This window comes from Ipomoea nil, unplaced genomic scaffold (genome assembly GCF_001879475.1).
Source record: "Ipomoea nil cultivar Tokyo-kokei standard unplaced genomic scaffold, Asagao_1.1 scaffold1034, whole genome shotgun sequence".
NCBI classification, from domain to species: Eukaryota; Viridiplantae; Streptophyta; class Magnoliopsida; order Solanales; family Convolvulaceae; genus Ipomoea; species Ipomoea nil.
The window spans coordinates 1144137-1216225 of NW_017617462.1; the positions used below are offsets into that span (position 1 = coordinate 1144137).

At 36.2% G+C, this 72089-nt stretch overlaps 4 protein-coding genes and 1 non-coding gene across 5 annotated transcripts; 4 read left to right on the top strand and 1 right to left on the bottom strand.

Annotated features, from left to right (window-relative positions):
- The first annotated feature begins 23837 nt into the window (after positions 1 to 23837).
- Positions 23838 to 23910, top strand: TRNAK-CUU. The gene has a single exon. It is a non-coding gene; the product is annotated as a tRNA-Lys (tRNA).
- A 25-nt stretch (positions 23911 to 23935) lies between these two features.
- Positions 23936 to 25778, bottom strand: LOC109180746. Its single transcript, XM_019330456.1, has 3 exons — positions 25147 to 25778; positions 24443 to 24933; positions 23936 to 24051 (listed from the first exon to the last, which is right to left on the bottom strand). Exons 1-3 carry the CDS (start codon positions 25776 to 25778, stop codon positions 23936 to 23938), a joined length of 1239 nt encoding a protein of 412 aa, XP_019186001.1.
- A 927-nt stretch (positions 25779 to 26705) lies between these two features.
- LOC109180747 lies at positions 26706 to 27673 on the top strand. The gene is made up of 3 exons (XM_019330457.1): positions 26706 to 26921; positions 27005 to 27409; positions 27452 to 27673. Exons 1-3 carry the CDS (start codon positions 26757 to 26759, stop codon positions 27671 to 27673), a joined length of 792 nt encoding a protein of 263 aa, XP_019186002.1. The 5' UTR covers positions 26706 to 26756.
- A 12358-nt stretch (positions 27674 to 40031) lies between these two features.
- On the top strand, positions 40032 to 45475 carry LOC109180770 (aluminum-activated malate transporter 10-like). Its single transcript, XM_019330477.1, has 5 exons — positions 40032 to 40405; positions 40614 to 40754; positions 41719 to 42119; positions 42933 to 43076; positions 44711 to 45475. Exons 1-5 carry the CDS (start codon positions 40069 to 40071, stop codon positions 45206 to 45208), a joined length of 1521 nt encoding a protein of 506 aa, XP_019186022.1. The 5' UTR covers positions 40032 to 40068; the 3' UTR covers positions 45209 to 45475.
- A 6047-nt stretch (positions 45476 to 51522) lies between these two features.
- Positions 51523 to 57862, top strand: LOC109180773. Its single transcript, XM_019330479.1, has 5 exons — positions 51523 to 51610; positions 51707 to 51743; positions 52184 to 52836; positions 54236 to 54363; positions 57679 to 57862. Exons 1-4 carry the CDS (start codon positions 51605 to 51607, stop codon positions 54323 to 54325), a joined length of 786 nt encoding a protein of 261 aa, XP_019186024.1. The 5' UTR covers positions 51523 to 51604; the 3' UTR covers positions 54326 to 54363; positions 57679 to 57862.
- Positions 57863 to 72089: the final 14227 nt, after the last annotated feature.

The window sequence follows — 72089 nt, forward strand, 5'->3', positions numbered from 1 at the left end:
CGGACAAAATCGGTCGACTCGGCCGAGTTGGCCGAGTTGACCGACTCGGCCGAGTTGGCCGAGTTTGGCCGCCCAGGCCGCCTAGCAGCCGCCCAGGCCGCCTAGCGGCCGCCTAGGCGGCCGGCCGAGTTTTGGCCAAAACTCCAAGGCTCGGGGCCGCCTAGCGCCTAGGCGGGCGCCTAGGCGGCTAGGCGGCCGAGTTTTGCAACCTTGATATATACCTATATTGTATTTCAACGCGTTGGAGTGGGTTACCAGCATCTCTCGCTGAACAGATATATTTGGCTTTCAGGCACAGAGAAGTAGACACTAGAGTGCGCTAGAGATTTGGAGCGTAGAGTAGATAGTTTCCCTTTCGGTCTACGTGCCATGCTCATGTATTTACATTATTGAGGATATTAGTTAGTTAGCCTGTGCACCTGAGTTCTCTGGCTCGGGTGTGGCATAGCACCCCGTACTCTATTATATTATGTTTTGGGATTTAATGAGAATTTACCTTTATTTTATAAGTCTTAAAAGTTTCAAAATTTCGGGGTGTTACAGTTGGTATCAGAGCCTAATTTTGACCCTAGGATAAGACTCGTAAGACCAGACTTTAGGACATTAGGCTTGAACTCTAGGTATTTAGAAACATAGGATTTAGGAATCTTAGGACGCGCAGTGAGATTGTGAGCCTACCTATCATCACATAAACTCCCCTCACTTTATCCCTCACTAATTTAAAGAATTTCCCCCTTCGCTTATCACATCAAGGTAAGGGTACAACACATTAACTCTTCATTCCACATACTTACCCTAGAAATTTGTGATGTCCTTGCATGCTTTTACCTACTTTGTTGTTTATCACTCTTTGATTACCATACTTGTTCATTTGCATAAGCATATGTTCCTAATTGATTTTTAGACCAAGTTAGGAACTGCATACTATTGCTTAACTATTTGATCAAACATGCGTTATTTGAATATCTATTACTTGATAAAGTATTTTTTTAGTAATTTTATTCGGCCTATAAGAGCTCACTTGTCCTAATCATAATCGACCAATATAGTTAACTCACTAATAACCCGATAAGTACTTACATGAGTTGCACGGAGGGAAATTCTGGGGAACATAGATTTAATTAAGAAGGGGAAGAATGAGGCGTAGGATCCTTATGATATCTAGTTGAAGTCTCCCATATTCCTCATTAGTATTATAATAAAGTGATCCCTTGAGTTTTCCATACCCCTTTCGTTGTTCACATAAGTATGGAATTCCTTGAAACTTATAATTGTGCATTATCGGGGCTTTTTCCGAAGTGATTCCTCCTTCACAGTCACGTTCCAGTGGGGCCTTGGCAGGAGGTCGACCACCCACCACGTGCCCACTGCCACATTCCAGTGGGGACTTGACAGGCGGTCGACCGCCCACCTCGCGCCCACTGGTCCGGTATGTTTTCTTGACTTCTCATTTTTATTGACCCATTGTGCCTTTGTGTGTCTCCCTTGATACTTCCTATGTGTTTAAACGTATAAATAACAATCTAATGCTTGAACATGAAAATCGAATTATCTTCCTAATTGATTTGTTTATATGTCACATAGAAACTATAGGGACTGATCCTATTTCTAGAAATCTAAACCCTCTGATACATTGTGTATTAAGTTTCGACCCGAAATTCAATCTGAGTGAGACCGGTAGAAACCTAAAACAAGTGGTCATCTAGAAATTATCCTTGGAAAATATATTGCACCCCCAAACTATCTTAAAACTATCCCTCTAGACCTTGGTCCATGTTGCATAATAAACCACGAGCTTCCCATACCTTGTTTAGGACCCTTTACCACTAAGATAAGGACCCCCCTAAACAAACATTTATACATAAATAGGAACATCACTACTATTCTAGATATATTCCCCTAAAACTCCTCTCATATATATATATATATATATATATATATATATATATATATATATATATATATATATATATATATATATATATATATATATATATATATATCCAAAATATGTAGTAAACCACAATTACATTCATATAATACACTTACACTAAATTGTTGTTGTTGTTATTATTATTATTATTATTATTATTATTATTATTATTATTATTATTATTATTATTATTATTATTATTATTATTTTCATTTTTATTGCACCCTAATCCTAAATCACCTTGCCTAATCTTAAAAATGGTTGCGTCATGTACGGTACGTCCCTATACGCTTAAATCTATATATATGTGTATAAACTTGTGAGCCTATAGAACATCCTCCCCTATTCATACGTATTCATATAAATTGTTACATTATATACAATAAATCCCTAGCCCCCAAACCATACACATGCACCCTAGCTACAATAATCTTACGCACACTTATAAGCTTGCCCTTAGCATATCCTAACCCTGAAATATCATTCCGTACAAATTGCATCACTATTATATATATACATATAGATACACATATCCTGGGGTAGCTCTAATTCTACTTTTCCCCCTCGCATGACCGCCCTGTTAACACTCCTACCTTCCCTAAATAATTAAAAACTTTAGTCTCATCATCAGGTCATCAATTGATTTAGGAATTAGCAACCAAGGGTCTTCAACTCTAAAGTGATTTAGGTATCCCGGGCTTCTAGAGGTAAGATTTATGCTACCTAAAATCTAATTACCACCAAGATAAAACTAATTTTCCTAAGTGCTTGTGCGATTAAATTCTCAAGATAGAACCTCTAGTACTTGTGAACCTAGGCTATCTTACTCGTAATTTCTAAAATATTTGTATGCAAATTGCATGGTCCAAACTATAGGTTGAAATTTACATTGTGCATTACATATCAAATCACATAGCTCACATGTTTATCTAAAAATACACACTTACACGCATTCATGTATATATACAAAGCACGTTAGACAAAAACAGTATGTTATAAGGCGTCCCACTATACATATATACAATGTTATTGATTACAAGCAATCTGCATATAAGCGTCAATACTTGTTATGTGATCACCCACCATTACCCATGATGTACAAAATAAAGATCCTAATTCTATTGTCTCCCCAGAATTTATTTACCCCATAAAAAGCAAGAGCCTTCCTCCTAACTACTTACAATCTTTTCCTCAGAATCTAAATTTCGCTATTTGAATAATATTGTTATATGATTTACGACCCTCCTGAATTTATATGACAAAAGTTTGGTTATGCAATGATATTAAGCACATAAATTTAATTGTTAAATCATGCACTAGACTAACATGTGGAATAATACATATATGTGCTTTGTGATTCCATGGGACTAGCGATTATTTAAGACTTGAAATAGGCCCACATGCCTTCACACTCTATGCCTATAGACTTAAGAAATTGCATATTTAGCATAATTACGATTGAACACATATAGGCATGCCAACTTGCAGGTTTCGCATATAACATAAATAGCTAATTATCATACATGTTAGGCTTGTTATTTCGTAACTGTGAATATTTGGTATAACTGCTAAAGCACAAAGATTAGGCATAGGTCCGACATATATGGCATCTAGGATCACAACATGCTACACTACATAATTAAACACCTGCATCCATTCATAAATGAGGTTCGCCTGTGTTGATATATGTGCATATATACTTTATAATAATTATGTGACTATCCGAATCTGCACCGCATAATATTTTCCTCTCATTTAGGTACATAAATAATTACATGATCAGCCCAACTTGCGATCCTATATGTTAAATCATTATAAAATAATTAATTAAAGAACATTCCATGTGTAAGACTCCTATGTTATGTATTAGTCACCCGTAAAACTTACATATTGTATGTTGCATATTCATGACCTTGTTATTTGATGCATTTTAGTTAGGCTCAAACCCAATGAATTTATAAGTGTATGTGTATATATTTCCCATATAATACTTTCCTTATGAACTACTATACTAATTCGGGCTCTTCACCCCAAAATGATTTCTAAGCTTCGGGGACGAAGCTTCTTGTAAGGGGGGGAGAGTGTAACACCCCGTGTTACGGCCCTTAATCCCGAATTAATTATTTAATTAATTCCATTAATAATAATTAAAAAGGATTTAATTTGATTAGAAATCCCTTTAATTAATTAAACGTGGTCCACCATGGTCCATGGGCCCTTATCCCTAAAGACAACCCCTTAGTTCTATAAGGAATAGAATTAGTAAACCCATGCCACTTAGACCATAATTAGGACTCTTAATTATATAAATAGGGACATAGAAGGCACCTAGAACACACACCACAAATAATCCCTCACCACACAAGAAAGTTCCAAGAACTCCCGTAGTAGAAATCAAGAAAGGAGAAATCTTAAAGAAAGACCCTTCATAGCCAAGGAAATTAATTAAGGCTAAGAGGTAACCCATGTCTCAACAAAACCTATTTTCATAGCTATGATTCCCCTCTTAGGATTTCCCCATATTATTGCGTATTGATGATTTGTGATATTATTATTGATGATTGGCGGGGTGATTCCATGGGTGATCTTGATGATGGAAGGTTCTTGATAATTATGGTGTTCTTGATGATTATATGACGTTCTTGATGATTATATGATGTTCTTGGTGATTGTAGGATGTTCTTGATGTTTATGTGATATTCTTACCGAATCTTGATATTAGAAGATGAATTGTGCCCTTGTTGATTTAAAAGTGATTAGAACCCTAGGTTGTATCGTATGGAATATTTCTTGGTATATTGGGTGGGAATTCGCATGATTGGGTGTTTATTATGTTTAGAAAAGCATGATAGGTTATGTGCCATATGTTTCTCGATCTTTGATCCGTTAATTGTCTACGTGTGTTGTCAATTGCGTTTGAAAGTGTCGAAGCATGGTTTCGGGTTCCACAAAGGTTCCCGGGGCGTTTTTGTGATGAAAGAGTCAGTGGGGGGTAGGTGGGGGGTAGGGGACCCGCCACCTACCCGCGGCCTTCTTGGGCAACGCCGGCAGCGGGCAGCCGGCGGGCGGGCAGCTGCCCGCCGGGCACCCGCTGCCCGAAGTTGCTACCGCCGGCGGGCAACCGGCGGGTGATCCCTCACCCACCGGCTACCCGCTGGTTTGGACCCCAATTTGGGATTTCGGTTTCCCCGTTTGATGTTCCCCCGACCCCCGTGGTGTCCCAACGGACTCCGTCTATCGTGCCTATGTCTAGTTTGATTTTCGGGTACCGTTCGTAGGTCGTATGAGTCTTATATATTGCATGCTAGTTGAATTGGTATCCCGTTGACCTAGGTGAAAGAAGTATGAACCCCTTAGGAAGATTCTTAGTATGTGAAGGATCACGCATAGGTTTTGTTATATGTTTTCTCCCCTTTCCCAATGTGTTAATGTGGGTTGCATCTGCTTGCTGTGTGTTATGTGTGCATGTTACCCCGACTTGGTTGAGATCAATCGGGCTATACGAGCAGTCGGGTGGGCTGAGAACCATACCGGCTATTAACCAGGCTGGTAGAGACCGGTCAGGTATATAAATATTATATAGGACTAAGATCCACTATACAGGCAGTTGAATGGGTTCAGAACCATCCCAACTGTTAACCAGGCTGGTAGAGACCGGTCAGGTAGATAAAGATGATGTATAGGACTGAAGGTCCACATGGGCCTCGGTGATATGACCCACCGACCGGGATGCGCCAGGCGGTATGGGGCCAACAAGCCGAGGAAGGTTGTAGTCCACCGACCTGAGTAATCAGGCAGTGTGTAGGGCTACGACTGGCTGCGATCCACCGAGTGGTGGGACATCGGTATGCAGGACCGTAGTCTCCGAGGATCTTTGCCCACCGACTGAGTTTAGCGCAGCGGTGTGTCGGGCTTGATCCGCTACGGCCCGCCGATTGTGCGCACCAACGGTGTGTAGGGTCGTAAGTCCCCCCTTGTGAAGGGGATCACGGTCCACCGACTGGGCGCGTCAGCGGTGTGTCGGATCGTGGTCCGACGTTGAGTTCGTCAGCGGTTCTCCAAGGGTTAGTTGTGATCAACTCCCCTCATACTGCGGTACTGAGGTAGGGTGCTGCGGGGCCGTGTTAATGCTATAGGCATTAACCCTTATGTTCGGGGCATGCGATTGGTCCCGTGGCGCCATCGATGATTATATGATATAAATGATGATTGAATGATGATGTGTTTGAATTGGAAAGTGATCTGTGACCTTAGATGCGTATTCCTTATGATGTTATCTCTACTTAACCGTTTATCATTGATTAATGTGCTTGTCCCTATTTGCTAAGTCTATTCCCGATTTTAAAGCTAGAGTCTCCTAAGCATATATCTTCCTGCTTCAACATGGTTTTCCTATATCTATATCTATATATATACCTATATTGTATTTCAACGCGTTGGAGTGGGTTACCAGCATCTCTCGCTGAACAGATATATTTGGCTTTCAGGCATAGAGAAGTAGACACTAGAGCGCGCTAGAGATTTGGAGCGTAGAGTAGATAGTTTCCCTTTCGGCCTGCGTGCCATGCTCATGTATTTACATTATTGAGGATATTTGTTAGTTAGCCTGTGCACCTGAGTTCTCTAGCTCGGGTGTGGCATAGCACCCCGTACTCTATTATATTATGTTTTGGGATTTAATGAGAATTTACCTTTATTTTATAATTCTTAAAAGTTTCAAAATTTCGGGGTGTTACAGTCAATCATCCCTAGTCGGTTGCATTGTAGAATCCAACTTCAACTCCACGTGTAATGCAATTGGTTGTGCTTTTCCGACGCTGTCTTGCGTGTCAAGGTCTTTTACCGATGACACCATGTTTGGGCGACCCATGGTTCCTTACCCAATACTCGCGTTCATCAATCGAGGCACACAAGTGCGCCACGGATCAATAAAACGAGGGGTTAAGAAATCAACACATTGTACCAGTGGGCGCGAGGTGGGCGGTCGTCCGCCTGCCAAGCTCCTGTCAGGGACCCGTCAAGATCCCGCCAAGGTCCCGTCTAGGACCCGTTAGGGTCTCATCAAGGTCCCGTTGGGGACCCGCGGGAAGGTGACTAGGAAGAGTGAATTTCTTCGGGAAAAATCCCAAGAATGCACCGATTCAAGTCCCGACAAGCCCCATGCCCATGTGCACAATAAAAAGGTACTTGAATACATAGCATGACCCATCGTATAGTTTTATTGGTCCTTAAGTACGAGTTATAGATGAGTCAAGACTCTCGCATGTTCTTTCCGTTCAGTAGGTCGGGTCCGGTTTCCAATTAGCAACCTCGTCACCTTCACCGGGAAGTTGGTTATAAGCCAACTTTGTCTTTTCCTTGCTTGATTGATGACAAGCCTTCTTGGTTTTTCTTGGAGTTCGGCTTGTCGCTCGTTCTTTGTTCAATCCTTTGGTGACCAAGTGCTTGGTGATGCGTTTCTCTTCCTTGGAATGCATTTGATTGACTGCCCTTTGACGTCGCATGGTGTTTTGGCGATTTTGTGTGTTACATGTACTTCTTACGGTGCCTTAAAACCATCAAGGTCCTTGTTCCAAGGTAAAGCCCTTATTGCCGGGAGGCTCTAGTTGTATGATACTTTCTATGCGTCTGTGTAAATCTTGCATTGTACTCCGTATAGGTAATGCCTCCAAATTTTCAGCGCGAACACGATAGCGGCTAGCTCGAGATCGTGGGTGGGGTAATTTTCTTCGTGGGTTTTGAGTTGTCTAGATGCGTATGCTATCACCTTGCCTTTTTGCATTAGTACGCACCCCAACCCCTTTTTGGATGCGTCACTGAAGACCTCGAACCCTTCCACCCCGGAAGGGATGGCTAGTACTGGTGTCGTGGTTAGCTTATCCTTCAATTCCTGAAAGGCTGTGGCGCAGTTGTCGTCCCACCGGAAGGGGGTCTCCTTTTTCATGAGTCTGATGAGAGGTTGAGCTATCTTGGTAAAGTAGGGTACAAACCTCCTGTAGTAATCGGCCAAGCCCAGGAAGCTTCGGACCTCTGAAAGTGAACTCGGTGTGGTCCATTCCTTAACGGCATGGACTTTGGCGGGGTCCACCTTAATTCCTTCCTTGGTTATTACGTGGCCCAGGAAGGCTACGCTGTCTTTCCAGAATTCGCATTTGGAGAACTTGGCGTATAGCTGGTGCTCTCTTAGAGTTTGTAAGGTTATGCGGAGGTGCCTTTCATGTTATTCCTCGTTTCGGGAGTAGACTAGGATGTCGTCAATGAATACAATGACGAAGTCATCCAGGTGGGGTCGGAATACTCGGTTCATGAGGTCCATGAATATGGTGGGTGCGTTGGTGAGTCCGAAGGGCACCACGGTAAATTCGTAGTGGTCGTAACATGTTCGGAAGGCCGTCTTCTGAATGTCTGGTTTGGCCACTTGTATTTGGTGATATCCGGATCTTAGGTCAATTTTCGAGAACACCCCTGCCCCCTTAAGCTGATCGAACAAGTCATCGATTCGGGGATGGGGGTACCTATTCTTTATTGTGACTTGATTAAGTTCCCTGTAGCCGATGCACAGGCGCATGCTCCCATCTTTCTTTTTAACGAATAGTACTGGTGCCCCCCATGGGGAGGTGCTGGGGCGGATGTAACCTTTATCTAGTAGTTCCTGAAGTTGCGTTTTCAGTTCCTTCATTTCTTTCGGTGCTAGCCTGTATGGTGGTTTAGAGATCGGGGCAGCGCCAGGTATGAGGTCTATTGTGAACTCGACTTCCCTGGCCGGGGGTGCCCCGGGAATCTCGTCTGGGAAGACGTCGGTGAATTCGTTTACTACTGGAATGGTTTGTGGTTCGGGTGTTTTGGTGTTGAGGTCCTCGACCGAGCATAGGAAGGCCTCGCTTCCTTGGTTTAGGTATTTCTTTATTTTCACCATGTTTACAAGTTTGATCTCTGGAACCTGGCGAGTTCCACGGTACGACACCCGTTTACCGTTTGGTCCCCGTAAGACCACTTTTTGTTCTCCGCATAGGATTTGTGCTTGGAATTTCCCTAGCCAGTCCATGCCTAAGATCACTTGTACCCCATCCAGCCTGAATTGTATTAAGTTGCTGGGAAATTCCACTCCTTGGATGGTGATCAGTACGTTCTCGTACATGCGGTCGCATTTTATGATGACCTGGAGTCGGACTTTGGTGCTGGTGTTAAGGCCGAGTTGGGTGGCAAATTCGGTTGCTATAAATGAGTTGGTAGCCCCCGAATAAAATAGTATAGTGGCGAGGGTGGCGTGTACTAGGAAGGTTCCGAAGACTATGTTGCTGTCTCCGATCCTGGCTTTGCTTAGGGTAAGGATCCTTCCTTGGATGGTTGGTGTTGTGGCCTTGTGGGGTGAGATGGTCCTGGGGTTCTTAGGCCCTCGGGTGGGAATTGTGTAACTCCCCTCAGGTTTCCTTTTGTGCCCCAGATGTGTCTCCCGGGGTTGGTTTGATATTTGTTGTAGTTGGGATGCCTTGGCATAGGCTTCCCCGAGGGTTCTCGGTTCCTGGGTGGCCAGGGCTTTCTGGTATTCGAGATCGAGGCCTGTTATGAACTTCTTGACTTCGACCATCTCGGTGGGTACCAGCTCGGGGGTGAGACGAGCTAGTCGGCGGAATTGCTGGTAGTATTCCGTGATCGGGGCTGCCCCCTGTTTTAGGTGGAGGAACTCTTCGTATATGGTGGCCTTTAGGTGGTTGGAGTAGAATTGTTCCTGTAGTCGTGTTTTTAGGGTTTCCAAGTTGAATTCGGGGCTCCGTTCGTATGTGGGTTTTTCATGAGCCCACCAGGTGTCGGCCTCGTGTCTGAAGTAGAAGGAGGTTATTCTCACTTAGTGGTCTTCTGGGCATCTGGTTGCCCGGAATATCTTGTCGAAAGTCCCGATCCATTCCTCGAGGGTCGTGGGGTCTTCGTTTCCCGAGAAGATGGGTGGTTGGTGTGCCGAGACTTGGTGGTGGACTTCCAAGTTCTCGTTTGTTGGTGATGGCTGGGGAACGGTAGTACTTAGTGCCTGGGCAATTTGGGCCAGGCATTGCAAATTCTGAGTCAAGAATTCCTGGGTGGGGAGTTTCGGTGTCCCTACTTGTTTCCTTCTTGGCGCCATCCTGGTATTCATGGGTCAATGTTATTTTGTATTCTTACCTTGATGCGATAAGCGGAGGGGGAGTTTCTTTTAAATAAGTGAGGGAGGGTTGTGTGTAGGTTTCACAGTCTCACCGCGCGTCCTATGGTTCCTGAGCCCTATGTTCCTAAGTACTTAGAGTTCAAGCCTATGGTCTTAAAGTTTAGTCTTAAGAGTCTTGTCCTAGGGTCAAACTTAGGCTCTGATACCAACTGTAACACCCCGAAATTTTCAAACTTTTGCAGCTTATATAATAAGGGTAAGTTCTCATTAAATCCCAAAACATAATATAAATAGTACGGGGTGCTATGCCACACCTGAGCTAGAGAACTCAGGCGCACAAGCTAACTAACTAATATCCTTGACAAAGTAAATGCATAAACATGGCACGCAGGCCGAATGGGAAACTATCTACTTCTACGCTCCACGGTTCTAGCGCGCTCCAGTGTCTACTCTTCTGTGCCTGAAAGCCAAATATATCTGTTCAGCGAGAGATGTTGGTAACCCACTCCAACGCGTTGAAATACAATACATATAGATATATACATAGATATATGAAAAACCATTTCGAAGTATGAAGATATATCCTAAGAGACTCTAGCCTTCAAAACAGGGAATCGACTCGACAGATAGGGATAAGCACAAAACCAACAGACATAATCAAGCATGCACAATTCACAAGTGTAGGGAACAGATTCGACAGATAGAGGTAAGCACAGCCAATAGTCCTAATCAAGCATATACAGTTTACTAGCATGTATCCTATAGTCACGTTTTCATAACCATCATATCATCAAACCATCCATATCTCATCACATAGCAGGACCAATCGCATGTCCATACATGAGGGTTAGCGCATATAGCTCTGACACGGCCCCGCAGCACCCTGCCCCGTATCGCAACACGGATGGGTCGATCGCAACCGACCGATGAACCGCAGCTCATCATAGTTTGATCGCAACCAAACAGTGGACCGCAGCCCAAGAGTAGTCATCTGACCGCAGCCAGGAATATGAACCGCAGCTCATGAAAAACGTTTGATCGCAACCAAACGGTGGACCGCAGCCCGAGAGTGTAAATCTGACCGCAGCCAGCTTCTGAACCGCAGCTCGGGAATAACCAATTCGATCGCAACCGAATTGGGGTATCATGCACACATAACACATAACAAGTACATGCAACCCACATTGACACATTGGGAGGGGGGAGAAATCGTATAACGAAACCTATGCGTGATCATCCACATACTAAGAATATTCCTAAGGGGTTCATACATCTTACACCTAGGCCAACGGGATACCAATTCAACTAGCATGCAATATATAAGACTTATTCCACCTACGAATGGTACCCGAACATCAAACTAGACATAGGCACGATAGACGGAGTCCGTTGGGACACCACGGGGGTCGGGGGAACATCAAACGGGGAGCCGGTGGGTGAAGGGTAACCCGCCGGCTGCCCGCTGGCGACAAGTTTCCGGGCAGCGGGTGCCCGGCGGGCAGTCGCCTGCCCGCCGGCTGCCCGCTGCCAGCGATGTCCAAACTGGCCACGGGTAGGTGGCGGGTCCCCTACCCCCACCTACCCCCCACTGACTCTTTTTCACCAATAATGCCCCGGGAACCTTTGTGGAACCCGAAACCATGCTTAGACACTTTTAAACGCAATTGATGACAACACGTAGGCAATTAACGGATCAAAAGCGAGAAACATATGGCACATATCCTATCATGCTTTCTAAACATAATTAAAACCCCAAACATGCGAATTCCCACCCAAAATATTAAGAATAACATCATACGAGTTTCACGTTACATCCTAGGGCTCTAATCACAATTAAATCATCAAGAACGTAACCTATCGTTTAATATCCAGAAATCAATACAATTCATCAAGAATATCACATAATCATCAAGAATCCGAATTCCTCAAGAACATCACACGATCATCAAGAAACTCTTATCATTATCAAGATTATCAAGATAAAACCATATCACCAATTATTAAGATCTCATCATCAATATCATAACAATTCATCAAGACACAAGAATATAGGAGGATGCCTAAAAGAGGGATCATATCTAAGAAAATAGGTTTTGTTGAGACATGGGTTACCTCTTAGCCTTAATTAATTCCTTGGCTATGAAGGGTCTTTCTTGAAGCTTTCTTCTTTCTTGATTTCTCCTAAGGGAATTCTTGGAACTTCTTGTGTGGTGAGGGATTATTGTGGTGGGGGTTCTAGGTGCCTCTTATGTCCCCTATTTATATACCTAGGAGTCCTTATTTGGATCTAAATACTATAGGCTTGCTAATTCTATTCCTTTTAGGGCTAGGGGTTGGGTTTTACGGGTGAGGACCCACGGACTATGGTGGGCCATTTCCAAATTAATTATTGTAATTTAATTCTTTCTTTGGATAATTGGTTAAATGATTAATTGGTTTTAGGGGTCGTAACACGGGGTGTTACATCTACCTATATTGTATTTCAACGCGTTGGAGTGGGTTACCAGCATCATTCGCTGAACAGATATATTTGGCTTTCAGGCACAGATGAGTAGACCCGGAGCGCGCTACAGATCCGGAGCGTAGATTAGTTAGTTTCCCTTTCGGCCTGCGTGCCATGATTATGTATTGACATTACTTTAAGGATGTTTAGTTAGTTTAGTCTGTGCATCTGAGTTCTCCAGCTCAGATGTGGCATAGCACCCCGTACTCTTATGTTTGATTTTGGGATTTAATGAGAATTCATCTTTATTATATAAGTTTTAAAAGTTTCAAAATCTTGGGGTGTTACACAAAGAGTGAAGCAAGTGAGTGCCCTGCAAAAGTATAGGCATCTGGGTAAACAGGCAAAGTATCCTGCAGAAACCTCCAGTCGCGTCCTGATGTATGGGCGGGGGCACGGCTACGGTGATCACGATCTGCTGGGACTCGTATTTCTCAGGCAGGTCATATCTGGGGGGCTCGAGGTGGGCCGCGGCAAATGACTCCGGGGTCTTGAAAAGAAGATAGCCGTAGAATTTAGAGGATATCTTGACCACGGCGTCTGCGAGCTCGGGAGTCTCGTCCGGTGTCACCTGACCCACTTACCTCGGCGCGAGCGGCCGGACGGAGTAGATGAAATCGAACAGCTTAATAGTGCACTCGAGATTGTGCCGAGCGCAGATCTGTGGGAAGCATGCCACGATGCGGTTCGCGTTCGGTGTTACTTGCCCGGGCAGCACTCCGTAGTGCTTGAGAAAGGACAGTAGGAAGGGCTGAAACGGGAAGGTTTAGGGGGCCCTCAAGGAGTCGTAGTGCAACCCGAGCCAGTCCCCGGTGGTCCTATCAATTATATTCCCAAGTTCCCGGTCAGTGTTGAAGACGAGCCGCCTGCCTAGGAGAGATGAAATCTCCCTCGCCTCGGCCCGGGTGAGAATGTTGTACTGCCGCCGGACCACTTCGTTGTTTTAGAAAACCAAGCTACGCCTGGACATCGATGCGGCCGGGGCGGTGGCGGTCGTTGGGGCCTGATCCCTAAAGTTCTCGGCCAGCCGATCGTGCGAGGTAGGCGATAGGTCAAGACGAAGAGCCCCGACGACCGTTCGAGGAGACTTCCCTGAACCTGATGCCTCGCTGAAGATCACACGTGGAGATTTCCCCTTGCTGGACGTCTCAGCCTTGCCGAGCGAGGCGCCCGAGAGTCGCCTGTTTCACCCTCATCCCGGTCGCGTTCCGAGCCACCCCGTTCTAGGTCATCCCGTGCGACAGACCTCCCCGGAGAGGACTGCCCGTCCTAAGCGTGCGGCGAACGAGCCTCGGTGTAGCGATCGATGAATTCGCTAGTGGTGGTGTCCTACGAAGAGCCGGGTGACGAGCTTGAAATCTTCTCCTTAAAGAGAAAATTGGGGGGGGGGGGGGGGGTGTATTTCAATAAGGGCGCCCGAGCTGTGGCCCTAGCCCAGTTTTTGGGCATAAAACCTAATTGTGTAGCCGCAACAAATGGAAAAGAGGGAGTTGAAGCTTACCGTTTGAATGGCGTTCTCGGTTGATTGGGTGTTCGCAATTGTTGAAGCGGTCAAGCTAGCCGATCAAGCAAGGTTGGCGGTCGGGAACCTCTGGTTTCTAGCGAAGTAAAGAAGTCGACAAATGGGCCCCAAGGCCCCTATTTATAGGAATAAGAAGGCGGGAAACGAAGATTTCAAAAATGTTTGCACGACCCGGATCCCAAAGTGCGTGGATGGATGGCATGTGGCGGACGAAAGCTTCCGCGAAACGCTACCTGCGACGGCCCCTTAGTCCCCGCGTGCGGTGGGCGAAGTGTCCACGTGGTCCTACATGCGCCGACCGCCTATCCCGGACGTCTTATGTTGTGTACCCACTGACCGAAGGACTCTGACCCCAAACCCCTCCTCTTGGGCCTTCGTCGGGCTCTGGGCTGGGGGGACTATGTGATAAGGATTATACCCAGCGTGTACGAGTCATCCTACCCGGTCAACGGCGGACCGTAGTTTTTGCCCGGTCAACTTATCTCCTTGCGTACCTACTAGTGGAGATCATCCGGCCCGGTCTGCTGCTCGCCCTAGCTTTGCCCGATCGACCAGACGTCTACCCGAGTGACCGCCTGCTCCCGCGTCCCCTCCGGGCTGTTAGCCAATGACCAGGAGGGATAGCTGTAAGGACCCCGTAACTGTCAGAAGACGCAGGACACGTGCACGGTTGCATGTTCACCTCCTCAAAACCCAGTGCATGCGTGCCATGTGCTCACCATGCCGGAGGACCGGGCCCTGTTCCCTAGGCCCCCTATAAATACTTCATTTATTGCCTTGAGAGAGGACTTTTGCACCTACCAATATACTGTAATTAAGAGGTTCCCGGTCACATTCTACGATCGGTCAACCTTTCATTCTACTGTACTTAACTACGGTGATTTTATACACATCAATGACCAAAGGTGATTTGCAGGCTGAGACTATTGTGAATTTAGTCAAAGACTGTCTGGACCTCACTAAAAAGTTTAGACATATTCGGTTCTCCCACATTGAGCGGGAAGGTAACAAAGTGTGCTTACTGGCTGGCAAACCTGGGCCAGACGATTGATTGGGGTGCACACTACTTTGATCACGTGCTGGTTGAGTTGACGGAGCTTATTTCTGCTGATTCTTGTAATGTCTCCCACTTAAGGGTTAGGTAACGCCCTCTTGGAGGGCTTCAAATTCACCAAAAAAAATAAAAAAAAAAAATTGGTCATTTACTATTTTTTACCAATTAAGTCCCTCAACTTTATAATTCTTAACCAATTTGATCATCCCTTTGTTTTTCCGTTAGACATCTGTTAACTTGAGACCAAATTGATAATTTGGCAATATTCAAGGGACCATTTTAGTAATTAAATTTCTGGAGAAAATGGTACATGTGAATAAGGATGATCACGGTTCGATTCAAACCGAACCGTGCAGTATTTGAATCGAACGAATCGGAACCCATAATGTTTAGGTTCCAATTCCAAACTGGAAAATAAATTTTTTTAAAAATAAATTTTAATTATTACGGAGTATTTATTATTTGATTAAAGTTTAATTATTATTTAATTAAAATTTAAATTTTAAATAACATTTTAAAGTTCAAGGATAACAATTTTTCTTAATATAGTTTAACTTTGAATTTTAAATATTTGATATAACTATTTTAAAAATAGTTTAGAATGAATTATTTTTTAAAAAAAAAAAATAATTTTTGAATTTGGACAAATTTAAAAATACAAAAAAAAAATTAAAAAAATAAAATAAAAGAAATCTGGTTCGAACTAAAATCGTCGGTTCCGGAACCGGATGTGGAACCTTTATACAAGGTTCGTTCGAATCCAGAACCATTAATCGCCATTTCGAAATCGGAACCGAACCGTGAGCATGAGTACATGTGAATATGTGATGATCGAAATGATCTCTTGACTATAGCAAAATTATCAATTTGGTCCCGAGTTAACGGATGTCTAACGGCAAAACAAACGGAGGACCAAATTGGTTAAAGTTTTTAAAGTTGAAGAACTTAATTGGTCAAAATAATAGTCAAGGACCAAATTGATAATTTCACTATAGTCAAGGGATCATTTCGATAATTAACTCTTTTTGGAATTAGTATTAAAGAGTGTAATACTTGATTTTGTTGATGTGTTTTTTGTTTGATTTTTTTTTTTAATTGATATGCCAGATATGCAAGCAACTTTCTAATTCAATTCCAAAACATTTAAACCTCAATCACCTCCCCTTTGCTCCAAAAAAAAAAAAAATGTATCTTCACCACTATTGTTTAAGTCGTTTCTGCAAGCGAAGTCATCCCTTTCTCCCTCTATAGCAAAAACCATCACTCACGGTTAGCAATTCCTTCATCTATCTATCTTAAATTCATTTGTTTATTAATTGTTGGGTGTGTTTTCAATTGTTTTCTGATTCTCGACCGCGTTTTCGCTTCAAAATTTGATTATTTGTTTGTTTGCCATCGATTCATGCCTAACATAAAGGTTGAGTTTTTGTCCGTGATGGGATTTCTTCAGGCTACCATTTTGTTGAAATTTGAATGCTAGAACTATTAATGGAAAATATAATTTTTAACGGAAAAGTTAGCGATGTGTGGGTATTTAAAAGAAGGAAATTTTATAATTAATGATAAATTTGAAAATCTCAAAAAAAATTAAAATTTAAACAATCTGAACCAGTTTCATTTAATAATTTGACGGACATTTTTTTAGTACCCATTATAGGTCTAACTTTATTGGCTCTTATTAGTATACTAGTATTTTACGCGCATTGCGCGATTGGGATAATGCCCAACGTTTTTTTTTTTTTTTAAATAAGTACTTTAAAGTATATCAAGGCTATTGGAATTCTTCATGCATAGATAATTGAATGTTAAATTTGCGTATTTAAATAGGCCATTCTAAGTTTACAAATGTAAGATAATATAGTCAAGATGGATTATAATTGTCAATAAAATAATTGTATAGGTATGGTTGAAACCAAATACGGGACATAAGGGAGAGCAAATAAAAATTAGGACATAAAATATTAAATATATACTAATATTGAAGAGCTAACTACTGATTGTCAAACAATGACATTGCGATATAGTTTCCCACTTCAATTTGTTGTGTGATTTGAATACTCTTTTTGTCAATAAATCTCTCAAGTAGTTAATATGATTGGCTTAATTATATTTTTTATTTTTTAAAACAATTATTATTATTATTATTATTATTATTATTATTATTATTATTATTATTATTATTATTGTTATTATTATACCCTTAGGTCATTTTACATATTAATCTAAACAGCTAATTTTTTTCAAATATCTTTTTACCAACCTTTGATATAATTCGCTGGTCAAATTCGCTAACGCTAACCGCTAACTACTGATTGTCAAACAATGACATTGCGAGGTAGTTCTCACTTCAATTTGTTGTGTGATTTGAATATTCTATTTGTCAACAAATCACTCAAGTAGTTAATATGATTGGCTTTATTAATTGTATTTTTTTAGTTTTTTCATGGTATTAATAAAATACTTGGTAAATAAATATATAGAATAATTTTGTATTATAACTTTGATAATTAATTAAAAAATTATGCACAAAAAAGATAATAGACAATGTAGTGATTATAATCAATTGATGAATTTGAATGTAAAGAATTTTTACATTGGAGAAATATAAAGACAATATAACTAATAAAATTATTTTCTCTTAATTAATTTAATGAGAATAAATAATTTTTTTTAATAAAAACATTGTAGGGACAACGTAGTGAATATAATGAATTGATGAATTAAAATGTAAAGAATTTTTACATTGGAGAAATATAATTAAAGACAATATAACTAATAAAATTATTTCTCTTAATTAATTTATTGATAATGAATAATTTTTTTTAATAAAGACATTGTAGGGACAATGTAGCGAATATAACTAATGAAATTATTTCTCTTTTTTTTTTTTGAAATTATTTCTCTTATTTAATTTATTGATAATGAATAATTTTTTTTGAATAAAGACATTGTAGACACATAATTCTAAATTAAAGAAATGCATATGTGTTATTTTTTGTTGTAGCTACTAAATTATTATTTAATTTAATTGGGATGAGGTTCGAACCTAAGACCTTTCTTATTGAAATCAATGAGTAAGTTAACGGTGAACTAACAAAAATTAACGGAAAAGTTAACGGATAATCATATTCATTAAGGATAAATTAGGAAATCTTAAAGGAAAAATTAAAATCTGATCAATCTGAGCCAATCATTTGATTAAAAAATTCGACCGCCATTTTTTCTACCCATTATAGGCCTAACTCTCTTGGGCTCTTATTAGTATAGTAGATTTTTTTTGAAATTATTTCTCTTATTTAATTTATTGATAATGAATAATTTTTTTTGAATAAAGACATTGTAGACACATAATTCTAAATTAAAGAAATGCATATGTGTTATTTTTTGTTATAGCTACTAAATTATTATTTAATTTAATTGGGACGAGGTTCGAACCTAAGACCTTTCTTATTGAAATCAATAAGTAAGTTAACGGTGAACTAACAGAAATTAACGGAAAAGTTAATGGATAATCATATTCATTAAGGATAAATTAGGAAATCTTAAAGGAAAAATTAAAATCTGATCAATCTGAGCCAATCATTTGATTAAAAAATTCGACCGCCATTTTTTCTACCCATTATAGGCCTAACTCTCTTGGGCTCTTATTAGTATAGTAGATTTTTTTTTTTTGAAATTATTTCTCTTATTTAATTTATTGATAATGAATAATTTTTTTTGAATAAAGACATTGTAGACACATAATTCTAAATTAAAGAAATGCATGTGTTATTTTTTGTTGTAGCTACTAAATTATTATTTAATTTAATTGGGATGAGGTTCGAACCTAAGACCTTTCTTATTGAAATCAATGAGTAAGTTAACGGTGAACTAACAGAAATTAACGGAAAAGATAATATTTAACGGAAAAGTTAACGGATAATCATATTCATTAAGGATAAATTAGGAAATCTTAAAGGAAAAATTAAAATCTGATCAATCTGAGCCAATCATTTAATTAAAAAATTCGACCGCCATTTTTTCTACCCATTATAGGCCTAACTCTCTTGGGCTCTTATTAGTATAGTAGATATAAGTACATATATATATATATATATATATATATATATATATATATATATAATGGATCTAACTCAAACTTTACAAATATGGATCTAAAGGAATAAAAAAAATATGGTGTTTTTTTTTTTGAAAGTTACTGACTCTACTACATTGTAGTAGCTGTTCATATACTTTCTCAACTTACTGAAACACAAAGAACCAATAACGCCTCTATTGAGGCTCGAACTCATAATCTTCCAAATGGAAGTCCAATCCGAGTACCATTAGACCACATAGTCCTGGTAAAAAATAAAAAAATAAAAAAAAAATATGGTGTTAATTGTACAAATAACTCAAATTTTAATATGCAATTATTAATTCTAGGCGGATGAATCAAATCCAACTAAAACTGCTTCCCTTTCCGGTGGACAAAATCCTACTCAAACTGCTCCGCCTTCCGAGGGACTAAATCCACTCAAATTACTCTCCTATCCAGGGGGCTAAATCCACTCACAGAGTGCGTTGCCCCATGGGCGGAGCTAGAAAATCCATGTATAGAGAGGCCAAGATCATAAAAAAAATTCACAATACCAATTAACAACAATACCGATCATACCTGATATCATTATATATATACCATGCATAATTATACTATATATTATCGATAATAATTTATAATGATACTTATAATTTTTCACATAAGACAAAATATATACAAAAACAATCTTGCTTGTCATCACTCTTTTATCAAATAAAAGATTTCAATTATTTTGTTGGCAATATTTTTTTACATAATTAATTGATATTCTTTTTACCAATTACCAAAATTTGAAGAATGATCTGAGGACGAAACTCAAAATCACGAATTAAAAAATTAATATTATATTAACATTAGTTTTTCCAATTTCAAAAGTAATCTTGAATTAGAAAATATACATGCATTTAAAAGTGTAAATAAATAATAAAATGTATAATAACTAACTAATTTAATTATTTGATTTATTTCTTTTTATTTGGTGAATTAGAACTTCAATGTATGTTTTAGGCTTATATCTACAGACATAATAAGTGTGAATGAAGGTTATACCCTTCATTTATGTTCATTTTTTCCGTTATGTTTTTAATACATTATGCTATAAAAGTTGTACTATACAATATTTTGGACAAACATATCCCTACCGTTATAACTTCCGTCATCTTTTCCACTATTGTTACCATGCACATGCATCGATTCAGTATATATTTTCTTATATTCTTCAATAATAATAATAATAATATATATACACTTTATATATTGGAGTTATATGTTAGTTATTTCCTAAAATATAAATATCAAATTTATAAAAATATTTTACATCATTATCATTATTATTAGTAGTAGTAATAGTGAATGTTAGTTTGGTTTACGAAATGTTATATTACTTTTGGGAATGTTAGATTGCTGGGAATGTTAGATTACTGAGAATGTTAGATTCTTGTGTTTAGTTTAAAACTGAGGTATGTAATATAAATTTGTTTAGTTGAAGAGTGATATGGTAAAATATAGAAATAAATGATTTAAAATTAATTAACTAAGAGCTTGAACACTAATTAACTAAGACAATGGATTAAACTGAGAAAATTAGCAATAAGACAATGAAATATGAGAATACCTTAGAAAGAGGATGGTATCTCACATTCCCTTGCAATAGCTAAAAACCTTATGCATGTGGAGGTCATGTTACATTCCTAGGGAAAATTGCATAACTTGAACCAAACATTGGAATCTTATATTCTCATGCAAATATAACCTTAGTTATCTTATATAACTTGAACCAAACACCCACTTTAATGTTCAGTTCATTTAAATTGGATCTTGGAGCTTATTTGGGAAGTTATGGTGTATATTTAAAATTCTAAATTTTGGACCTAAAGTTTTGGTTTAATTTGTTGTTTAAGTTTTTTGGAATGCTTATGTTACTTGACTATCATATGGCTATTTTGATAAGTCGGAGTGACAGATGTGTCAACTCCGAGCTCTTAGCCATGAGATGTAGTGTTTTAGTTAAATAAATAGTTATGGATTATAATTAGCATTATGCTAACATTAAGAGACTTCTACTTAAGGCATGCTTTTAAGGATTTTAGAGATCATACAATGTACTCTTTTGTACAATTTGGATGGTTTTCTCTTTTCAGTTGCACATATATTTTATTTTGAGAACAATAATTCTTTAAGGTACCAAGAATAGATGATTGGGTTTGTTCATAAAGGACCTTAGTTGGGAAATTAAAATGCATGTGATGCATAGAAGATATTACTTTGTCAAATAGAGGACATGTCGCTATAATTCGTGTGTTTTGTTCTTTGATGAGGGTTCTGCGTGCTTGTAGTTGCACCAAGTGGGAGAATGTTGGATTTTCCCGTATAATATATGTTATATATTTAGACCTTAATTATGTGGTGCAAGTTGACTAGACTTACATTATGTAGTTTTGTTGAACTTAATGACTAGAATTTGTCTGTAATCAATCACTATGTCTATATAAAGCCTGCCTGTATTGATAGCAATCGTTATACCTTGCACCAGGGTGCACATAGCACTGTGCGCATCGCGCCTCCAAAACGACATCGTTTTGATAAGTTGTGTGGGAGTCGACGCGACAGAGTGTATCTGTATTATGTTATATAATTATGTACATTATGTTATACAATTATGTACATTATGATATACAATTATGTACATTATTTTATACAATTATGTACATTCGAACACGCGATTTTTTTAAGAGTTAAAAGTTTATGTACATTCTCATATATAATTATGTACATTTTAGTATACAATTATGTACATTTTCATAACTTGATTTTTTTTTAATAAGTTAACAGCAAACACGGAAAAACGAAATTTTCAAAAAAAAAAAAAAAAAAGTGCAAACCGACGTCGTTTTGCACCAGAGCACACAATGCAATGTGCGCCCTAGTGCACGATATAAATTCCCTATTGATGGGATATAAGATATACATTATATAACACATTTAAATTGTGGTACTCATATTACTCAAATACCAATGCATCATCTAGGATTCTTACCATTCTAAAGGCAGCGACACCTACGAGGTTAGGTTTCTGATTTCTCTTAGATTCTACTATGTGGTCCAATGGTACCCGGGATGGACTTCCATCTGGAAGGTTGTGAGTTCGAGCCTTAATGGAGGCGTTATTAGTTCTTTGTGTTTCAGTAGGTTGAGAAAGTATATGAACAGATACTACGATGTAATAGAGCTAGTAGCTAGGCTAAATTAAAGTTGGCCTACTCCAACCTAAGTCGTTAAGATCTGTGAAATTCAGAGAACGAATTTAATTTGATGCCCTTGTAAGATTGAGAAGATGAGTGCCTAATTTCTCAAGCCTCTACCTTGAAGGAAGCTAAGTTGTCTTGGTTAAAAATTCTTCGAATTTGTGCGATATCTGGCGATTAAGTTCTTCAACTTGTCAATTATCTGTTATATTTTTTCAACAGACGCCCATACGACTAGACCTTGCCCTAAAGAGTTGTGCATTATTGCACGTACTGGCCTCAGTATCGTAGAAGATGGTTAGGTCATTAATAACCCCTTCTTTCATATCTTGTAGGAGGCTTTTCTTTGGGTTTTATATCGAGGATAAAAGCCAATCTTATTCTTCTCCTTGGCATGGTTGGGAAGAAGAGAATATGTGGATTGCAAAAATATTATTGATTTATATAGAGTACGGGATATGATAAAAATTGAAAGAGTTATCCGGAGCTTTCTATGGGGTAACTCTGGAGGCAAAAGGAAATGTCATCTAGTTAATTGGGAAACAGTAACAACTCATAAGTCTGGTGGAACCTAACCTTCTTGAAGCCCATGGAATTGGCAAGTTGAATACCCTTCAAGAGAGCTCAAGCCTCCGCTTCTAGTGGAGTGCAGCTCCCAATGCTATAGACGAAACCGCGAATCCATCGACCGGAACTATTTTGTTAAAACTATATTCTTGTACAGAGACTGTCCACATGGTGTGGTTTGAATATAGACTTTAACGGTGGATAGTATGTGTTTTATGCCATCAATGATGGTATTTGGATTTGGGTCCTACTACAAATGTATTTTTAAGACTAAGTGGTAAAAGTTAGGGCATTTTTTGATCAAAACGAAGGGGAATCCTCAAAGAGATTATACAAAGCAAGAGACTTTGACTTGAATGATTGACACTCAAAAAATACTCCTACAGGATTGGCTGAAGAAGCATCAAAGGGGTCTTAATCATGGAATCACCTTTAGTCCTCAAGCATGCATGATGGAAGATTTAGTAAGAAAACCAATCGCTCTATTTTATTATCTATATATATGTGTTAACTACACAACTCACTTTTGTCTCAACTTGCGTTTACAAGCAAGTAGCAAATTTACCATGAGACCCCGTTGTTATCCACTTGATCACTAACTCTAAATTGCATTCTAATCTGATAAAAACATGTATCCCAAGCAAGTTGCATAATCTTAAAATCTTCCCAAAACTCCTCTTCTACCATAACTATACACTTCAACTCATTACACATTTACACATCCTAAGGTATCTATTACCAATGTCCAGATTAAAGCTTCTAGAAATAACTCAACATTTCATCAATAAGCAAGTTGCCTGTCTAGCTCAGTTGGTAGAGCGCAAGGCTCTTAACTTTGTGGTCGTGGGTTCGAGCCCCATGGTGGGCGATTTTTGTCCCCTTCCCAAACACTTTCATGTTTCAGTTTTGCTTTCTAAATTCTTACTAGTGCACCGTAAATCTTTCCAGTGGAATATCAATTGATTATTCTTTTGGCTGCTTAGACCATCTCCAACCATTGCACCAAATTCTGCACCAAATTTTACACCAAAAAGGAATATTCCCAGCATATTCTTACACCAAATTTTTTTCATCTCCAACCCATTACACCAAATTTTATTCCTACACCCCTCATAAAGTTTATATTTATACTTTTATTCTTTTAACAAAACTAATAGTTGTAATTTAATAAATTAGACTTTAATTATATTATATATTTTATTTTTAATTAAATTATATTTAATATTAATTTTATTTTAATCGTCTTCTTGATAAGATCTTTAAAATGATATAATTTTATTTTAATAATATACAATTTATCTTTAATTTTATGTTTATATGATACAATATAATTATAATGCAAATATTATTTTATTCCACAATAATAAATAACACCCGCTACATTTAATTATTAGAATTACCATAATGTTCCCACATATGCTCGATCAATGCATCACGAAGCGCATAATGCGCTTCTTTATTTTTTATTTGCCTATGTCGAGCAAGAAACTCTTCAAAGACAATTCTTTCATCTCTACATATATCAACCTCAGGAGCCGGTGCTTCTCTCCAACTTTGTATATCGACTTGCTCATCACGTTCATCTTCAATTATCATATTATGCATTATGATGCATGATGTCATTATATCATGCAATACATGTTTATCCCAAAAACGTACTGGTCCCTTGACTATTGCAAATCTTGATTGAAGGACCCCAAATGCACGTTCTACATCCTTTCTACATGCTTCTTGCATCATTGCAAATAACTTTTTCTTTGGTCCTAGGGGCTGATGAATAGTTTGCACCAGGGTTGACCATTTCGGATATATCCCATCAGCTAAATAATATCCTGTATCGTACACTTTCCCTTGAATAACATAATGAGCAGGAGGTGCCGTACCATTTGCAATGTTTGCAAACAAATGTGATGCCTCCAACACATTAATATCATTATTCGACCCCGGCAAACCAAAATGTGCATGCCAAATCCACAAATCATAATCAGCTACGGCCTCGAGAACAATAGTTGGTTCTCGACTACGCCCAGCATATTGTCCGGCCCAAGCTGTTGGACAGTTTTTCTATGTCCAATGCATGCTGTCTAAACTCCCAAGCATCCCTGGAAAGCCACGCCTCTCACCAATTTCAAGCAACCTTGCAACATCATTAGCATCTGGCGCTCTTAGATAGCGTTGTCCAAAGACCTCTACGACCGCTCTACAAAATCTCTTCAAACTTTCAATTGCTGTTGATTCTCCAATTTGGATGTATTCATCGGTTGCATCTGCTGCTACTCCATATGCCAAAATTCGAAATGCTGCTGTTACTTTTTGTAAAGTAGACAAGCCTAGTCTACCGATTGTATCTCTCCGTTGCACAAAGTAATTGTCGTGCTCTGCAACAGCATTGGCAATTCGTAAGAACAAATTTCGACTCATTCGAAATTGTCTACGAAATATTGCCTCATTATATTTTGGATTTTCTGAAAAATAATCAGCCTGTAATCTTCGATCACCATCTTCACGGTCACGGTGAATCACTCTATGCCCAGAAATTGAACCGCCATGACTTGGGTTGATGGCTTGAGTAGACATAATCTCCAAACAGTAAGCCATGGCAGCATTGTTGTTAGCATACGTACTTAGTAGTGCTTGTTGTTGTGATTGTATTGTAGTAATGAGATCATCGTCATCCTCTTGCGAGGATGAAGATGGGTGTTGGGGTGATGATGAAAAGGGGTGTGAGGGATTCATATCTCAGGATTGCTATGGTGAAAGATAAGTGTGTATGCCATGTATTTATATATCTGATATGATATCTTTCTCAAATCCCAAAAGCAATTGTTTTCAACCGTAGGATTATATCACAACCATCTTAGCCATTAATTGGTATTCATATACTTCCAACACACAATCCAAGATCTGACATGATATCTTTCCCAAATCCCAAAAGCAATTGTTTTCAACCGTAGGATTATATCACAACCATCTTAGCCATTAATTGGTATTCATATACTTCCAACACACAATCCAAGATCTGACATGATATCTTTCCCAAATCCCAAAAGCAATTGTTTTCAACCGTAGGATTATATCACAACCATCTTAGCCATTAATTGGTATTCATATATTTCCAACACACAATCCAAGATCTGACATGATATCTTTCCCAAATCCCAAAAGCAATTGTTTTCAACCGTAGGATTATATCACAACCATCTTAGCCATTAATTGGTATTCATATACTTCCAACACACAATCCAAGATCTGACATGATATCTTTCCCAAATCCCAAAAGCAATTGTTTTCAACCGTAGGATTATATCACAACCATCTTAGCCATTAATTGGTATTCATATACTTCCAACACACAATCCAAGATCTGACATGATATCTTTCCCAAATCCCAAAAGCAATTGTTTTCAACCGTAGGATTATATCACAACCATCTTAGCCATTAATTGATTTTTGCTTTCACTCTATATAATAGTACACCACAAAATCAGAAACCACAACTCTTTGAATTCTCTATTCATATAACTCATGGCTCTTTGAATTCTCTATTCTATATTCCTCTCCATCCTCTTTTAAAAAATGTCCAAGGCACGCACAATTCGAACTAGTTCATACTCTATTGAGGAAGATAAACTCCTTTGTCATGTGTATGTTAATATTTGCCAAGATAAAGCTACGGGTCATCATCAAGCTGGGGACGTATTTTGGACTCGTATTATGAATGCTTATCATGAAGCGCTACCAGCAAATGTTGGAAGCACTCGATCATTGAGGTCAATTACGTCCCGGATGCAAACTATAATGAAAGCTGTCGCCAAATTCAGAGGATGTATTGTACAGGTTGAGAACTTGAATCCGAGTGGAGCTTCAGAAACAGACATTGTGAGTATTTTGTGTTTATATATAAATTGTGAATACTTTGAATGTTTGCATTATTTACTTACTTTAATTGTGGTTTATAACAGATTAATAGGGCAAAAGCACTAATGGAACAAGATGCCAAATTTAAAAATGGTTTTAAATTTGATCATGTATGGCCTATTGTTAAAGACTTGGAGAAATTTCAAAGTCCTTCGGGTAGAGAACCAAGTGTTGCAAGTCGAAAGCGAAGTTCTGACATTGAAGGTGCAGAGTCACAAGGCGATAAGTCAATAGGTTCATCATCGTTTTGCCTTAACTTAGACGATGATTTCGAAAGTCAGGGCTTGAACAATGAACGTCCTACCGGGCGTAACAAGGAAAAAAAGAAGAAGCAAGCATTTGCAGAATGTCATGATTATTTTGCCAAAGTCACAGAACATAATGAAAAGATCGCACAAATGTTCGAACAAAGTCAAACTCAACTCCAAAAAAATTATGAGCTTCAAATGATAAAAGCTCAAAATGAAACGATAAAATTTCAAAATGAAGCAAAGCAACTACAGTTGGCGGAACAGCAGGAAGATAACAGAATCATGAACATAGATGTTGATTCCATCACAGATCCAATAAGGCGTGATTGGCTTAAAAATACACAATTACAAATTCATGCAAAGAGAGCTCGTCAACCACTTGGAGGAGAAGAATCAAGCAGTCAGTTTACTCAATATTTTAATCATTTGGGAGGAAATGATGCTGGCCTAGGAGATTATTGAATTAAGTATGTTTAAAGTAGTTTTAATTAAGTTCTATGTGTTTGTTTTAAATTAAGTATGTTTAAAGTAGTTTTAATTAAGTTTTATGTGTTAGCTTTAAATTAAGTATGTAATTTCCTTTAATTTTGTTATAATTAAGCTTTATGTGTTTTCATTTTTAATTAATCTATGTTCAATATTAGACTTTTTTTAATCGTCTTGATGAGATCTTTCAAATGATATAATTCATTTTAAATAATATAAAATTTATAGTTAACAATTTAACAAAATATACAAATATATTAAAACAAAAAACAAAACACAAATGGAATTAAACAAACAAGAGGGGTTAAAATGAAAAAAAAATATATATATAGCGCTTTGGCGCACTGTGAACAGTGCTGCGCCAAAAATGGCGCAGCACTGTTCACAGTGCGCCAAAAATTTGGTGAAATGGCGCTGGGTTGGAGCATTTTTTTTGGTGTTTTGGCGCAATGGCGCTGCCTTTGGAGATGGTCTTAGTTGTACATTATATTGCTCATCAATTGATTATTATTAGGAATGAAATCCAATATCGTATTGGTTGAAATGTTGTCATTGACCGATTAATAAGGAAGCATTATATTGTGATGTTACCAAAGAAAAAATATTATATTTAATTTTTGCTTAAAATGTTGGATTTGCTGATGTTCAAAGAAAAATAATGATATATGTTATATATTCTGGCTTACGGTATATTGTAATTTTTGATGATTTTATTTGATTTAATCTTATTTTAAAATCAATGGAAATTGATTGATAATCTAGCTATGATTTAGAAAGTAGTAGAAATTTTTCCCATTTTAGAATTTACCCTTTCCAGCCAATAGACAAGAAATAAAAATTTTAAATTGTTTAACAATTAATATTTTACATATTAAGGATAAATATATTAAATATTAAATGACCAAGACTATGTGGTCTAATGGTACTCGGGTTGGACTTTTATTTGGAAGGTTGTGCGTTCGAGTCTCAGTGGAGGCATTATTGGTTCTTTATGTTTCAGTAGGTTGAGAAAGTATATGAACAAATACTACATTGTAATAGAGCCTAGAGTCAGTAGCATTTGCAAAAAAAAAAAATATTCAATATTAAATGTGGACAGAAAGTGCTCTTATTTTTAGTATTTAAAAAAATATTCAATATTAAATGTGAACAGAATAGACAGAAAGTGCTCTTATTTTTAGTTAAATTAGTATTTTCACTCGTGCGATGCACGAAATGGATTTGTTATAATATATTAAGAATATTTCGATCGATATATATTTATATAAATTATAACATCAAATATTATATAGTGCAATTGTAAATATAGTTTAGATCGATTATGTTTTCTGATGTTATCCCTGCTTGAATTCGAGCAAATAATTGCTGAATTTATAGCTAATGTGTAGATTTACGCATGCAGTGCTGAAACTTTAGAAATTTTATATATCATTGTTTAGGAGTTTTATAAATTGGACAAATGTGCTCGTTCTCTAGCAACTCAGTTATTGGAATCAATTGCTATCCTAATTCATTTGTATGGAAGATATATTTTTTGTGTAGATATATAGCAATTTTGCCATCTTCGAAATAAAAAAATATAACCGGTTGTATTTACACATTATTGAAAACCTCTTTGTAGACGACATTGGTATTAGCAATACAATCTTGTCCATCCTCGTCTAGAGCTAACACCTTAAGGCCATCAAGATGGGTAACTCGGGAAAAGCCACGTACAATTGACCGTGATTAAAGACCGGTTTTTTCAGTAATAACCCAATGTGAGTTAGTGTTTGGCTATGGCTTTTGTTCACCATCAACAGGAATTGTTACACAGGAACTTGAAGGGCAATCTTGTATCAGAAGGAGTGAGAGGCATTCGGCTATTCGGGAGATAAGAACTTTGGTCATTTCATGTGTCCAATTAATTAATCTTACTTCGAAAATGTGATCGGCCAATCTTGTGACCAGTAACTATTATTTCTAGTTAAATTATAACACACCTTTCTATTTTACCAAAACATTCTTTTTTCACTTTTGCTAATAAATTTATATCCAATTAAACCATTTTTCGTATCGCATAAAATAAATTTATTACGCTCCCCTAAGATTAACCTTATAAGCTGTAACACCCCCGATTTTCATGTCATTTTAAACTTATAAAACATGCAAGATATTCTAACCATAAGCATAAGCAAAACACAATGGAAGTCTAAATATATAAAACTGGAAAACGGAGAGTGTTATGCCACGTCCACACTAAGTGAACGCACAGGCAACAACATCAATCTAAGAAGTCTATCAAAAGAGGCACACAGGCCCAAAACATAACTAAAAGAGTCTTGGGGAAACTACACTAGCCATCTCTATATCGCGCTCGCCACTACTCGGGACCTGAAAAGCACATTAGTAAATGGGACGACGCCCGGTCAGCGAATAATGCTGGTAACCCATCAATACGCGTCAATAGCATATATAGATAAATAGTTTATTACAAAATCATTTCGAAACGGAATATTGTATGTATCAGTTCAAAGCCAAAGATAGAAGTCAACATTACAAACTGTATTCCACTCTCAAGAACAAGGGAATCACATCCCAACACGTCAAGACAAGACACAACAGAACAACTCAACATCACCTAGGATGTAATCTACTGATCACAAAGAGAAACATCAAGGCAAAGACAGCAGCAACAACAAGTATAACTCGAGGTGTATTCTACTGATCACAAAGTAGAATACCACTCAACATACTCAACAAAAGAGGATAAACAATCACACACATTGGCACTTCATGCCACAATGACACTTCATGTCACAAGTTCCAACCTTATGCCCGGTTCCAACCTTATGCCTACCCCCGGCCTTATTACGGTTCCAACATTTACCTCCGAGTGCCACCCTATACTTCCAAGTCCAACCTTTTGCCTCCGGGAACCGTCGTTCCCCCTCCAACAACCGCCAAACAAAACCGCCGAACGCACAGTACACGAGGGTACATTGCAAGATCACAATCACAAGATCCCCAAACTGTGTGAGCTATACTCACGATAATAAACCACCAAACTCATGCATGGCCACCACGAGGACCACATCTGTACCTTGGTGATTAATGTCTCATACCATTAATCGTGCAATTCAGGTACATCCAACACACACAATCATCGTAGGAATAAATCAATGGATCACAACAAAGATATGAAACCATACTTAATCAAGGAAGGATCACAATCCGACAACAACGATGATCAACACAAGTTATCATCCACAATAGGAAAGAACAAACCACACACGCTAGTATTTCAACATCAAACTAGCATGCTTATCAAACAGGTAAACAAAACATAGTTCCGAAGAACATACAAGACTCATCATGGTTCAACGAATCACAATGTTGAACACTTAGCACGATTCAAGACACCAAAACCTACATGGATTCCTACCATATAGTTCTAGACATACGAAACATCAAGAAGACACTCAAATAGTTCAACAAAAGAACATCGGGAAGTCAAAACATCAATTACCGAGTCAAAAGAATCAAGGAGAACAAATCCCCACACAAACCATCATTGTACCCCACGGGTGGGGGTTCCACGGGTGGACCCCCACCCGTGGTTCCGCCGGCGGGAACCACATCCCACAAGCCACGTACCCCGCGGGTGGGGCGGCGGGTGAACCCCTACCCGCGAGTACACAACCCTGTACCAAAATATCCCTTCGGGGATTTTCAACACCAAGCTCAAATTCAAGTCCAAAACACCCAAAATCTCACCAAATACAACAATATGACTTGAATCAAAGGAATAGCCAAGCAATGGCATACAAGAACCTAATAACAAGCTCTAAATATGCATTTTCACAAGACAATGCATCAACACTCACATTTCATAGCAAAATCATATGTAGAATCCAAGAAATCATCATATAGGTAAGTAATGGGTTACCTCTTGTAGACAAAACCTTCACTTAATACACCTTTTCAAGCTCCTAACAAGGTTCACCTTCAACACCAACTTCAAGAACACACCAAAATACCATAAAGATTTCATCTTTAGAAAAAAATACCTTAGAAAGAACTAAAAACACAAAAGGACCATAGATCTTACCTCCTAGATGCTCAAGAGTAAGAAAGGTGAAATCTTGGAGACAAACTTTGAGGATCTTGGAATGCCCAAACTTAGCTTGAAGGAAAAGCTAGCTAAATTTCTAGAGAGAAGGAAGAACTTTTGTTTTGAGAGTGTAAGGGAAAGAATGAAAGATGTCTTCTAGGTTAGCTTGGAATACAATCATGAGGTGAAATGTCTTCATTACCCTTACTAAGATGGAAAAGTGTAAGGGAACAAGGGAACTATTCACAAAGCTTAGAGTACAACTCATTGACTTGGGTTGACTAGTCAATTACTAGTCCCCGACTATTGAATTTTTTAGGAATTTAAAGAATAAATTGCCAATTAGATTATGATTAATTACTTAATTAATCCCTAAATAGAATTCGGATAGATTTACGGGGTGTCACATAAGCATTGTCTCCAATCCATGATATCACTTGAAACGGGCCACTATAATACTTTCCTCTATCAAATGGAATCTTATTGGACTTTCTTGTTTCTTCCACCAATGACGCTTTAAGGATTTAGTGATGGACCTTTGATGAGCCCACTACGGACTCTTATTAGATTCCATGTGCATGTGTTGGTTCTTATTATTGACGCACTAAGTAGGAAGTCAAATCATGCCAAGTAGATGCTTTCGGATCGGTTGGGTAGAGAGTTTCAAAGTTAAACTTGGAGGTTATGGAGCATGGAGAAGTTGAACATGAGATCAGATTATATAGCATGAAGGTTGTTCCATCCATCGATGAAGAGATAAAGAAGGGAAAAGTTGGAGATGTGAAGTTGGAAGGAGTGAAGTCAAAGATGATGGGTGGTAAACTTGGACCTTTTTAGACGCATGAAGGTGGTAGTACGCATTATAAAGGTAGATGGTTTGATCCTATGAAATGTGAAGAGATTAAAGAGCAAGTTATATGGAGAGAAGACAATGTACACCATATTCAGTACATCCGTGGCGTGATAACTTGTATGAGGATTTGAAGAAGGAATTTTGGTGGTCAAGGATGAAAAAAGAGGTAGCTGAGCTTGTGGCTAGGAGATTGAATTGTCAAAAGGTTAAAGGCTGGAAAGAGTAAACCTAAATGACTAGTTCAATCATCGGGTGTTCCTATGTGGAAGTGAGATTCTATATCAATGGATTTTGAGGAGGTTTACCGTTGGCTAAGGCAGGAAAGAACACAGTTTAGGTTATAGTTGATCAACTTACGAATATTGTAATGTTTGTACCTATGAACGAGACTTGGTCCATTGAACAATTAGGAAAGACGTATGTGGAGCATGTAGTGAAGTATCATGGAGTACCTCAAGATGCTGTTTATGGTAGAGATTCTTGATTTATACCACACTTTTGGAGAGAACTACAAGCTGCGTTGAGCACAAAGTTGAGGTTGATTACTGCATTCCGCCCAGCTACCGATGGCCAGACGAGAATGACCATTTAAACATTAGAAGAAATTTTTAGGGATTGTTCTATGGACTTGCGTGGATCATAAGATGAACACTTGGATTTGATTGAGTTTTCTTACAATAATAGTTATCATTCAAGCATTCAAATGGCTCATTATGAAGCTTCATATGGTTAGAAGTGTTGGAGTTTACACTTTTGGGAAAATATGAGTGATGCATTGGTGTTAGGACCTAAATATTTGCAAGGTACCATAGAGAAGGTGAGATTGGTTCAAGGGAAGACGAAGGCTGCACGGGTTCGACAAAGTCATATGCTGACAAGAATAGATAACAAACTGAATTTCGAGAAGGAAAGAAGGTGTTGCTAAGAGTTTCATCTACTAAGGGAATGATAGATGAGGTTCGGTTAGAAGGAAAAGTCAAGCCCGGGGTTTATTGGTTAATATGAGGTTTAGAGAAGGTTGAAAAAGTGACTTATGGTCAGCATTGCCAATTGAATTAGACAAGGTGCATAGTGTGTTCCATGTGTCCCGATTGAATAAGTATATTCATGATCCATCACATATGATTCATCTTGAGGTAATGGAGATGGATGAAGCTTCGACTCACGAAGAAAGGTCAATAAAGATCTTGTATACCATACATGTGAGACAAGAAGAAGAGCCATCAAATTGGTCATGGTGTTGTCACGGTAATAGTTTAAGTTTTGGGTTGTAGCTTGTTTCTTTAAAGAGGTAGGATCTAATGCTTGTTGTCTTTTGCCTTCGTTTGCCTTTGCTTATGGTCTCCTAGAACTGAACCAAGTCTCTCATTATTCTTTCTTTATAAGGTCGAGTTTCTTATGATCAAACACCTCTTGTCAAACATCACAATTGTTTTTATTTTACATCCTATTCTTAAATTGTTTTAGCTTCGGAGACGAAGCTTCTTTTAAGGGGATAGGATGTAATACCTGTTATTTAAAAAAATATTATTTTAGTACAAATACTTTCAAAAATTAAATTATTTTTCAATGATAAATATATCTTCATGAATGCTTTTAAAACCAATTATTTTGTTATGAAATTTAATCAAATTATTTTATGGCTCATGATTTTTCTATCTAAAATCTATTTGAGACTAGTCTATCAACATAATTATTGTTGGGCTCTAGACCCAAGTCAATTTGTTCCTAAAATAATCTTGCACAAGCCCATACCATTTAAATAATAAGCCTGATTTTGTGAGTCCAAATACTCTAAGCCCATGTTTTCTACTCTACTTATAAAACCCAATTTTACCTAGAATCCAAACCCTAACTATAAAAGATTACACACACACACACACGCACACACAAACTTAAGGAACCAAATTTTGCAATGATTATGAGATATAACCCGGGAAACCAAAATTTCAATGATTGTGAGATATAACCTAAGCTTTGAATATCAAATTGATATGAACGTAGTGGTAGGTTCAAATAAAATAGAGTATTGTCCCAAGATTGCTCTCAATGCAAGGATAGAGATGGATCGAAAATACCTTAGACCTCACATTCAAGAACGAGTCCACGAACCTAAATCTATGGTTTAAGAAAGGAAGAATGACCTCAAATCAATTTGCTAGTTGAGTCCACGAACTTGCCACTAATTGAGTCCACAATTAGCAATAAGGTTTCTTACACAAGGGTAAAGAAAACTTAGGGATTAAATTGAATGAAAGGCATTTATTAAAACTGATATGGCTGTGTCCTATTTATAGATATAGGGGCAGCATTGTAATCCTAAATACAATGGGAAAAAGAGTCCTAAACCTAATCTAGAAAGCAAGTAAAGATAGTCATATTTTTAAAGGGATTTAAGGAATCTTTTCTAAATACAAAACTAGTGTTTTCTCTTTCATGCCAAATAATTTAAATTAATGATGGCCAAAAATAATATGGTTGATTTAGACCTAATTTAATCACCAAAATCAACACTTAAACAATTATAATAAGCCTTGATTTCTTCTTCATCTTTGCAATTGGGCTTGACTTGGATTTCCACCATCTTTGAACATAACCAATGAAGAGTTGTCTTAATTGTTTGGACTTGGACCTTGTGATTGACTCAATTGGTACTCTTAATTGATCTTTAGTAGGCTGGGCTGCATCATGCTCCGCTTCTTGAAAATAATTCGACCTCGAATCTGTACAATCATATAGGGACAAGTCCGAAACATTGAAACTATAAGAGATGTTGTATTCTCTGCTAAGATCAACCTTATAAGCATTGTCTCCAATCCATGATATCACTTGAAACGGGCCACTATAATACTTTCTTCTATCAAATGGAATTCTTATTGGGTTTTCTTGTTTCTTCCACCAATAAAGCTTTAAGGATGTAGTGATGGGCCTTGTGATGAGCCCACTATGGACTCTTTATGGGTCGTTATATCATAGACCGCGGTGCACCACGCATTGTTAACGGAGTGACACTACAGTGTATCTAAACCGACACTGTCTCACGTATTATTTTTATATTATCAAATGAAACTGCAGTTGTATCAAAATGATACTGTAGTTGTGATGAAATGAAATATATATAAAATGAAACTGAATAACATTTCACATAGTTGAGTGTATATTGTACAATGAAGCTGTAATTATATCGAAATGATCATGTAGTTGTGTTTTAATGAAACTATAGTGTATATAAAATAAAATTAAATAACATTTTCACATATTTGAGTGTATAAATATTGAATGAAACTGTAATTGTGTTGAACTGAAACTGCAGTTTATACAAAATGAAACTAAATAAAAAACAGAGTTATTTTTTTTATGCGCGGTGCATAATTGATTATGCACCGCGGTGCACGATATAATTTGCCGACTCTTATTGGATTCCATGTGTGATGGTTCCTATTATTTAGCAATGGAGGTAAGTGTTTATGTCACCCAAATCTATTTTTGCCATCTGCTATATGTAAAATATGAGTGAAATGTGGTGATATCTGAGCTTTTAAACCTATGAATCTGCGTTTGTTTTCAACCGTGATAGATAGCAAAGTTGTATTGATTCTGAACCTAGAAAATCTATGTATATGTATATATAAGTGATCTGTAACTAAAAATATGTTTTGGGTTGTGTATTGGAAACCTGAGTAGTGTTTTTGGACTGGGAATTTCGAAGAAGACGACTGAGTTTGCCCCATAGACCAGAGCAATGGGATCTGAGAGTCCCGCTGCCCAGGGTTAACGGGACTACTGAGTCCCGTGGGCTAAATTAGGGGTTGTCCGTGGGATTTGTGTGATTCTGGAAATTGTAAATTTTTTGAAAATTATTGTTTTCTAAAAGATTTTCAAGAAACCCTAAAATTGAGGCATCTACTTATACTTTTGAAAATTATATATATATATATATATATATATATATATATATATATATATATATAGGGTCAGGTTCCTGTGAGGTCAGGTCTTTCCGTGCGGTCAGTGCGGCATACACCATTAAGTATGCATAAATGCACCACACAGTATTCGTAAATACACTATATGTGTGGTACATTTTTTGGTATTTCATTCTGGTGTATTTTCGAACACTGTATGAGTGTGTTACATATTCCCGTTTATAAAATGGGTGTGTTACATATATAGATGGGATCATGTGAGATCACCCTATCTATATGAGATTGTGAGATTGCATCCTAAGCATCCACTCAATATAAATTAGTGGTCAAGATTTGTTTTTATTCCCTAATTAAATTAGGACATAATTAATGTATAGGGATGACATAGTAATTTAGTTTCTTGTTTTAATTGGATTATAATTGCCAAGCAATAATTTCCATAATTATAGGAAGTATAATAATTATAGGAATTATAATCATGGTAGCTCTCCAAAAAAAAAAAAACAAAAAACAAAAAAAAAAAACATCGGTTTCAACCGCAGACAAAAAACGATGGTCGTCCCGAAAAACGCAGCAATAGAAGACACAAATTCTGGTGAGTACGTTTTTTATGTTTCTCCAACTTTTGATATTTGGAACGATAATGGTGCAAACAATGGGGTGGGGTAGTGGGGGGGGGGGGGTTGTGAGTATGTGTTGTCGGCTGTGTGCATAATAGTGCCATTGTGCCAGCATGAGTGCGATAGTGTGTGCAAACAAATTGAAGTTGGAAACTGGAGGGTGGGTAGTTGTGCGTATGTGATGCCGGCCATGTACACAACAGCACAAATGTAACGTGTATTTGGGCCGTCCAGAGTGGGGAAGTAAGTGCAACAATATTGATGGCTTGGCTCCTTAACTTTTTTTTTTTTTTAATATCTCATTAGTTTTTTTAATCTTTCGCTTCCACTGGCGGTGATTTCTGGATCCGCCCATGAGACCCATTCTTGTGGTTGTCAACCTCTATGGCTTAATCAAAGCTAAATTAAATAATATAATGACAATATATGTTTAATTAGGTCATACGTACAAATTGTGGGTGCACAGGTTAGAGCTGTTAGTGCTCTCTTCTTTCTCTCTTAATTTAAAGTAAGACCACTGTGTATATTTTATATAGCTGATAAAAATTGTCGGAGTACAGGTTATGGCTATTAGTAGTGCTCTCTTCTTTCTCTCTTAATTAAATTAAAACCACTGAGTATATTTTATATCACATCCTAACTATATGACATTCTTACCTAACAAAAAATTGATATATTATCCATTATATATATTTTGAACCCCCCAAAATAACATAAAATTGACTGAAGTAATATATCAAGCATGCGCTTGATATATATAATTTGGATCAAATGTGGACAATGATTCTTGTGCATGCCATGCATACATGCACTTTTAGAAATTTCTCAAATATTAAATATTTTATTTAATTGAATTTTGTTATACATTTTTAATAAGAAACTCTAAAATTGCAAGTCCGTGCGTGCACACGGGAAACACAGTTCGCATGTGATCTCATCTCATACACACACATAGTGCTCATTAATTATAAGTTGAAACAGTTATAATAAAAATCCATAGAATGATAAAACATTATTTACAGTCAGACATAGAAACAACTTTCCTAGCAATGCTAAAAGAAACTTGAGAAGTCTTGCATACCACCTGAGTAACTATTGCAGCTGAATTCATTGGAGGAACCTGAAGCTTTTTTGATGTTGTTAATGATCTGGCTATCCAAGACTGACTTTGTTTGAGAAGTCTTGCATACCACCTGAGTAACTATTGCAGCTATTATGTCCGTACAATATATTCATTAATCTGAACTGCATATCATGGTTCAGATCTTCTTCGTTGCTCAGGATGATATAAACATACGCCCATGATCAATTAAATTGTTTCACCTTGATGAAAAAAGAACTCGCCAAAGAAATGAGAGGGAATAACTCGCCAAAGAAGCGAGAGGAAATAACTTGTCAAAATAACTTATGGAAAAAAGCAAAAAAACACAAATTATCTATAATTAAGTGTTAAAATGATGCACTTTAAGTGTATAACTGATGTTCCTTAAGTATTAAAATGACGCACCTTAAACTTTACAATTATGCACCTTAAGTTTTCTGGAAGGAGAATTGATGCACCTTAAGCTTTCGAAATACGCTCATTAAATTAACTTTCAACAATACACAAAATTATCATAATCTCACCGCGTTTTTTTAAATTTACATTTATTCTGAGCAGTTGATTTTGACAAGATCAATGACTCTTATTAATCCGCATGTTTTACTTGGAGACCTCATTCGCATTTTACATATATATATATATATATATATATATATATATATATATATATATATATATATATATATATATATATAAACATGCAAGAGACAATCAAATAAAATCAATATCGACCGCACGGGCAACTCAGTTGGTTTCATGGGTGGTATATTGTGGGTAAAGATTTTGTAGTGGTCCTTCCATGATACTAGACATTGGTCCTCGGATCATTATTCTATGGATCATGGTCCACACAGCTGTATAGACCATAAAAATGTACATTATTTTATATAGAGTTAATTCCACCGGAGGTCCATTGACTTTGGCAGTAATTTCAAATTTAGTCTCAGACTATCGTTTTTGACATTTAATATCCCAGACTATTATTTTTTAGACACTTTTAGTCATTCTCATGACTTTTCTTATTTTTAGTAAGGGCATTTTTATCTCTTCATATTTTTCTTTTGTTATTTTTCTGGTTTCAACCGATTTAATTGTTTTAGGACTTTACTAAAAATCGGTTGAAAAATATAATTACTAAAAATCAGAGGTTACCTAAAGTTCTAAACCAATTAAATTGGTTGAAACCTGAAAAATAATAAAAGAAAAATATGAAGAGACAAAAATTCCCTTACTAAAAATAGGAAAACTCATGAGAAGGACTAAAAGTGTCCCCCAAAAAAATAATTTGAGATGTTAAATGGCAAAAATGATAGTCTGAGATTAAATTTGGAATTGCCACCAAAGTCAAAGGATCTCCGGTGAAATTAACTCTTTTATATATTATCAAATACGGAGTAATATATATTCAGTACACAAATAATATACTTTTAGTATATTAAAAATGTATCTTGTATTATGGTCTATAAAAAAAAAAAAAAAATTGCATTGGTCCTCCCACCTAGTGAGCGGCTGAATTAAATCAGTGCCAATGTAATTTAAGATCTTTCTTTGTAAAATTAATTACTCTCATAATTTATTACACCGTCATATTAAATTTAGTGTGCAATTTTGTCAATTCAAAACGTGTACTTTAAAAGTACATTAATGGATGATTGTGTGGATTTGTCATTTTTCCACTAGCCATTATTCTTACCTAATCTCACCCCATATATACGTAGGCCATAATCCACTGGTTCTGTATATTGTATTCTTGGATCTCCGATCCCAAACAACAACGATGGGCAAGGAAAGCGATATGCCGGCGGCGGCGAAGAGGTTGGAATGGCGGGTGAATATGCCGGACGGCACGTCTCGGGTTTTAGTTTCGGAGTCAAGGCGAAGAGGGAAGGTTTACGATATAGTGGGTGGGTTTGTGCTGCGGATATGGAGTTTCATTGATAAGGCATGGCAACTAGGGAAGAAAGAGCCAAGGAAGGTGATCCATGGCGTCAAAGTTGGGCTGGCTCTATCACTTGTCTCACTCTTCTATTACTTGAGACCACTGTACGATGATGTTGGAGGGAATGCCATGTGGGCAGTTATGACTGTTGTGGTTGTTTTTGAGTACACTGTTGGTGAGTATATATTCCTCGGCATTTCTTTTTCATGTAAATCACTGGGTGTGTGCTGGGTTACCCTGGGTCTTTTTCTGTTCGTCTTAGAGACGGGTCCACTCGATTGTCACTTATAAAAATTGGACCTAGAATTATCCCCACGAAAAAACTCATTTACGATCTTTATTTTAAAGCTAAGTTTCATAATTTTGCATGCATATATATGCAGGTGCTACACTGTCAAAATGTGTGAATAGAACAGTTGCAACTTTTCTAGCTGGATCATTGGGCATTGGTGTTCACTGGGTTGCTAACCAATCAGGACAAAAACTCCAACCTATAATTCTCCAAGCCTCAGTTTTTCTCTTAGGTATGTACATATGTATTATTATATGCTTTGTTAGTATCAAGCGTTTGCTACCAACTCAAAAGTTATAGTAGATCCCAACATCTACTAGCCACAATTGCCTTCACACTTGAACACATGATCTATGCTCTGATATGCTATCACTTGTTAAGATTACGGGCTTATCACTACGCAAAAAGCTATTACTAGTAATAAAGGCACAACTTTATTTCTTTATAACCAGTGCTACATTTTGAAAAAGTAGGGTGCTGGACTTGGTCTTTCAAACCTCCGGCCAACAATCCCCTAGTCATCGGTACTGGATTTGGCCTTTCAAATTAAACCTCTGTCCAACAATCTCCTAGCCACCTGGCCTGGTGTTAGATTTGGCCTTTCAGGCCCCCGCCCGATAATCTTCTAGTCACATGGTGCTAGATTTGACCTTTAAAACCTTTGTGAAATAAGTTTAGACTTTTAGGTGGGACACTACTGAAAATTATGAAATTTCCGACCACCTGAAAATGATCTTAAATCAAGTCAAAAGCCTTGTTCCGACCACTTTTGGTATCCAGAAAAACCTTTGTTGCTATTTCCGACCACTTTTGGTATCAACTTAATTTAAGATCACTTTCAGGTGGTCGGAAATTCCATAATTTTCAGTAGTGGGATGGAACACATCTGTTAGGATCGGATGCTTTTAACACTATGCCAAAAGTTATAGCTCAAAGCGAAGGCGCAACTTTATTTTTCTTAACGCTTATCACTACGCCAAAAGCTATAGCTCACAAAGAAAGCTCAACTTTATTTCCTTATATATATACCGCCATGTTTTCGAAAAGTAAGATACCGGACCTGACCTTTTATCGATCTCCGCGCAGCAATCCCTTAATCAATAATTATTAGACTTGACCTTTCAACTGCCTCCGCCGCACCACAACTACATCATTTAATTTGCTAAACATCTATCTTTCCAATTGTACGTTTTCAGCTGCAGCAGCAACGTTCTCGCGATTCATACCATCAATAAAAGCGCGGTTCGATTATGGTTGCACCATCTTCATCCTCACCTTCAGCTTGGTGTCGGTGTCAGGCTACAGAGTGGATAAACTGCTGGATCTTGCCCAGCAAAGGCTATCCACAATTGCTTTGGGGACTTCAATCTGCATCTTCATTGCCATGCTTCTCTGCCCTGTCTGGGCTGGCGACGATCTCCACCGTCTCATCACCAACAACTTGGAAAAACTCGCCGATTCCTTGGAAGGATGCATTTCCGACTACCTCAATGCTGACGGCGACGGCGATGACGACAAGGACAACGACAAAGCTTCAGAAAAAAAGTTGTTGGGCTACAAATGTGTTCTTAATACCAAAGCCTCAGAAGACGCTATGGTACGTATACACACACAAATTAAAAACATATATCGTGTATCAGTTTGTATGGGAAAATAATGGTTAAATAGGTCCTCCAATTTTACACAAAAATGCAATTAGATATCTGAATTTTGAGTTAATTATCTAAATAGTCCATTGACTATAGCGAAATTAACAATTTGGTCCTTGACTATTTTTTGACCAATTAAGTCCCTCAACTTTAAAAATCGTAATCAATTTGGGCTTCCGTTTGTTTTGTCATTAGGCATCCGTTAACTCGGGACCAAATTGGTAATTTTACTATAGTCAATAGACCATTTCGGCCATCACATTCACCATTTTCTTCGAAAAGTTAGTTACTAAAATGGTCCCTTGACTATAGCGAAATTACGAATTTGATCTTGAGTTAACAGATGTCTAACCGCAAAACAAACTGAGTACCAAATTGGTTAAGACTTTTAAAGTTAAGGTACTTAATTAGTAAAAAAAAACAGTCTAGGACCAAAATAGTAATTTCACATAGTCAAGAGATCATTTCGATAATTAACTCTCAGACTTTTGAAAGGTATAATTAAACAGTCTAACTTATTAAAATTAGTCAAATAAGTCTAATTTATTCGTAACCAACAAGTGTGATCGACAAGCTGACGGTGGTCAATAGTTGTTAGTTGTTTATAGGTAAATTGGATTTATTTGATTGATATTTATAAGTTGAAGCGTTTAATTGTACATTTCAAAAGCTCAAGTGTCTAATCACACTTTCATGTAAAATTGAATGGCTTATTTGAGTCTTTTTGTGTTTGTATGAGATTAATTTACATTTATAACCAGGCTAATTTTGCGGTATGGGAGCCCGGGCACGGACGCTTTAATTTTAGGCATCCATGGAAACAGTATCTCAAGATCGGGGCGTCTATGCGTGCCTGTGCTTACTGCATTGAGACTCTACATGGTAGCATTAACTCTTCAGCTCAGGTAAAGATTAAACAACTAATACAACTTCACAATGTGAAATTTGCAGTTTTATTTACTCCCTAAATTATGAATCAAATGTAACTTTGGTCCCTAATTAATATGGCGTTGCAATAGTATCCTTAGTTAGATGTTGTTAGATTTTATTCTTATTGATACCGTTATTTTGGAAGGAAATTAAACATGTTTCTGGCATGCTTAGTAGTCGAAGGCAAATTAGTAATTTTTTAGTGTAGTAGGTATTTATTTTTTTTGAAAAGCTATTACCGATTTTATATAGGGAAAATGGCACTTTTTCCCCCTAAGTTATATCATTATAGTACTTTTTCCCCCTCAATTATTTATGTAAGCACACTAGTCCCTTCAATTATTTTAAAAGTGGTGGTTTTCCCCCCTGATATATTAAATTGACATTTTTACCCTTAAAGTAAACATTTATTTATTTTACTTCTCCAACAAATCATTGCGTATATGTAGCGATGACCATGGTTCGGTTCATACTGAACCGGACACTATAGCAATCGAATTAAAAGTTTTCGGTTATGATTCAGATCTAGAACCCAATATTTGAATTTCAATTTATTAAATTTATGAATTAAAAAAAACTGAATCCTGAATCGTGAACCGACGGTTCTGGATCCGGTTCGCGATTTTGAACCGTCTTTATTTTAAAATTTTATTTTTTATTTTAAAATAGTCTAAATTCAATAATAAATGTATTTTATTTTTTCAGTTCGGAACATGAACCGGCCATTCCGGTTCGCGATTTTAATAAACTCTAAATACCGTGTTTTGATACTAAATTGTAATTGGAATATTTTGGTTTGGTTGCTATAGTATCTGTTTGGTTTGAACCAAATTATAGTAATAATTTGTTGAAGAAGAAAAATAAATGAAATATTTATTTTAAATATTTATTTTAAGGGTAAATATGTCCATTTAACATTTCAGGGGGAAAAAGAGCCACTTAAATAATTGAGGGGGAAAAAATGCTATAAGTATACAACTCAGGGAAAAAAAGTGCAATTTTTCCTTAATTTTAACATTATAATTAAATACCTTAAATCAGACTAACAAATGCTCTCTTCTCTATCCAAAATTGATCATCTCTAATATATAGTAGAAACTTGATGGGTATTGTTCAATTCATGTTTCCGTTCTGAAAAATAAGATTGAAAATACAATTTTGCCCTTTTGATCTAAACTAGCTTTGTTTAAGTTTTTGCCCAAAATAATTCTATATCTATTAGAACGTGACTAAAACACCACCTTGGTAAGTAATTAAGAGATACTATTGCAATTCCATTTTAATTAAGGGCACAAATTACAACAGCCTTTCCTTCTCCCAAAAGGTTGAATCTCCAACTCTAAAGGCCCCCCATACTCTGATCCGACAGAGCATGTAAATCACGGTGACTCAATGGTTCAGTAGACAGGGCAGGGGCAAATGCCGGTGCGCACAAGAAATCTGTTCACTTTGGACATAATTCCCATACTGCCGCTGCCGAGATTCGAACCTTGGTCTCGATTCTCCCAAATACTGCTCACTAAACCATTGAGCTAAGCCCATGCGGGTATCACACCAGCTTTATAACTCATGGACTAAACTGCTTTATAATAATGGGTGGGTGATGCAGGTAGGGTCAGCAGAGTACATTTTAAAGCCAGTGAGTGAGGAGTGCAGAAGAGTTTGCTCAACTTGTGGCAAGGTATTGAGGGATTTGTCAAAATTGATGAAAAGCACCACAAAGTCTTCAATCCAAGACATTCTTGTTCATGATATGAATTCTGCAGTGGAAGCCCTTCAACTTGCCTTCAAAACCCTTATTCCTCCTTCATCACAATCATTAACAACCCAAGTAGAAGAAGCTCAAAAGCCTTCATCTGATCACTTGAAGCAGGAAACCAAATCTGCATTATCAGATGATGATGATCATGATCTTGTATATCTCATGGAAATTGCTCAGCTCTCTACAGTGGCATCATTGCTGGTAGAAATTGCAGCAAGAACTGAAGGGGTTGTGAAGGAGGTGAATCAGCTGGCTAACCTTGCACAATTCAGAGGCCAAAGTGACAAGAAGATGGCTAAGCAGAGTCAAAGCCAACATAAGGAACAAAATGTTCAAACCCATTAATAAGGATTGCACCCAACTTTAAATGCCTCACAATTCTTGTCTTGAAAGAATTACTATAGGAGGTAAAATACAGGATAAGTAAATTGTTTGTAATTATCACGACTTTGGGTCTTAATTAATGTGGTCACCTAGCTAGGATATGACATTAAGTTAAGGAGGCCCCTATATTGTTAGAACGACGATTATGAACTCCGATCCTTTAATTAAGTTACTAGACTCGGCAACATATTTTTAGTCAAAGTAGGGATTAAACTCCCATTTATAGTATTTATTATTGCTAAAATTTTAGGTATTCCGGCCAATACGGCAATACCAATGATCACCATTGGGCATCCGACTAAGCTATTTATGGTCCGGCCTATACCAATGATCATCATTGTACATCTGCCGCAAATATTTAACTAGTTCAATAATCAATAATGTCATTGCTACTTTGTGATGATTTTTATGTTATAAACTAAGATTGATTAAGTTAGGACCACTCAATTGGGCTATAATGCACCCATATATATATATATATATATATATATATATATATATATATATATATATACACTAAAAGAACGAATAAATTAGTTAGTCTAATTCATGGTCTTATAAATTCATATGTTCTCTTTTATTTTATCAATGTAAGACTCTTAAGTCTTAACACTCTCTCTCGAGTGGAAGTTTGGACTGAACAAGCAGGCTAGCTTGGACGCCACCAATACCCAGTCATTATACTGTGGACCGCGGTGCACCAAAACGACGTCGTTTCTTTAAGTAAAGAAACGGCGCGCCGTTACTGTTAACGGAGTGAGCATTTTTAGTGTGTTAATTATCAACTGAAACTACAGTATATCTAAACTGATATTACATTGTATCTAAACCGACACTACCTCACGTATTATTTTATATATTATCAAATGAAACTGCAGTTATATCAAAATGATATTGTAGTTGTGGTGAAATGAAACTGCAGTGTATATAAAATGAAACTGAATAACATTTCACATATTTGAGTGTATATTGTGCAATGAATCTGTAGTTATATCGAAATGATCATGTAGTTGTGTTTTAATAAAACTATAATGTATATAAAATTAAATTAATTAAATAACATTTTCACATATTTGAGTATATAAATATCAAATGAAAATGTAGTTATATCGAAATGAAACTGTAGTTGTGTTGAACTGAAACTGCAGTGTATACAAAATGAAATTGAATAATCGAGTTACTTTTTGTGGAACGGCGCGAAACGGGTGCCATTTCTTTTTATTAAACAAAACGACGTCGTTTTGAAAACACAATCGATTATGCACCACGGTGCACGATATAATTTGCCATCAATACCCATAACTGTGCCGAAATTAGATTGGACCCTAGATGGAACAAGCGGGCTTACGAAAGCTTGACACCACCAACACAAATAGGCTTTGATACCAGTTATAAACTAAGATTAGACTAAGGTCACTCAATTGACTATAATGCATATAGGTCAAACCACACTAAAAGATTGAATCAACTAATTAGCTATTATATAAACCCATTATTATTTTATCAATGTGAGACTCTTAACAATGTAGTCCATACTTTTCAATTTTAACTACTTTGATCTTCGAATTGTTTAAAATTTCATCAATTAAACCCTTCTGAGGGACCAAAATGGTAATTTTTCTATTTTTAAAATTTTATCAATTTGATACTCAAAGGATTTAATTAATGAAATTTTAAACAATTAGATCGATGATCAAATTAGTTGAAATTAAAAATTAAGGAATACATTGACTGAAAAAACAAAATGATGATTTCCCCTAATATTTAATAACTTTAACTTTGTCTAATGAGCTATGAATAACTAAAGCCATGAGGCTTTGGGAATGATTATTCCAATTATAATCATGGGTTCGATAGGCCACCCAGAAATATCCAGAGACTCTTGCGCGAGGATCAATTAGGTCTCCTTGGAGTTCAGAGTGTTGTTAGGATCAGCTATTGATCATGGGTTTATCCCCCCTAGTGAGAAAAAAGAATTATCAATTCTATAAAATTCTATTCCATGGTTAATAATAAAATGAATCAAACAACAGAATAGACATATTTTATGGAGTACGTGCTATTCTATTTCTCATCTATTCTGCAAAGGTATTTGGTTGGATGGAAAATGTTTTCTTTGAATTTGAGGAAACTAGATTTTCCTTTGTTTGGTTAGGCGGAAAACATTTTCTATTGAAAAACATTTCCTATGAGCAAATCTACCATGGTTAGAAATGTCATCACTTATTACATATAGTTGAAGTCAAAATTTAAGAAAAAACAAAATTAAAATAACTGGTAATTATTGATAATGCCAAATTATACTCAAATTTGCATTACAATTTCATGAGGCGTTTGAGTTAATTAAATTGCACTATCTGAACCCAATTACGTTTTAATTGTAAATTATGTAGGGTAGGGGATAAGTCTAAAGTCCGAAAGAAGTATACAAATTGATACCAATTGCATATGAAGATTGAAGGACTTAATTGAAATGGTTTACGTAGTTTTGGGGGCTAAATTGCAAAAGATGAGAAATTTCGAACAGTAAAGTAACCTTGACCCAGTTATGAAACCCACGAACCCGACCAAGGACCCGTTTCCCTTTCCTTCTTTTCTGTAGCCAATTATATAGAAAAGCGTGGCTGTTAAAAGGGAAGCTTTAAGCTATTATCCACAGCATAAATGAGGAATTTCATAGAAGAAAAAGGGGAGAATATGAAGAAAAGATTGAGAAATTGTATTGAAATTCCAAGAGTACGTAACAATATTTGGGTTCCTAGCAAAGATAAATTAAATAAGCAAAAACACAAATATTTATGTAGAATCGAACTTACTACGTACGTGAGAACAAGGATGAAATTGATGAGGTCAAAACTCAAGATTCCACTAAAAATAAAATCTTTGAATTGGTTTGATCACCACAAATAGCACCAATGTTAGATTTCATGACTTATGATTTGTGAAGTTGATAGCTGGCCAACACGATGGATCAGAAATCAAGAAGATAGCTAGGGTAAAATAAGAATCACTACAACAAATTATTATTGTTGTGAGTAAAAATAATTTCGAACCCCTTACTAACCCATTTTAAGGTATTCATACAAGTATACAACTGTACTCAAACCTAATTATGATACTCGGCTTAAATTAGAAAAATAAATTGCCCAAATCATGCGCATTAATTATAAATTGATTGCCTGTAGAAAATAGGAAATTAAAATAATCTCTCAAATTTGGAAACAAATCAGCCCAGTTGTCCGTTCAAAGAATAGGTGAGCGCATCCAAGAATCACAGGGTGAAATGGAGCGTTATGTTGTCCAATCGTGTACGCCATGTAAGGTGCACATGAAATTGGATCCATAATTTCTATATTATATATTCATAATTTCTATAATTTTGATACTATAAATTCATAATTTCTATACTGTAGATTCATAATTTCTAAATTGTAGATTCATAATTTCTATACTATAGATTCATAATTGCTATACTATAGATTCATAATTTCTAAACTGTATAGTTATCAAGTTATAAACATATAGTTCAGTGATTTGTGAATACAAAGTTCAATAATTGGGAATATGAACATTGAAAATTATTAATATAGAATTTTATAATTGTAAATATAGAGTTCAATAATTATGAATTTATAGTATAGAAATTATGAATCTATAGTATAAAAATTATGGATCCAATTTCGTGTGCACCATTGCACACGGTTGCACAACATAATTTGCTAGTTGAAATGGACTAATGTTACACAATAGTTATGTGTATGTGTATTATGAACATGAATTCTGTATATTATGAAGTCATATTATGTGTATTGAACTAGGGGTCAACATTGCACTGTGGACCCTGGTCCACGATATAAATTACGGATTATACACCCTTCAATCGTTATGTCATGGAACAGTGTTCACCATCCATGGTGAACACGGTCCCAAATGGTAACGGTGCCTACGGGCACCGTTATCTTCCACCAATCTTTATTTATTTATTTATTTAATTAACAACGCGACTTTTCTTCTTCATATTCACATTTTGCGGTTTCACTTTCTCTTCGCGCAAGTTTCTTCAACACTTTTAAATTGTGAATGTGCAGACATGGATTTATGAATGTGCAGTTATGAAATTATGAATTTTCTTTCATGATATTATGAATTTTCTGTTATAAGATTATAAATTTTCTGTTATGAAATTATAAATTTTCTGTTATGAAATTATGAATTTTCTGTTATAAGATTATGAATTTTCTGTTATGAGATTATGAATGTACAGAAAATTCATAATTACATAACTGTAAATTCATAATCTCATAACAGAAAATTCATAATTTAATAAATATTTTTCTTTTATGAGATTATGAATTTTCTGTTATGAAATTATGAATTTTCTGTTATGAGATTATGAATGTACAGAAAATTTATTATTTCATAACTGTAAATTCATAATCTCATAACAGAAAATTCATAATTTAATAAATGTAAATTCATAATCTGAATATAGAATGCAAAACGCCGTTAACAGCACATTAACTAAATTTAATTTTTTTTTGATAAAAACGATACCGTTTGAGATCGTGTTCACCAAACATGGTGAACACTTTTCCACAGCATAATTTGCGTACACCCTTGCGCCAAGCCACTACTAGTGCCCAACCCATCACTCATAATTCATTCTTAAGAGGAATCATAAAAAATGATATTATCTTGGACTTCTAATAATGATTGTAGCTTATTCAAGTATATTTAGGGTTTCACACTACTTTTATATGCTTTAGATGCACACTAATGGTAAATTTAGGAAAGAGAAATAACTTTCTTTTCTTTTTTTTTTTTTTTCTTTTTTTTCTTTTTAGCAATGCAGATGCTTGATTTTTTTTAATTTTTTTTTTTTTGAGTTAGACCACGATGTATCTTGAGTAGATCTTAACTGTAAGAAGCACCTTTAAGCCCGTACTATACTTAGATTAATCTCCGTTTGCACCGGGCCAGCCCGTTTAACTTAGATTAATCTCCGTTTGCACCGTACTAGTCTCATCTTGTATTTTAATTGCAAGTATAGCTAGCTTCTTCAAAAACTTTATGTTAGGTTTTGTGCTTTTGTGCACACACAAATGACATGTTGTATAAAGTGAGTTTATTTTGATCAGCTCTCACTTCTGCACCATGGAATACAATAGGTTCTTTCATCACATATCTAGCTCCCTAATTCATGTACACATTTTGATGATCATTAATACAATCTTGTAGGATTGTGTCCAGACTCTTTCCCAAACAATAAGTGGTTGAGCTTTGCAACCAAAAATAATTGGTTCTAGAGTGGTTTCCTTTATTACTTTTTTTGTCAATTAGTACTGGCTACAAAATAAAGTTATATATTTTCAAAAGTATGAGTAATATTTTTCTGGAAAATACTATTTGGACTTCACAGTTTTACTTTTTTACTCAGAATTTTTATGTTGACATTTTTTTCAAAATTTATAAAATAAAGATTACTTATCATCTCTTATCACATTAGAAAGTAAAAGTGAAAAAGTATTAAATTGTGAGTATATGTAGTAGAACTCTATATTTTTTTGGAATAAGGTTCAAATTAGCCAATGAACGTAACCTGAAAATGCAATTAGGCCACTGAACGAAAAAAAAAAAGTGCAATTAGGCCACTGAACACTCCAAATGTATGTAATTTTACCGGATAGCAGGTTACCATCAATTTTAGCAGGTTACCTGCTTACGTGGCAGCTGAGTTGACATTTTTAAATAATTTTTAATATATTTTTAAATAAATTTAATAATAAATTTTAAATTTTTAAATAAATGTTAATAATAAATTTTAAATTTTACCTGCTTACCATCGTTTTTTTTTAAAATTTTTTTAAAAAATTTATTATTAAAATTTATCAAAAATTATTAAAAATACCAATTTAGCTGTCACGTAAATAGGTAACCTGTTAAAATTGATTGTAACCTGTTATCCGGTAAAATTGCATACATTTGGAGTGTTCAATGACTTAATTACACTTTTTTTTTTTCATTCAATGGCCTAATTACATTTTCAGGTTATCTTCAGTGGCCAATCCGAACCTTATTCCTATTTTTTTTAAAGAGAAAACAAAAGAACTACTGAACATGCTCTGCATGGCAGTCTGTGAACATTGTGTAGTAATGTGGGGTCCAGTGTTTTCTTCCACGTGTCCATGTGTAAACCCTATGCCTTGTGGCCCATAAATCTTTCAATCTGCTCTGCCCATATTAGTCCCTTAGCTTTGCCACCCCAGCCAGCCATCACTGTGCTGCAAATTTCAACTTCAATCAACTCCATCACCAAATCAAAGAAACCAAGAAACAAAGAGAAAGAGAGACAACAGAATGAAGGTGAGGTTAAACAAACCTGAATTTTAGCTTTTCATCATCTTACAAGTATATTTGCTTGATATATTTTTAACTTCTCATCATCTTTCTCCTTATTAGATTTTTAATTGGGTGCATCACAAATTCTCTCATAAAGGTAATCATTCATCTAAATACATAAGTTTCCACAAGTTATATGTATGCAGTCCAATGTTACATGAGGCCCTAGGCGCTAGTCGAGCATCGGAACGCTTAGGCGTCGCCTAATTAGAAAAACAAATACTGCTCAAAATAACGTCTGAGCCGAAAAATCAATTTAAAAAAAGTTCCAGCCTACTAGTAACCGCGCCTACTGCTCTTTTGGCCCGGGTCTAGGGGCGCCTAGTGCCAGTCTGCCTAGACAGATTTTTACTACATGGTGCAATGTTACAGGAGGCGTTAGGTCCTAGTCGAACGTCGGGTTGGTTGACTCAGCCGACTAGTAATGGTGCCTACAACCCTTTTCGCCTCAGCTATAGTCTGTCAGCCTAGGCAGATTTTTACAACATTGATGTGGTAGTGTTGATTAAATAACATGTTAGCTAGTTTTGTTGACAGATGGAATATTTAGACACCCCTGTGCGAAGAAGAATGAGGTGATGATCATCAACAGCAATGAGACTAATGCTGATAGGAAGGCTCTTCTTGAGAATGCACTGTTTGGTGACAGAGAATTGTTCAATGATGAGACGTGGGAAATGGGAATTCTCGCAATTGGCACAATGGGTTTCGACCAAATGAATGAAAAACACCATCTCGGGGATGGGGAAGAATTCGAGGATGAAGAAGAAGATTTTGAGGAATACTATAGTGATAATAATGGTGATAGTGATGATGGGATTACTACCACTTACGAGGAAGAAGAAGACGAGGAGAAAGAAGAATTGAACCCATTGATGTTCAACGCCGCAATATTCAGTTGCGATGATAACCAGATGGTTAGCCTTGGAGTGAGCGATTCAGGGAACAAGAAGAGGGAGAGAATCACACTTGCAGACTTGTTCTCCGCCGACACTAACAGCAGCAGCGGCGGCCAGCAGGATGTTATACTTGTGAAATCGTCGGCCGCCGGTGATCATGCCACCGCGAAACCGCCGCCTCTCCCGGCGTCATCCCTACCCACCAAAACTGGACTATCTTTTGCCAAGAAGATAATTCCAAAGCTCGTTGGAGATCGCCGACCTCGCCGTCCTATCAATCAACTGCACCAGGTGAGCTTTGCTGCTCGCTAGCTACATAATTTTTTTTTTGATACCCTCTTAATTCTTTCTAAGATAGTATTACTAGTATGTAAAATTTATATATTTAGAAATTATACTAAAAGGTCTCGTCAAAAAGAAATTATATTAAAAGACATAAAGTACCATTAAAGATAAAAAAAGAAAAATTTAAAAATGGGTTAAAAATATTAAAGAAAATAAATAAATAAAAAAAGAGTTTGTTTGACCAATAAAAAATAAGTAGGACAAATAAAATGAGATGGGGTATTTGTTTTATATTTTTTGACCCATGAATTATTTTACTATTGAAAATTTAGCCAATGTTAACTAATTTAAAATATTTAGTCTCTTAATTGTTCAATATGTTGCACTTTCACTCAGGATGTTATATAATTATCAAACTTTGTTAGTAAACTCTTGTTTTTTAAATCGATCATTTTTGTCATTTAAAATCAATATTCATGGTTAATGTTTCATTCTCTTCATACGAATGTCATTTTTAACAGTGAATATTGATTCTAAATAATAAAAATAATATGTTAATAAAATTATATAATTTTATCACTATGAACAATTAAGGGTTAAATTAGTTTAAATTAACTTAATTACAGGAACCAAATTTTTAAAAGCAAAATAAATTAAGGGTCAAAAGTGTAATTTTTCTTTGTATCTATTTTATAAATTTTGTCTCATGTTCTTTGTTTTTTATTCCTGCCAAATTTTAATCAATTTAACACCTTGTATAAAATATTATTATTGATAATATCTTCTTTTTCCATGCTCAGACAAATCAACTACTAACATGCCATATGTACTATATCAAAAATAAAATAGCTATTAATTAAATTTAGTCTTTTCATTTTTCAAAAATTGTTATTATTTACATTTATTTTCTTTTTACTAGATCCAAAGAAATAAACTACAGACCCACCACGTACTTATATATACAATATACATAAAGGAAAATTTGTACAATCAAATTTTATACAATTGGAACTTGTTTTATGTTGTACATTTATACAATTTGAGATTGTTTTATGTTGTACTGAATTATTGAAATTTTATAAGTATAGATAAGCATAAAGTAACACTGCAAAATGACATAAGATAGGGGACAATTTGATAATTTTGTCAATTTACTTTTTTTTTTTTTTAAAGAAAAAATTATAATTTATGTCTCTCCATAATATGTCAATTATCAACGCCGCTCCTGAATTATTAGTGATGTAAATATTGTCCCTCAATTTTTAAAATGGTACATATACTGCCTCTCAATTTTCAAAACGGTACAACTTTTTTTTTTTTTTTTTTTTTTTTTTTTAAAATTATCTATTATATATTTTCTATTGTTTTCATTTTCTGGAATCTAATTTGTGTGGAATATATGCAGTTGATGACAAGGATGCTTAGAAGGAAGATCCATCCAGAGATGGAGGGCAAGAAGAGTCAGACCAAGCCTACCTCTCTCACCACCAAGTGACAAATAAATCACTCAACTTCACTTCTTCATACTCAAAGGTATATATCAATATTAGTGAAATTACTACACATTTTTATCCTTTTAATTTCTTGATAAAATTAAATAATTTGTTACTTTTAGAGAAAAATAAAACTTATATAGTAAAGATGGTATAGGAAATTAAAGCATAACTTTATAAGATAACAATATGGAGAGAAAAACAAAAATATTCTAAACGCATTAAAACATAAATAGGCCAATAATTTTTTAAAAATGTTATTTCTTATTATAAGCTGAACTCTAACTTCACTTCCTAACATAACAATAAAACTTTTTACATTTATTGAATGATCATGAATAGGTCTGCTTGTCCTCATCACAAGTTAAAATATGATTTGCATAGTAATCAAATACTGAAACATCCAATCAGATAGTGTCACATCATAAGATGAAAATTAGAAGGAAAGATAAGGAGAGATGTGTAGCATTAAAAAGTTGGGGGATAGGGGTGTTTGGTAAATAGCTGTTAGCTGATTGGGTTAATGAGTTATCATTAGTTGATTGTAAAAAAGTGTTTGGTAAATTAACGGTTAGTTGATAGCTGATTACATGTAAAATAATTTTCTCAAAAAGTTGATCGAAAAAGCTACTTTGAGCAGCTTTTTGAATTTTAGCATTTTGAAGCAATAAGTTGTTACAAAAAACTAATTAATCAAACACCCAAACAATTAATAGTGATCAAATAAGTCAAAATTGACTGATAAGCCAACTATATTACCAAAAAGGCCATTATATTCCTAGAAAGTATATATACCTTATAATAATCATTGTATACTACTATAAATCTTCTTCACTTATTTTTAGTCTTTATATCCATAAAGATTGAAATTTTTACAATGTCCATAGCTATCATATCAAGGAAAACTTTTTAGTAATGTAGAAACTACAACAATCCCACGAGTTACAACATAGTAAATTTTCATATACTTCTAAAATTTTGTTACCATTTTAATGCCACAAGTCAAAGTTTATTAAAAACCTTGTAGTACATAAACATTTTAGAGAGGTATAAGAGACCAAATTCAATTTCCAATCTCCTTAAATATATAAGAAATTACATATCAAGTATAAGTCGAATTTATATATAGTATCAAAATTTTATACCAACTCTGATAGGACATGACTCTAATATCACTTGTTAGGATCAAGTATTCACCAATCACGCCAAAAGTTAATGTAAATCATGGTAACTCAACTGAACATAGAGGCTAGATCTTTGCGTACTGTGCACAAGGAGCCCCCTCACTTTGAGAGGTTGCTTCACACTGCCGCTGGTGAGACTCGTTCCCAGGTCATTGTTCCCAAACATCACCCCTGTAACTAACTGAGCTGCCTATGCAGGTAGATTACCCATTGTTTGAAACACACTGGATGCTGAACTTAATCTTTTTATCCTTTACCAACCTTCGCCCAACAATCCGTCCAATAATCCGCCCAACAGTCCACTCAGCTACCTAGTGTTAGACTCGGCCCTTTACCTCCGCCCAACAAACGCTATAGATAAGTCTCGTGTTGAGTTTCATCAATGAAAGAGAGAAAAAATAAATAAAAAATAGGAGACAGAAGTTAATTGAAGTAGGTGATGCACCCTAGCCCTAGCCAACCTTGAATTCCACTCACAGTGTATATTCATTCATTCCCATCTATCGATCCATCATGTCTGAACCACATTTTCGGCATCTTCTTCTGATATGCTTGATTCCACCAATGCTAGACGAAGGGATAAGACAATGCATGAAGAGAGATAAGTTGCTTTCGTACCATTTTTCCAGGAGCTCTGATATTACTCTCTCCCTATTTATATGGCCCCTCTCCCATATAAAACACCAGTATCTTTCCAACTACATACAAGATAGATACATGTCCATTTATTATCATCCAATTCCAATTTCCTTCTATCATATGCTTTTTCTTCTTTAATTTAATTTGCTCCATTCCATTATTATATCATCATTTCATTTCTTACCCAAAATTCCTAGTGCAACATATACACACACTCCTTAATTTCATCTTTCTCTAATTACTAGATATTAGAAGCCATCCTAACGATCTGGACTTGATTGTCATAGTTGATATCCTCTCTGTGTTGGGTTGCCTCTTGAACGGTAGACTTACAGAGTAATGTTAGCCGTTTTGATGGCTCATACTTCACTCCCTACATGGTGTATTGGTATTTTCTAAGAAGCATTAGTACCGTGAACTAAATGTGCTATATAATGTATATCTTATATCCTATGTGACTAACAACTTCTTGTAGTTATTGAGTTCAATCAAACTACTTAATATGCCTAATCAACTTACACCACTTAATTTAAGACTCTTTACGGAAAAATCATGCATTAGTTCCATTTAAATATTAGAATTCAATTCTATTACTTTTTAATTGATGGAGCTCAAATGCCTCAAGTAAGAGATCAATACAAAATTCAAATGTCTTACTATATATATATATATATATATATATATATATATATATATATATATATATATACTTTGCTTAAGTAGCTCTCAAGCCTAATTTAACGAACATATATAATTTTCATATATATATATATATATATATATATATATATATATAGTTTAATTATAAAATTGAATTTTATCCAAATACATAGGTATATTTAAAATCTTTAAAATATATAAATGTTATTCTTTTCACATTCCAACGAGTGTTGGATTTGAAGTGAATTAATTAGTTCAAATTATAGCTAGTTAAGTGAAGCTCGAGCTTAGGAAATAGAGTTTGATCAAGTTTTTGTCTTGCTTAGGCTCGACTTGATTCAGTTATAACCCTAGCCTCGTGTAGCTTTAGTCTCGAGTTGAAGTGAATTAATAAGTTCAAATTCTAGCTAGTTAAGTGAGAGTTCAATTAGAAAATAGAGTTTGATCGATCAAGTTTTTGCTATGCTTAGACTCGACTTGGTTCAATTATAACTTTAGTCTCGAGCTAAAGTGAATTAATTAGTTCATTATTTAATATATATGTATATGTATATTAAAGTTCTGTATTGACTATATGGAAAATGATCTTTAGTTTTTTATTTATTTATTTATTTATTTTATTTTTTTTTCTTTGTTTATTCCAGCATTCAAAAGTAGAGGAGGAGAAAAATAATGACTCTTATCATTACTAAAAATTTAAATAAAAAGATATAAATAAACATGATAATGGTTATCAAATATAATAATAAAATATAATATAAAACTTCACCTAAGTTTTATCCAACTTAACAATCCCGCCTTACAAATCCCAAGTTAAAATTATATGCTGACCATATTATATATGTTGTCTCTTTTCATATCTTTCATTGCAGATTCCAATGTCCGATCTTGTTGCAGTTGGAAGCTACTTTATCATTGCTGTGTTTGTGAATCTCATCTTCTCTTCCTTTCAAATTTTATTACGGAGTCTAGTATATTATATATGCACTGTGTAAGAATTAGAAGCGTGAATTTTGTGATGCTATGGCTTTGGCCTTATTGAATTGTGTGACAAGAATTGAAGCTTTAATTTGTTGTTTATCTTACTGTTTAATGTTGGTCAAGTCGGTTATCCTGTCTTGTTGCATATGTTAAATTATTTATATCAAACTTTATCCCATTTAACATCACATACAATTATACAAAGTTAATTCATAGTGGTATAATTGAGTTTTTTGCACTTTTAGTCCCACGATTATAGTGGTATTGGCAGAATTGATCCACGACTTTTGAACCTTGCAATTTTAGTCCACGATTATTGATTTTTTTACAAAAATGGTCCTTCCGGCCACTTTTCCGTCAAAATTTCACCGGAAAAAAAAATTCTCTATTTTTAGCCGGGTTAAAATTGACATTTTACTTATCTCAAAAAATTAAAAGAAAAAAATTGATATTTGACTACATACAATATTACTGAGCTACATACTACTGCCCCAGGCGGCGGAGTTACGTTCCTGGAGCAGGCAGGGCTGTCAGTAAGCGGCGGAGCGGCCGTGGCGTTCCCCGGGCTAGTTGGGTTATCCGACAGCAACATTGGAGTGGTACATGTACTCCACCGCCTGGGGTAGTAGTATGTAGCCCAGTAATATTGTATGTAGTCAAATATCAATTTTTTCTTTTAATTTTTTGAGATAAGTAAAATGTCAATTTTAACCCGGCTAAAAATGGAGAATTTTTTTTTCCGATGAAATTTTGATGGAAAAGTGGCCGGAAGGACCATTTTTGCAACAAAATCAATAGTCGTGGACTAAAATTGCAAGGTTCAAAAGTCGTGGATCAATTCTGCCAGTGCCACTATAGTCGTGGGACTAAAAGTGCAAAAAACTCTGGTATAATTTAATGGGATGTATTCAATCTAACTTTTATAGACTTTTAAGAACTTTAAAAGTTTGAAGGTATTCAATTCAAACTTTTAGAAAGTCTTTTCAGGTAGTATTCAATCAAGATTTTTAAAAAGTCTTTAAAAGTCGGGTGGTATTCGATTAAGACTTTTAAAGAGTCTTTAAAAGTCATGCTGTATTAAAAAATGTCTGAATTTTTATAGTCTTTTTAATTTTATGACTTTTGTAGACTTTTCATTCTCAAATATAAATAGTTGAAATTCGACTCTAAATTCAAAGGTTTCATATTTTTCTTTATACAAATTCTGAATATTTTCTCTCTCTATTTGAACTCAATTTTTCTCCCTATTTAAACTCTATAAACCTAATACCTAAATTAAATAAATTATTTTTTCTTCATTGTCCTATATTTTCTTCATACCTAAACTCTATTAATTTTTTCTCTCTCCTAAACTTTACAATCTTTCTCTAAAAATTCTACAGATTATTTTTTTCTTCATTATTGCTCATATATTTTGATTTTTTTTTCTACAAACTTTTTATCCTTAACTTCCAAACTTTCTCTACAAACTTGTCTCTATAACTTCTAAACTTTATCTATGAACTCTTTCTCCCCAAATACATGAACAGAGCAAATTTTTTTTATCTATCACTGTCAAAATTTTCTATATGCATCATAATATTCATATAAATACTTGCAGATTTTGAGTTTTATTCCTTTTATGTTTATATTCGTAATATATTTTTTTTTCCTTTTTTTTTTAAAACAAAAAATTATTGCGAATAGTGAACTGCTGTTCGATGGTCCCAAATAATAGCTCTTTTGCTTGATGCATAACAATATATAAATCCGCACTACTACACAGCAGGCCTTTAACGTCGACTAAATAGCACCTTTAACGTCGGCTAAATACCAACGTTGTTTTGGGCAACGTTGTATATATTATATATAACGTCGACTATTTAAATAGTCGACGTTATATATATATATATATATATATATATATATATATATATATATATTTTAATTTAATTAATAAATATCTACAACGTCGGCTAATAGCAATTAGCCGACGTTGTAATTTTTTTAATTTTTATTTAAATAGTATACAACATCGGCTAATACGAATTAGCCGACGTTGTAACGTTTTTATTTATTTTTTTAAATAATATATAACATCGGCTAATACCAATTAGCCGACGTTGTAACGTTTTTACTTTTTATTTTTAAATAATATACAACGTCGGCTAATACGAATTAGCTGACGTTGTAACATTTTTATTTTTATTGTAAATATATTACAACGTTGTAAAATGTATATATTTTTTTAAATATATATACAACGTTGGCTAATACTAATTAGCCGACGTTGTATGTTTTTTTTTTAATATACAGTTTATTTGTCCATTTATACCCAAAAACCTGCTCAAATTACTCACAACCACATCCAAAACCTGCTCAATTTCTCACAACCACATCCAAAATCTGCTCAATTATTGCACCACAACCACAACAAAATATGTAGAATCTAATATTTATAATCAAACAAGTAATAAAAGTAATAAATCTCACTATTTGATACTAATTAATAATACAAGTTAACATTATTAAAACCTAATATCAATTTGTTCAATTTACATACTTAACCATACATCAACAAAGAAGTCGGCCCATACGTCTCTTACTTGATCAATTTCTTGTTGAGTGTAGCTCGATCCACCAACTCTCTCAACAATCTACAAAGTTGATAATTATTAAATAATTAGTAAGCTAGCATTTTTAAAATTAGAAAGAGAAATGTATTATATTAAATTACATGCCTTATCCATTCCCGCACATGCTTCTTTGGAAAGAATTTCAAGCATGTATTTCATCACATAATATCCACATGCCGTACTTTCAACTTGTTGAGCACACTACATTTGAATTAAATTACATTTAAAATTTTATTTAATAAAAAACAATAAAATATATGTAGTTTTAAAAATGTATAAAATACTTGCCAAAACTTTAGTCCATTTTGGTGAACGAGTTGATCTATTGCTTCTCAACAACTTTGCTGAATTCACACACCTAAAATTATAAGAGATTAGTATACATAAATACTTTATGACATCATGCATACTTTATTAATTATACAACATATTAATACTTATAAGTTCACATACTTTTCAACAATATCTTTGATGTCATCACGTGGCTGGCCTCCAATTGAATCAAACCAATAGATTTCATTAAGTTGAGGACAAATTGTCATCAACATCCAATGGTCACTACAAATCAATAATGTATTAGTTGTAAGTAAATATAATATATAATAGAAGTGTATTATATATAAGTTATTTTATTTGAAACAATTAAAACTTACTTTAAAATATATGGCGCTAGATAGCATTGTTTCTGTACATATTGCATGGTGACGTTGATATACCCTGTCCGTTCATCTATAGTATTCGAAACTGGTTGAATGAAATGTGGATCTAAGAAGCCATATGTGGTCTTTGATGCCAATTCAAATTTGTCATAAAGACCCCTATTCAAAAATACAATCAATCATATATATTAGTAATATAATAGATGAAATGAAAAATATTATATAAACATATATAAGTAAAGAACTTAATTATTACCTTATAAAGAACTGCAATATGGAAACATCTAACGTCTCCATCCTTAAGAAACACATAATCTCCAACGGGTCAAGTTGTAAGGGATAGTCAACATCGCCCACAATACCACGCTCCATCTTTATCACAACATTTTCATCAAGTTTGCGAACAATTTTATATATATTTAGACATTGAGGACTCAAAGAAGTCGGATCAGCTATAGTGAGATCAACAGAAGGTCGTTGCACACCGGAATCATAAGTCATTTTTAACTGTTCAATATAAGTAACAATTACTATTTTTAAAAAGTAAATTAAACACTATTTTAAAATCCAAAAATTTTGAAAATACATACCTCATCAGCTTGGGTATATGTAACACCCCAGATTTTCAAGATATTTAAAACTTATAAAATAAAGGTGAAGTCTCATTAAATCCCAATAAGAGTACGAGAGTACGGGGTGCTATGCCACACCTGAGCTAGAGAACTCAGGTGCACAGGCTAACTAACTAATGTCTCAATAATTTGAATGCATGAACATGGCACGTAGGCCGAAAGGGAAACTAACTACTTCTATGTTCCGAGCTCTAGCGCACTCCAGTGACTTATTCTTCTGTGCCTGAAAACCAAATATATCTGTTCAGCGAGAGATGCTGGTAACCCACTCCAACTCGTTGAAATACATTACATATAGAGATATATATAGATATACGAAAACCATTTTGAAGCATGAAGATATATCCTACGAGACTCTAGCTTTTAAAACCGGGAATGACTCGACAGATAAGGCTAGACACAAGCAACAGTTATAACAAGCGTATACAATCCACAACAGGCAAGACAGATAAAGCTGAGCACAATTAATAATCATAACCCAACATAAACAATCCCCAGCATAAATCCCATAGTCACATCCCCCAATAGACTCATAAACACAACTCATCCATATCTCATCACATAGCACACTTTGTTGGCACCACAGGACCAATCGCATGCCCATACATGAGGGTCAGCGCATATAGCTCTGACACGGCCCCACAGCACCCTGCCCCGTCTCACATTACGGAGGAGTCAATCGCAACCGATTGATGAACCGCAGTTCTATATAATGTTTATATACCTGACCGGTCTTTACCAGCCTGGTTAACAGTTGGGATGGTTCTCAACCCATTCAACTGCCCGTATAGTGGACCTTTGTCCTATATAATATTTATATACCTGACCGGTCTTTACCAGCCTGGTTAACAGCCGGTATGGTTCTCAGCCCATCCGACTGCCCGTATAGTGGAACTTAGTCCTATATAATATTTATATACCTGACCGGTCTCTACCAGCCTGGTTAACAGCCGGTATGGTTCTCAGCCCACCCGACTGCCCGTATAGCCCGATTGATCTCAACCAAATCGGGGTAACATGCACACATAACACATAGCAAGCACATGCAACCCACATTAACACATTGGGAAGGGGGAGAAAACGTATAACAAAACCTATGCGTGATCCTTCACATACTAAGAATAGTCCTAAGGGGTTCATACTCCTTTCACCTAGGTCAGCGGGATACCAATTCAACTAGCATGCAATATATAAGACTCATACAACCTACGAACGGTACCCGAAACATCAAACTAGACATAGGCACGATAGACGGAGTCCGTTGGGACACCACGGGGGTCGGGGAAACATCAAACGGGGAAGTCGGGGTCCCAAGTGTGGGAATTTCCAACGGGTAGCCGGTGGGTGGGGGGCCACCCGCCCGCCGGCTGCCCGCTGCCGGAACTGCCCCTTTATGACCGCGGGTAGGTGGCGGGTCCCCTACCCCCACCTACCCCCCCACTGACTCATTAACACCAAAAACGCCCCGGGAACCTTTGTGGAACCCGAGACCATGCGTAGACACTTTCAAACGCAATTGATAACACACGTAGACAATTTAACGGATCAAAATCAAGAATCAAACGGCACATAACCTATCATGCTTTTCCAGACATAATAAACACCCAATCATGCGAAATCCCACCCAATATACCAAGAATAATACCATACGAATTCCACGATATAACCTAGGGTTCTAGTTATTTTTAATCCAACAAGAATACGATTCGTCTTCTAATTACAAGATTCGGTAAGAATATGACATAAGCATCAAGAACGCCAACAAGAACATCAACCTAGGGTTCTAATTACTTTTATATCAACAAGAATACGGTTCGTCTTCTAATTACAAGATTCGGTACAAATAACACATAAGCATCAAGAACGCCATACAATTATCAATAACACCATATAATCATTAAGAACTCCACATAATCGTTAAGAACACCATAGTTATCAAGAATCTCCCGATGTCAAGATCACCCATGGAATTATCCCATCAATCATCAATAATAACATCACAAATCATCAATACACAATAATATGGGGAAAACCTACGGGGGAAATCATAACTATGAAAATAGGTTTTGTTGAGACATGGGTTACCTCTTAGCCTTAATTAATTCCATGGCTATGAAGGGTCTTTCTTTAAGCTTTCTTGCTTTCTTGATTTCTTCTAGGGGATTCTTGGAGCTCTTTGGGGTGGTGGGGCGTTTTATTGTGGTGGGGGGTTTCTAGGTGCCTCTTAAGTCCCCTATTTATATATTTAGGAGTCCTAGTTAGGAACTAATATTATGGGCTTGCTAATTCTATCTCTTTTGGGACTAAGGATTGGGTTTAGGGATAAGGGCCCGTGGACTATGGTGGGCCTTTCCTAATTAATTATTGTGATTTAATTCTTTCTTTTGGGTAATTGATTAAATGATTTAATTGATCTTAGGGGTCGTAACACAGGGTGTTACAGTATACAACTCAACCAACTTCATTGGCCAAATAATAAAGTTGTGCAGTGCATCCCTTAACAGTTGAACCTCATCGGTAGGGAAGGGTACCTTTGCACTTGACACGAGAATTTCATTCACGCTGACCTTCACGTGATCCACATGTATTTGTATCCCGTGAACCCTTTCGGCCTTGTAAACTGTCCCACGTGCAACTTTACATCTAATGGGATCTTCCAAATACAATTCACATTCTGCTCCTAACTGCATGAATTCATATTAAAAAATAGCTAAAATATTTTTAATAAATAATAATAAGATTAGCTATAAATGATTACTTACGGCCAGTAAATCAGCAAAAGGGTCTGGAGAACTTGCTTTTTCACTGTGACAATGTGGTTGGACAGCTACACACATGTCTTCCTCCCGCCTTGATGGTACAGGTTGAGCGGCTGGAGTCTTCATAATACTAATTTCATTCATCATCTCTTGAATGGTTGCTTGCATGGATGTTTCAAAATGCTCTCTTTGAATTGCTAACGCCTCAGCAACTGCTGCCTTAATCATATCTTTTACTTCTAGTGTAGGCTGGCTTTGACGACGTTTTGAATGACCAAAGTAGCTTTTTAAGCCATGTGCTCTACCCACGGCTCTAACACGTCCGCAATGCTCATCTGTACCTATGGCATTAGACAATATATCGTGTCTACCGGACTCAACAAATTCTCCTTGAGAAGCTTGCAATGATAGCAAATCCTAACATATAAAAAAAATATTTAATAATGATTACTATCTATCTTAATAATGTAGAAAATTATAACATATTACTTACAATCTTTTCCACGACCATTCTAGTCGCTTCGTTGTTAATATTTCTTGATTTGTCCATTCTTTCCCTCTTCCACTTTTCATGTCTAGCTGGAGGAGATGGAGGAGAAACTATTGACGATGGATCTAAACTTGTAGCTTCTTCTTGTTCTTTCATCTTCTCATCCATCATAATCTTCTCCAATCTCTTATAGCCTCCTCGGGCTAAATGATGTGGATGGACATTCTTATTCTGTACCTCTTGATGTTTCTTTCTTGATTCCTACACAAAAAGAAAACATCAAGTAATAATATATCTTTAATATATTTGAGTTAATAAATAATTGATAGAAAAATAATAATATAATAATATATACCTCAAACTCTGCAGTTTTACGAAGCTTCACGTACTTTTTCCATGTATTTTGATCAACGAATGTGTATTTTTTACATGGAGTATGGTTTATTGGGTCTTCATTATTGAATATAAAGTCTGTGTTCAATCTACTTTTAAAGTCTCTCCACCATTCACCCGCATATTTCATCAAAGAATCCTTCAGATCCGCATCAGTGGGAATATCATAAACGCTCTGCAAGACAAGATTATTTATTAGAAAAAAATTAAATACAATTAATTCAAAAGTTTTATAAATAAGTTGCATACCACGATATCATCCCACACCAACGCTTTACTCTCTTCTGGGCCCACTTTCCAATTTTTATATGTGATAGGAACTTTGCTTCGTGCAATCAGCGCAACATAACTTCTGAACTGGGCGCTCCCTGCTCCAACAGCCTCGTGTTTACTATCAAATTGAACCACCATCTTCTTGTTTGTGTCACTACGCCCAGAAATTAATTTTGTCATAATGGTGGCACCCTTCTTTTTAGCTTTGGTATTAGTACCTTTAGCTTGGGTGGTACTATCAATAGGGGGGTCATTTGATGAATCCATATGCCTGTTTAGCAAAGAAATTATTAGTGAATGACAAAAGAATAATATACATAAATATAACTGTAAATATTTAGATATAGTAAACACAAGAAGAAGTTAAAGCATTACAAATAATAATCAATTCTCCCATAGCCCTTCATGACGATCATCCCGTGATGCATGCACTTCATCTATCTCATTATCTATAATAATTGGGAATAAACTTGAAGAAAAAGGTGGTATTTCCTCAATCTCATAACTAACATCTTCATTCCCTTCACCAGTAATTTGTCTCTTTCTATGAAGAACAACAAACCATTTTTTATCACTAGGATCAGTAACATAAAATACTTGTTCTGCTTGAGATGCCATTATGATTTGCTCATTTTTATGACCTTCCCTGTTCAAATCGACAAGTGTAAACCCTAACTCATCAGCTTTAACACCGTGTTTACTATCTACCCATTTACATCGGAACATTGACACTCTAAACTGAACATAATCAACCTCCCATATTTCTTCAATCACACCATAATATGACAACTCTGCAATCACCAGATTTTTATCTTTCGAACTACTGAAGTGCACTGAATTTGCAACCAAAGAAACTCCATTGTTTTGCATAGTGCTCTTTTCATCTTGTTTTTTTTTTTTTTTTTTTTTTTTTTTTTTTTTTTTGTATAAAAAGAAAATCCATTTATATCATATCCAGTATAACATATGACTTGCATACAAGGACCATGAGCTAACCATCGTACTGTTTCAGAATAGTTATCAGCATTCAGAACTTTATTCTTGAACCAACTAATAAAAGTAAGATTATGTTCGCTCACAATCCACATGTCTGTCTATCTTGGATTTTGCTCTTTAATCAATGCCTTGTGCTCATCTAAATATGGCTCGACTTCACTTGTATTATGCAAGATGTACAAATGTGCTTGCTCAATATCTTCACGAGGCATACTTCTACTTTGCGTCCTCGAGTACCTTTCCCAGCACTTCTTCCTTCATATCAATACTTAGAAAGACCAATAGCTTCTACCCCCGCCAAATATTCAGTACAAAATTCAGTTACCTCCTCAGCAATATAGCTTTCAACAATAGATGCTTCTAGTCGATATCGGTTCCTCACATAACCTTTTAAAACTTTCATGTACCGTTCAAACGGGTACATCCACCTCAAATAAGTAGGACCGCACTGTCTGATCTCTCGCACCAGATGTACAACCAAATGAACCATGACATCAAAAAATGACGGTGGAAAATACATCTCCAACTGACACAATGTAACAATAATGCCATTTTGCAATTCATCTAGTTTGTCTAGATCAATCACTTTTCCACAGATAGCATTGAAAAAGAAATAGAACCTTATAATAGTATATCTCAACTTTTTTGGCAATATACCTCTAACAGCCACTGGCAATAGTTGCTGCATTAAGGCATGACAATCATGAGATTTCAATCCCACCAATTTTAAATCTTGCATATTCACAGGTGAACTCTATCAAGAAACCTCCGGTGACCCAAGTAGACTGTCTTTCTGCCATGGACAAGTTGATAATAACATGTATTATCTTCACATATAGGGCATGCCTTATGTCCTTTGACACTATACCCAGCCAGGTTTCCATAAGCTGGAAAGTCATTGATTGTGCAAAAAAGCATAGCATGCAACTTAAAATTCTCTTTCCGGTAGCATCAAACACTAACACACCTTCATCCCACAATTTTTTCAAGTCCTCAATCAAAGGTTCCAAAAGGACATCTATATCATTACCGGGTTGTTTTGGGCAAGAAATCATCAAGGACAGTAATATATATATATATATATATATATATATATATATATATATATTTGCGTTTCATACACAACCAAGGAGGTAGATTATAAATCACTAACATAAATGGCCATGAGCTATGCTTGCTACTTAGGTTCCCGTGAGGGTTTATACCATCAGTACAACGACCAAGTCTAAGATTTCTCGACTCATTGCCAAATTCAGGAAAAGCATTATCAAAGGTTTTCCATTGAGTAGAATCAGCTCGGTGTCGAAGCTTGCCATCAGAAATTTTTTGATTTGCATGCCATGTTAAGTTTTTCGCGTTGCTTGGATTTGCAAACATATGCTTAAATCTTGGAAGAATTGGGAGATACCACATAACTTTAGCTGGTGGCTCTTTCGAACTTGCCTTACCAACAACATGCTCTCTTATTTTGTACCGAGATGCCCCACAGATTGGACATGCATTCAATTCTTTGTAATCATTCCTAAACAATATGCAATCGTTAGGACAAGCATGTATCTTTTCATACTCCATACCCATGGGACACATAATCTTCTTGGAATCATATGTACTCTTCGGGAGTCCATTATCTTCTGGAAGCATATCGTTTATTAAATCAAGTAAAGCAGTAAAGCTCTTGTCGCTCCATCCATTCCCAGCTTTTAAGTTGAATAATTTCAAAACAGCAGATAAGCGAGTATATTTACTACACCCGGGCCATAAAGGCTGTTTTGAATCATTTAATAATTCATCCAACTCATTTGATCGATTTGTGAACTCTTCTCCAACATCACGGAACATTTCGTCCAACCTATCTTCAAACTCATCATCTTCATTTGCTTCGTTGTCAACATACATGTTAGATGTACTAGTCTCTCTTCCTCTTTCACCGTGCCATATCCATTTTGTATAATTTAGATTAATTCTATCACAAATTAGATGATCATATATGTCCTTTGCACTTAATAGTTTTAGATTACAACACTTCTTACAAGGACATCGAAACATCGCATCATTATTTGGAAGATGAAGTTTTGCAAACTCTATAAATTCTCTAACTCCGGTTTCATATTCCGTACTCAACCGAGAAGCATTCATCCAACTTTTATCCATCACAAGTCAATCTAGGATAACATTAATTCCAATCGAAGTGGAAGCAACAATGGACTCAGTGGAAGTAGCATCCAGGACCTGTGTATGAAGTCTGGACCTCGGCAAGACAAGATCCGCAGTCGTGAGTCTGATGCAAGTGGGAACCGTTGAAGTAAGCTCTTGTACCCTTTTGTTGCACCTCCCCTTGTCTTTGTGCCCTACCTTGCGTGTTAGCTTCAGGTGTTAGCTTGTTCGATAGTCACCCTTGACCCTCTGTAATCTTTTATTGTCCCTAGACAAATCCCATCACCCTTGTTGCCAAGTGATCCTTTTCTTCCAAACCTTGTTCTTGTTTCTTTCCAAATCATCTTGTGCAAGTTGGCGGTGTCATCAGCTTATGAAGAAATCTGGCAAGGTCTAAGAGTTAAGCTGCGTTTGAGTTGTGGTAGAGAGCCTTCAGTTCGACAAGCGTAGTGATCAGCGTCAAGCCGAAGCTTCGCCGGAAGTTGTGAACCCTTTTACCTCGTGAAGTCGATCTTCTTCTCTTACCCTCGTTAAAACCCTTGTCCCTTTTCGAGAAATCCTTCCTATCTTTTCAAATCCCGTTCTTGTTTCCTTCTTGATTCGAATCTGTTCAAGGTTGCAACCTCATCTTTTCTAAGTTGTGACTTTGAAAATCTTGATCCCCTTCCTAATAAACTTTTTTCTTGAGTTTTAAATCGGATACCCTCCGTGAGGAAATTCTTTCAACTCCCTAAAACCTCGTTTTGATTCCTTACTCCCTAAGTTATAACCTCGTTTGCAGTTCTTTTCTTCTTGATCAACATGGTCCTCGAATTGTTGATCCTAAACTCTCACCTTGATCTTTCCCTTTGAATCGAACGTCGTTCTTGTATTCCTCGCTTCTAACGATTTTGTGCAAGGTGGCAACCTTATTTCCTAAGTTGCAACTTTGATGACTTTGATCCTACTCCTAAGTAAAATGGTCCTTGAGTTTCTGAACCCAAACCTTTCGCTCTAATCCTTACCGTTGAATCGCATCTCTTCTCGTGAGCCTTCTTTCCCCTGAGTTACCTTTCTCCTTTGTTACCGTTCCTGTTTCGAACCTTTTCATCCGGACCGGAAGTTTTGAAGTTTCAAGCGTTGCTTTGTAGAGAGTTGGAAGTGGTGTTTTAATGCAAGTGTTAAGTCGGTAGCCTTTGCCAAGTTAGCCCAAGAGCCGGAGAGAAGGACATCCAACTCGTGTTTTGGATCTAGCAGTTGAAGCTTTTGTCGGAAGTGACGGATCAAGTTCACGCAGATGCCGAGCTCAAGTTAAGTAGTGGGAGTGCCTTGTTTCCTTTGGTTAAAGAAGTTAGCAGAGATCGGTTGAAGATGCAACCCTGGTTCTGTGATCCCGAGTTATCTAGTTTAGGGTTCTTGTAGTGACAGTTTCTGTTTGTGGCTTGTTCCTTAGCTGAGCCGTTTCGTTTTGAGTAGATCGTTGGCTAGTTTTGAGCAGGAGTTAGGCTCGGTGTGAAGTTAGCTTTTCTTTCCGGTAAATCTTTTATCTATCACCCTATCTTTCTTCTTGTCTTACCTTTGTGAACCCTCAACCTATTCCTAAGTCTTGTCTCTCGTTTTGTTAACCGACGGTTTTGGTGTTGAACTTCGTTGTGACCAAGCCTATCAATCTTACTACCTTACTCTAAACCCTTGTTTTCTCTAACTTTGGTTAGTGGCAAACACCTTTGTTGCTTAAAACCTCGTTTGCAACCCATCTCTTAAGCTTTGTCATCCGTTTCGCAAGCCGACCGTTTTCGTTGTGGAACCTTGTTGTGTCCCTTGCTTGTTTTGTTAGTAGGTTCATTGGTAGTTGTCGCTCAGTTGTGCGTTTAGTCGCCCTCTTTTGTTTGCCGTGGTTGTTAGCTTGTGATTTGAGTAGTTGGTTTAGTTGCTTCGCTTTTATGAAGACGCCGTCCGTCGCAGTTAACCAGAGGTTGGACCAGCTTGAGGCCAGTTCTAGCCGAGGAAGAGCCAAGGAAGAGTCCGAGGGGAGCACCGATGAGTCGGAGAGCGAGCCGTTTTAGCTCGGTGTTGTGGTTATCCCGTTCGCCTTTCCTTAGTTGTTGCTATCCTCTTAGTTGTCGTTACCGTCTGTTAGTTGCTTGTTGCTTGCCTCGCGTGCTTGTTCTTGCTTGTGTAGTTAGTTGAATAGTTAGCTTTGTTGGTTGGTGCTTTGAGCTAGTTGTTAGTTCTTGGTTGTTGGTTAGTAGTTGGTAGTGGTGTTTGGTTTAGAGTTCGATATGCTCAATATATCCGTTGGTTAAATTCTTACCAATCCTTGTTTTGAATTCTTTCTTGCTTATTTTGAGGTCTTGTGAATCCTTTGGGTTTGACCAAAAGAGATTATTCTTGGCACTCTAGTCACATTGTTGTTCCTTTTTACCGTTTGTTCTAATTCGTCGTACCCAAACTTCGGGGACGAAGCTTCTTTGAAGGGGGAGAGGATGTGACACCCCGTAATCCAAATTCAATCATGGGATTAATTAAGTAATTAATCCTAAACCAATTGGTATTTTAATTCCTAAAAATCCTGAAAATTCAATAGTCAGGGACTAGTAATTGACTAGTCAACCCCAAAGTCAAGGTTGTACCTTAAGCTTTGTAAGGAGTTCCCTTGTTCCCTTACACCTCTTCATGTTAGTAAGGGTATTCTTGACTTTTCACCTTGTGTTAGTATTGTATGCTAACCTAGTAGAACACCCTCATTTCTCTCCTCACACTTTCCAAATTCTAGCTCTACCTTCTCTCTAAAAAGGTAGATAGCTTTTCTTCCAAGCCAAATTGAAGCTTTGTCAAATCTTCAAGAGTTGTCTCCAAGATTCTACCTTTCATACATTTGGGAATCTAGGAGGGTAAGATCTATGTTCATCTTGTGTTTTTAGTGTTTTCTTAGGTGTCTTTTCTTAAAGATAGAATCTTTATGATATTTTGGTGTGTTCTTGAAGTGGATTTGGAAGGTGAGCCTTATTAGGAGCTTGGTGAAGTGTTAAGTGAAGGTTTTTGTCTTCAAGAGGTAACCCATGCTCTACAAAATCTATTTTGCTTACCTATATGATGATTTCTTGGATTCTACGCTATGAAATGTGAGTGTTTATGCATTGTCTTGTGAAAATGCATATCTAGAGCTTGTGTTTAGGGTTCTTGTATGCCATTGCTTGGCTATTTCTTTGATTCAAGTCATTTTGTTGTATTTGGTGAGATTTGGCATGTTTTGGACTTGAATTTGAGCTTGGAGTTGAAAATCCTCGAAGGGAATTATTTTGTGCAGGTATACGTACCCGCGGGCGGAACGGCGGGTAGGCGTCCACCC

Excerpts from the sequence above, each read along its gene's own strand:
- LOC109180746 (XM_019330456.1), bottom strand. The coding sequence starts at position 25,778 with ATGAATCCCTCACACCCCTTTTCATCATCACCCCAACACCCATCTTCA. Across the intron at positions 24,934-25,146 it reads GGTGAGAGGCGTGGCTTTCC|TGCAAATGGTACGGCACCTC; the intron begins AGGGATGCTTGG and ends GTTTGCAAACAT. Across the intron at positions 24,052-24,442 it reads GCATATGTGGGAACATTATG|AATTTGGTGCAATGGTTGGA; the intron begins GTAATTCTAATA and ends AATTTGGTGCAG.
- LOC109180747 (XM_019330457.1), top strand. The coding sequence starts at position 26,757 with ATGAATGCTTATCATGAAGCGCTACCAGCAAATGTTGGAAGCACTCGA. Across the intron at positions 26,922-27,004 it reads GAGCTTCAGAAACAGACATT|ATTAATAGGGCAAAAGCACT; the intron begins GTGAGTATTTTG and ends GGTTTATAACAG. Across the intron at positions 27,410-27,451 it reads AAAATTATGAGCTTCAAATG|AAGCAACTACAGTTGGCGGA; the intron begins ATAAAAGCTCAA and ends CAAAATGAAGCA.
- LOC109180770 (XM_019330477.1), top strand. The coding sequence starts at position 40,069 with ATGGGCAAGGAAAGCGATATGCCGGCGGCGGCGAAGAGGTTGGAATGG. Across the intron at positions 40,406-40,613 it reads TGTTTTTGAGTACACTGTTG|GTGCTACACTGTCAAAATGT; the intron begins GTGAGTATATAT and ends ATATATATGCAG. Across the intron at positions 40,755-41,718 it reads AGCCTCAGTTTTTCTCTTAG|CTGCAGCAGCAACGTTCTCG; the intron begins GTATGTACATAT and ends GTACGTTTTCAG.
- LOC109180773 (XM_019330479.1), top strand. Across the intron at positions 51,744-52,183 it reads TCACAAATTCTCTCATAAAG|ATGGAATATTTAGACACCCC; the intron begins GTAATCATTCAT and ends TTTTGTTGACAG. Across the intron at positions 52,837-54,235 it reads CTATCAATCAACTGCACCAG|TTGATGACAAGGATGCTTAG; the intron begins GTGAGCTTTGCT and ends GAATATATGCAG.